The 60,948-nt window shown below is 38.7% G+C and overlaps 2 protein-coding genes across 3 annotated transcripts; one reads left to right on the top strand and one right to left on the bottom strand.

The window, feature by feature from the left end:
* Positions 1 to 7,822: 7,822 nt before the first annotated feature.
* On the top strand, positions 7,823 to 55,450 carry poc1a (POC1 centriolar protein A). 2 transcript variants are annotated; one of them, XM_042406470.1, is made up of 11 exons: positions 7,823 to 8,190; positions 12,384 to 12,468; positions 12,636 to 12,807; positions 13,037 to 13,216; positions 13,405 to 13,512; positions 14,068 to 14,183; positions 16,102 to 16,235; positions 21,921 to 21,989; positions 22,243 to 22,386; positions 42,521 to 42,787; positions 53,803 to 55,450. In XM_042406470.1, exons 1-11 carry the CDS (start codon positions 8,176 to 8,178, stop codon positions 53,911 to 53,913), a joined length of 1,401 nt encoding a protein of 466 aa, XP_042262404.1. In that variant the 5' UTR covers positions 7,823 to 8,175; the 3' UTR covers positions 53,914 to 55,450. The 2 variants fall into 2 exon arrangements, with proteins under 2 accessions (XP_042262404.1, XP_042262405.1); XM_042406471.1 differs by lacking the exon at positions 7,823 to 8,190 and adding an exon at positions 11,418 to 11,921.
* On the bottom strand, positions 10,459 to 11,315 carry b9d2 (B9 domain containing 2). Its single transcript, XM_042406472.1, has one exon. The coding sequence runs from the start codon at positions 11,141 to 11,143 to the stop codon at positions 10,616 to 10,618; it is 528 nt and encodes a 175-aa protein (XP_042262406.1). The 5' UTR covers positions 11,144 to 11,315; the 3' UTR covers positions 10,459 to 10,615.
* Positions 55,451 to 60,948: the final 5,498 nt, after the last annotated feature.

The raw sequence follows: 60,948 nt of genomic DNA, 5'->3' as shown, positions 1-60,948 counted from the left end.
ATCACACTTAAAGTAAACAAAAGACAAGTTCACAGATTTTCTATGGAAAATCCTCCTCAGTGTTTGCCAATTAAAAGTGTTGGTCATACTGTGTTAATCCTTGTGACTACATTGTCAGGCTAATGGATTCATGGGAAGTTTCAAATCATAAGCAGTAGGACTTGAAAACCACCATCAATGACAAAATCTAAGCACATACAAATATAAACTCCTTTTTAGTCTGTTTGTTAGAGTGGTCTTTTTCCAGCAAGAAATGTGTCAGAAAAGTCCACCCATTTTCATTTTCACCTTTCTCGTCAGTCAATCAAGTGCACTTAGTTTAATCTTTGTTTTTGTTTTGTTCACGTGACACACCTAATGCTGGCCAACCCATTTACGGAAATAGTTTTTATTGGGTGCAATGTACAAGTACCTTGATTAGCTTTGTTTACTATGAGTGTTTTTTTTTTATGACTGTAGAAGTTTCCTCTTTGGCTTACTAGAGCATGAGATCAGAGAGGAGTCAGACTCTCCGTGCTAATAGGCTGCAAGATTATCCCTACCCTGACTGGATTGTTGGACGATTGAGGGTCAGTCAGTTATCTCTCTCGCACACACCCTCACACACTAGCTTGCTATTTTAAGTGATGGCTGACATTTGAAGCTATTTTGTGTAGAGCTTTTCCGAATGTGACAGTTAAAATAGATGCTCTGATTCAAGGGGATTTTGTTTGTAATCCCTCAAACTCTGAAACCCTTATACAGAGGTTGCAACACAGAGCAGGATAAAAATAACATATTGTTGTCTTTGGGGTCAATGATCTTGAAGAAAAATTAATTTGACAGTGTAGGTCCCATTGAAAACATATGAAACCCAGTGGATCAGGAAATATATTATAGTGCATGAGAAGTTTGAAGTTTTGCCATCAGACTGCCCTTGCTACTCGGACATAGACATAGATGGGCCAGTGTCCAGGCTTACCAGCTGGACATTCTTCACCCTCTTTGGCCTTTCATTTTCTCTGTCCTTGATTAGAAGCATCTCCATAGACAGATAACAAGGTCAGAAACAGTATTAAAACATATTTTTTAATCTTGTGGTATAATTTCATCTCTATTTGTCAAAGTAATCTATTATTATTGTTACTAACAGCAGTAGTTGCTATTAAATGGGTCATTACAGGCAGAATATTTCTGTAAAAGTGACCTTGGATATTTGAGTTGTTATATGTTGAGTCTTTGTTATTATTTGTAATGTAAGTATTCATGTAAAAGTTGGTAATATCTTCCATATTTGTTTGAACATGTGTTACCTGTTGCAGCCTTCACCCTAATAAAACCAGAGTCACTTTGCACATGCCTGCTGCCTAACCAGGAACCAGGATGTATAAAGGTAACATAGAGTCAGTAATTGTTGCTTTCGTCGTCACTAGACGGCTGATAATTTTCCAGCATTTAGTCTAGAGTTTCCTTCTCAGACATCCCATTTTCATTTCCTGTCTGGTTCAATTCTGAAAAAGAATTTCCCAACACAAGTTCCACCCCTAAAAACAATAAAAAAGTCAATGGAGTCGGAAAGTCCAGGAATGAGCCATTATACTCTTAACTCTTTTCCTAAAATGATTTCATTTTAAAAGACATTTCAATCCAACTATTCACAACATCAGTAAACCAACAGCAGCTGGCCATTCTAGTTGTAGGTTCTTTACTGATTTGAATAAGAGCTTTGTTGTATTTAAGGTATGCATGTGCGTGACAATAACGTCTGATGAAAAGATAACATCCACAGGAGCAGAGCACACCAGTAAGTCTGCTGATAAGAACAATGAAAAAAAAAAGTTTTATTAAACAAATCTCTCACACAACTGACACCATTATAGCTCAACACAATAACAGGAGATCACTATCATATATGCATTAGTTTTATTTCACTGTCAATAAAAAGCCTGCAAAGTCCATTTTAAGAGCCTTGTTATGGTGAATTTTGTGGTAAAACTCTCTGTGAGTCCTTTGATTACATTCTGGGTGAGAAGGCATCAGAAATGGCCATACCATCATGACTTTGTTCTAATGCGCGTCGTCATGCTGCCAACTAGTTTCTACACTCTGCAGGTTAAAGGGTAAAACATTGTCCTCATAAATATGAGTAAAAGGTGCACTACACCAGTTAAATGGCTGGTTTAGTTTGTACTTAATGCAATAACAATGACTTTATTTTACTATTTTGGTTCTGTGAGCAGTTATCTTAGTTATTTATTTCACAATGTGATGGCAGATGTTGAAACAGAAACACAAAACACGGATGTCACTCAAAAGTTCAAGAAGTTCTTTTCCTCATTTCCTTCATAGAAGTCTTCACAAAGACAACAATGCAGTCTTACTAGAAAACAGCCACACAACAATGGCTGTACAGCGCAGCATTTAAAGCATTAAAGCATTTTTGCTGTCAATACCTTGCCACTTATCAGCTCCTGTTGGTGAAATACATTCAGTGAAGTAACCAACAGAAAGAATAAACTTAAATGTTTATTGTAAAGTTGCATTTGTCCTCAAAATGTAAAAGCATAATTTTACATTATTATACTTTTTTCTGAAACAAAGCCAACTGGTCTTTGATTGTGATTTGAAATTTCAAATCAGCATAACAGCAGATCTCTGTAGCTAACATGTTTTGGAAAAGAAATAATCATATTTTATGGTTATTTGGCATAGTTTTGTTGTTTAGAGCAGAGAGTTAATAGTCCTAAAACTAGAGGAGTCATGTGGCACTTTTGAACCATGTTCTCTTGTCAGACTTTTTATGCCAAAGGTTTGATTTGTACAAAAAATAAGATATGTAATGTCGTGTTTCACATTTTGTTTATAATGTTAATTAGCCTTGTTAAAGGATAGGTTCACAATTTTTTATGGACACTTAAAACAACAGTCAGGTGTCCATATGAACGCTGAAAGAGTTTTCCTCGCTGTAATCATTCCTTCTTTTCATGCTGACTATTAAAATGCTGACCCTTCAAATGCGCTTTCAATGTAAGTGATGAGGACCAAAATGCACAATGTGTCCACACAGTCATTTTGTGCCAAATGCATTTAAAGGTTTATCTGAAGCTTATATGAGGCCTCAGCAGTCTGAGTTAGTCATATCAAGTGGATATCTGCCACATTTACAGTCTTTTTTAGCATAAATGCCCTATTTTTTCACTTTGTTTCTTTGTTGAGCTGTGGTGGAAGTATTATAACAAAAAGAGGAACTTTGGCACTAAATGGTTGAACTGTCCTTTAATATTGAATTGTGAATTCACAGGCTGTGTAGCATTTACAAGAATCATGGCTGTGGTTCAAACATTTAAAAAAGCGTTTTGATTTTTTGATACTGTTCTTTTAAACTCAATAAATCCTATGGACACTGTTGGCTGGAACAACAAAGCAAGACATGAAGCTTCTTTTAGAATGGTAACATTTTCATGAATTTTGAAAACATTAAGTTTGCTTGATGTCAAATCATGTCAACCATATTGCTTTTAGTAGTTTTTCTCAGTGCAAACACTGTTTAAATGCGTTGACATTAAATAACAAGAAATGCAAAGAGGCACCAGAATTGTAAAAATAAACAGTTTTTGCAAACATTGTTAGATTAAAAAATACTTTAAGGTGCATGCATTGAGAAAATATCATTCTTTGTGTTATGATATGTCTATATATATTTTTCTATATATAGGTTCCTTCTTTGTATGAACAGCCATGCTAAGACCATTCAGCCAAATAATGTTGTAGTAATGCTATAGTGGAGATCAATCTAAATAGTTCAGTGGCTCTACAAGACTTTGTATTTCCTCATTCATATATATAGTTGTTTCACTTGTCTCTAAAAACAAACCGCCATTCAATGTCGTGACTGTAACCTCGTCTGGCACTCATCCTTTAAAGCCGCTGAACAACAATTTGGGTTATTTGGGTCAGACAAGTTGACAGAGTAAAGGTGTGTCTTCAAAAGCCCAAGGAAGAAAAATGTTTTAGAATTTCTCTCTCGTGCAAATAGGAAGCAACGTTTCTTAAGGTTCAGGAACTGTAAAAACCAAGAAACATTCATTGTTTGTGTGACTCATATCTTGAGAAGCCTGCTGTGAGACTTAGACCACGTACTTCATCCCTAACATGCTGTCATCAGTAGACATTCACATGACAAACACCGTTTCACACTTATTATTCCAATGTGACATAAGTTGTTGTTGTGGAATCACTTTCTATTGCCAGTGGAAAACATTACTGCAGGTTATAATAATGGTACCCTTTTGGTTTGACGTCATGTTTTTCAAATGTGTAGCACAAAATACCAGACAGAGAACAATATGAATTAAGAAAATAATTACTGCTTTTAGATCTAAATAGGCAATTCCTTTGATTTACTCATATTTTAATTAAATACTATATGCGCGGAATGATTTTGATTATTTTTGGACCACTTGAACCTACTAAAAGCCCACTGTATTATTTTAAAATGTCAAAGTAAACAGCAAACCTTGAAAAATATAGATGGATAAGATGTTTTGGCTGTCAACAAGTAGCAAGAGTGTTTAAGGAAAGACAAATATCAATTTTATGTTCAATACAGGGACAATTAGCTCAGTGGCATGATTAGCCTAGCGTAGCGCAACAACTGGCAGCATGGGCAGCTGCTAGCCACAGTCACAAGTGAACAAATAAAATTTTTTAAATGTAATAAACTTCTTTCAGCAACTCCCAAAAGTATTTCCTGTTCACCAGGAGACTAGTCACCAATACATCCAGGAGTCAGCTGGGGTTTGACACGTTCAGTTCAAAGCTAACAACTTTGCTATGCTACTTTTGAGATGTGCAACCACTGGGCCCAGATGTCACAAGCAAAAAAATGCTTCAATCTGTATCCTAACTGCTGATTAAACCACAATGTCTCTCTTTACCAAACATTTTTAATGCATACAACATGCAGACAGTATAGAGGTTATTGGAAGGCCTGAGTTAAGCTAGCTGTTTCCCTCTGATTCTAGTCTTTGTGATGAGCTTAACACCTCACAGAGCGACCTCTCGACTGACTGTACAGATATGAAAATGACATTGATAAGACAACAAATTTCCCAAAAATATCAGAGTTCTTTGTGCACGATGGAAAACGGTAGCTCGTAGCTTCAGGAAATCACATGGATCCTGGTGAAAGTTGAAAGGTTGGTTGAAAAGATAAGATTAAGGCCCTTTGCAGGTTTAAATAGCAGCCATAAATTACTCAAGGACTCCACACACATACACTGACAGAGATACACACACAGAAATAAACCCACGAGTTCAAGATTCAAATGTTTTATTTGTCACATGCTCATACAATATGTGCAGTGAAATGCAGGGTGGTATACTCTGCTAAAAAAGGCTGGTATGCTATAAAGAATAATAATTAGATTTAGAGTACAAATAAGAATTAGAAAGAAATGAAAGGAGACAAAAAGGAAAGATAAAAACAAAAATCTGAATATATGTAATATAAGAGCCCACAGACATGCTAGCAACTCTGTGAGGCTGTACTTAAGAACAGTGATTCCAGTCTTTGTGATGAGTTTAACACGTCACAGAGCAACCTCTCGACCAAATGTACATATATGAAATTTATGTAGATAAGACAACAAATTTGCCAAAATATCAGAGTACTCTTTATGCACAATAGAAAACAAAAAGAACAAACAATGGTAGTTCTCAGCTTCAGGAAATCACATGGATCCTGGTGAAAGTTGACTGTAATAAAGATAAGATTAAGGCCCTTTGAGGGTTTAAACAGCATCCATAAATTACTCAGAGACTCCAATAACAGATAAAACTAATCACAACAAAGATATTTGCTCTTACCGAAAAGGAAACTGTCTGTAAGCCAAACCCTGAACTATATCCTACTTCCTTTGAACAATGTTCACAATGGCTTTGGGCACTTTGGACATGTTCACATACACACACAAACACAAACACACACAAGGTCATTTGAGCAGTTTTCAGATGGGTGAAGTGTTTAAATGTTTAGTTTAAAGCCCTGTAACCTTGATGTGATGCTAAAGTGAGCAAACCTGCATAGCATAGAGTGTGTAAACACCTGGGTATCATTTACAGTCCTTTTACAATTACTGAGATATGAATATTAATCATTAGTTGTATTTAAAAGGATTTCAGTTAATTTGTCTGTTTCTCTTCCTCCTTCCTTCTCCAGGAAACGAGGGGTTTTCATTTAACAAGAAGTAGAAACTGTTGTAATCAAAGGATATGATTCTTTTTTAAAAAAACAAAACTTGCTGACTTGCATTGCATGATACAGTATGACTTTAAACACACAGTGAGTGTGCACTGTGTGAATAATGTATTATTGTAACTATTTAAAAAGAGAAAATAAACCTGCAGGTGTTTTTCATATCAGGTTCACAGTCTTATTCAGTATAATTAAAATAAGGGTGAGGTTCACAAAGGGGAACTTTGATTCTCATTTTGTTTCTTACAGGATGGCATTTAATACCTTACACAAACCAGTTAAGACACAGTACGCCTGGAGCTTTCAGGGCACTGAGATACTTGGCTTCTTTGCCCGGTTGGTAACATGGGCAACATGTTTTCACCATAGTTAACATTTACAATAGGTTACCCAACTGAAAATAGGTCAAATCAGATCATTTTACCTGATCTGTAATGTTATTTGCTTCAAATAATATGGCTTGGCATACTGCCAGTAAGTGCAGTTATCATAATTCAGAATACAATAAGCACTGCATTCATAGGGCTGCAATGAATTAAAACATGTGGAAAACTTTAACAAAAACTGCTTAGAAAAATGTTGTTTCAGGCATTAAAGTGTGATATTTCAAGGGTTATTCACTCAAGAAATAACTCATTCTGTTGACCTATCCAGTGTCAGCACAAATTCTTTCTTAACCAATTCTCCTGCGGATGATTTCAGCAGGATGGTTGCTGTGTCACATAGTCATTTTGTATAGTGTGACTAGCTGTAATTATGTTGTTTTTCATGTGCCAGTATTATTTTCACATCATGTAGTCATGTTTCTGTTTTAGGATGTTTGAGATGAATCTAATATTGAGTTAAATAAGTTCTTTATCTGCTTGGAGGGTGCAGGTAAGATGTTTGGCGCTGTTATTCAAAGTGATTTGTGTAACCTTCTTGTTCAGATATGAGTCAAAGTGGGCCTTTTTGTTAAGCTGTAACATCATCCTCTCCTTTTTAAGATGTGTCCTGCTATATTACCTGATCCTGAGGCCCTGTCTTGAAGATAGAAAATCTAGTTTTAAGGTTTTTCTAGGTTTAGTTTTTTTTGTTTGTTTTTTTAATAAATAATTGTTGTTGGAATACATTGTGATACAGATAATATCACATTTAAAAGCATTCAATAGTTTTCAAACATTTGAGATAAAACTGTTTTTCCACATCATAGATCAGTAGTTCTCAAACTTTTTTCACATCAAGGAACCCTAGACTGATACAAATTAGACCATGGACCACCATTTGAAAAGATTTTGTCCCGGGGTCCCCCATCTGCTTTTTTTCTTTTAGACGTTTTATTACAGAAAGCGTATGAAACTCATGACCAAAAAAGTCACACAATCTATCATCGTGTTACTTATGAATGGAATTACAGTGAAAATAAATTATTTCCCTTGTTACCCCTCAAGAACCCCTGGGGTCCCCGGACACCACTTTGAGAACCACCGTCTTACATCATACATCCATGTCTTACATACAAGATAAATACACTGCTGACATCTGGTGGTTGACTGCAGGTCACTACACTTTAAAATGGCCTGGTATGACCTTCACTTTCACATGTACATGGATTAATATAATATGATTAATTTACTTATGATTTTCCAACTGTGTAGCAGTTTATTATACCATACTTGCACACTTTTATATTATTTTTGCGAAAACACACCGACAGAAACGTCACACTGTCCCTTTAAGGACTCTGACCAGTAGCTCAGCGCCCAATCGCGGCGCGTAAACTGAACTTTGTTGTTGTCAGCAACTAGCAGCTAGCTGTCTGAGAGCTAACGTTAGCCGACCGGTGAGATAGTAGCATCGTACCGGTTGTCTCATTCATCGTGATAAAGAAGTAGGGTACAATTATATAGCGGTAAGAAAAGCAACAAGTCGGTCTCAGCGGGTCTCCGATATCGGGAAAGATGACTTCTGCACTGGTGAGTGAGTGTAGTTAGTTACTTGAGCCACCGAAGGGAAGTTGGTTTCTTATGTGTAGCTTCAACTCTCGCTACTGACCAGTAAAAGTAGAAACACACAGTAGATTTGTAGCCCTATTTGTGGCAAGAGTAAATCATAAATGGGATTTAACAGCGATTATTTTATCCTTGTTGTACATAGCCTGTGTTAAATGTCACGTAAAAGTTATTTCAGGCATTATTTTGAGATGGAGGGGGGCTGTAACTGATATGTCTATGGTGGAAATATGTCACAAATGAGTGAATGAGCCAGACTAAGGACTCAGTTAGAGCTGCAAGTCGATTAAGTTGATTAATCGATTAGTCAATCAGCAGAAAATTAATGAGCAACTATTTCGATAATCAATCAATGGTTTCCTTCATTTGATGCTTCCCAAATGTGATGACTTGCTGTCTTTCCTTGTCATATTTGACAGTAAATCTTCACATTTTTAGACTCTTTAACAGACAAAACAAGCAAACTGAAGACATTACTGTGGCCTATGAGAAATTGTGAATACCATATTTTCACTATTTTTTAACATTTCATAGATTAAATGATTAATCGAGAAAATAATTGGTAGATTAATTGATAATGAAAATCAATAGTTTCAGCCCTAGACTCAGCATTAATCATGTCATTGTGTTTCAGGAAATATCTTCTACAGAATGTTGCAAGTCTATACTGGTGCAATAAATTGTTCAAGTTAATCACAACAAGGTCACAAAACCTATTTCAAAGCTGCTGAACAACTGAAATCTCAGGCATAGAAATCCACCCACAGTAATGTGGAAAAGTTTGGATACTTGTGTTTTTGCACTTTATTGTGCCAAAAAAATCAGTCATGTTTTCAACAATCTTTACATTTAGATTGTTGATTCATGATCAGTTTGTGAGACCCTAATGAAGACTTAAAGTTGATACGCTTTGGTCTGTTTGATTGCCTTTGCTCAAAGAATAAATTCATTATATCATTAAACCTGAAGACAGAGTGCCTTAGTTTTTTCCATGGTTGTCTGCACCACTTAAGGACAAATATTCAGCAAGACTTCCTGGATTTTTTTTTTTGTGTGTTTTCATCTGCCCTACTAAAGAGCACCTGTCGCATGAGCCATCATAACCATGCAACGCTTCCTCCTCCTGTTGTGAAACTTTACATTTATACTTGTGTAATAAAGCAATGCCATTGGGGTCATGTAATTCAAATAGGCTATACTTGTATAAAAAATAGCTTAAGTAACTGCATTGACTCATGGGGTAAATTGTGCCACTGTCTTATAAGTTTATATGATATAATTTCATGTATGCTGCTTAGGACTCATATGTTGGTTCTTGTAGTTACAGATTTGGTACATTATAAGCCGTTCAAAGTGATAGAAATACTGCCCTTTTCACAGACAAGCAAAAATAACATGAATTTCAGTGAGTTTTAGGATGTAGGATAGATTGAAGAGCATGAAATCACATAGTGCTGAATAGTGCAGTGAGGTGGGAGGAGGTGTTTATGTGGTGGCTACTAGGGTTCATCATTTCCAGTTTTTAGATGGACATGAACATGTTTTGGTTGAGACATCAGTACAAATGATGTGCAAATAGAAAAAATATCTGGCTTATTACAAAGTGAAAGGCAGAAGATTGTGTATACCAAACTACAGGGAGAAGGAAATTACGAGTCCCAAGGAGAACTGCACTAAGAACCATCTAATCACATAGTTTAAAATCCTGTTGCCTATGAGCTTTACAGAAATTGTTAAATACTTTAGATTGAATCATTTTATTGTCAAGTTTTGTAACTGTCAAACAACTTCTGTGCAGTTTGGTTCCTAAAACTCAGATTCATGCCTGGCTGGCATCTTTGTCATAGCTTGGCCACAAACATAACCTTGCAGGATCCTCAAACCATCTGGGAGACTTCTCTGTCGCCCATATTTCATGTGATGAGGAGCAGAACAATTCTAATTTAGAGCTGGAAAAATACTCAATAGCTTGCAGCTGCTTTGCACCCACTTTGGGTTTTGACTGACTTATGAACAGTGTAATGTTTTGCAAGGATCTTGGTCTGCATACTTTTGGCCGAGGCAATGTTTATATTACATTTTAACCGAATTTTCAGAACTTTTAAGATAATTATGGAGGGTGAGGATAGGTTTGAGGCATAATTATGGATAATGTGGTTATTTGTGGACTCATAAATTATGTTTCTTGTTGTTTATACTCAGTGGGAAAGGACATACGAACAAGGGACCAACTTCATTGAGACGATAATTTATTTACATACACCTAATATATAAAAATTCAAGCAAAATTTAGAAAAAAGTACAAAACTTTACGTAGTTTGGCCTCAGCCAGCACAATATATAATCCATTACTAGTCCGTAAAGTCCTTCTCATTTCACTGTGTTAGTGTTAACTCTCGACGCCATATTTGTCAAAGTGTCTCATGATAATGCCCAGATCCAGCTCCACAGTCCCCATGGCTTCGGTGTTGAGTCTATATCTGTCCGCCCCGCTGTAAACAAGCTCCGGATTCCGGAGCTGGGGTCCTCCGCCGACAAAGACTTGAGCCAGCTGCTCTTGCCAGGAGCCGAGCGGCCTCCAGGTGACACAGCTAACGCGGTGATGTCCGGGGCTCGACGGGACGTGGCAGTACCCGTAGCCGTACAACTGGCAGCGTCCGTAAGAGTCCTGCTGCCACACTTGGAGGTGAAGCTTTGGCCAGCCTTGGAGTCCCTTGGTCGCGTAGTGCAGATCAATCGGGTGACTCCAGTACGCCATGTCTCCTGTTTGGGGGTTATCCACCTGGGTCTGACCCTCCTTCAACCCAGAAAGAAGACGCCATGCTCCTCCCGTATGAACTCCCCATTTGCAAAATAAGCTGTTCTGCGGGAAATCTCTGGCCCCGACGATCTGACCTATAATGTGCAGCTCCGCCATGTCACAAAAATACTCTTACACAAAAACATGCGGCACCGAAAGTAATCTTTTCTCTTTCTCCGAGTTTAACGGCTAGCAGTGACTAGCACCACAGCTCACGTCTCCTTGGTAACCCAGCCCGCTTTTCCCTTAGCAACATTCCCTGAGTACGGCTTGTCAGGCAGCACTTCCTGTCAGGCTACTAGCAAATACCGCCATCTGCAGTTTAATTTAAAGACTCAAAGACCATCATTTGCCAAATTAGTGTAATTTCTTTAAACACAACACCTACAAAAGAGCAGTTTGACTGGAGGTGGTTGTGGTGGGTGGCACAAAATAGGTTCTGCTACCTAACAGGCTAGGACCAGGGCAAAGTTCCCATAAATCACTGTCTTTGACGTATTTCCTTGTTTTGCATCGTTCATAAAATAACGTTTGGAGTGGTGACAAAATGATGCATCACCACCTTTTAATTTCTCATAATTAACCAATGTTGAATTGCTAGCCTCAAAACGAGGGTTAATTCGTTGGTTTTTGGTGAATTCAACAGGCTTTGGAGTCTAAGGAACATGAACACTGCGAAACAGCGCCACTACACGGCTATAATACGTCTAACATCAACTACTAGTTTGTTGCAGAAATTACACCCAATGAGCAAAACCTGTCCACATACTTTTGTGTCCTTTTGATCTGGGGCTGTTTTTCATGGTTTGAGCTAAACCTTTTAGCTCAAAATCTTTTGAAACGCCTTCCCAGAAGAGTGGAGGCTGCTTTGGCTGCACATGGGTGTAATGTTTGGGTAAATACCTCGGGCCATGTAATGTAGCTTGATTCTCAGTAGCATTTTAATGATCATTGTCATCAGGACGTGTGTTCTACCAGCCAAAGGTTTACTTTGCAATACTGGCCTACAAGCTGTATTGAAAGCAGAGTACAGTTAGTTAGTTAGTTGCAGGGAATGTCATCAGTTTTAAGCGGTGCGTATAACAGTTGTGGGGATGTTTGCTTATGTTGCCAGGCCACTGTCAATCACATCTGATCAAACCCCACCCTCCTGAATAAGCAAATCTGCTGAGTTTTTGAGTGTTAAACTCTTAGTAAATAATATCTAAGGATTTTTCAAAACTTGAACTTTGATTGTTGCTTGTTTAGTCATGGGAATTTCATGTCACAAAAAAATACTCAAGATTTGAAACCAGGTTTTTGTGGACTTTATTTTGTGGCTGCTGCAATTTGTCTCTCTGTGTCTTTGTCCATACAGTCTGATCCGACTCTAGAGAGACATTTCAAGGGTCACAGGGACACAGTGACAAGTGTGGACTTCAGCTGCAGTATGAAACAAATTGGTAACTGCTACTACTTTTCTCTGTGTGTTTGTTCGTCTGTCTGTGTTAAGATATTTTCTGCATCTTGTTGCTATTGGCTTTCTGTTAGTTGATATGTTGCCTTCATTTGGTTTTCTGTGTCATACACGGTGTGCTCACTCCACTCACCTGTGCTCCTCCTCTCCCAGCCACAGGCTCCATGGACTCCTGTGTTATGATCTGGAACATGAAACCTCAGATGAGAGCGTATCGTTTTGATGGACACAAAGACGCTGTCATTTCTGTTCAGTTTTCTCCCTCTGGCCACCTGGTGGCTTCCTCCTCCAGAGACAAGACTGTACGTCTTTGGGTTCCCAGCATGTACGTTTCAAAGTAGTCCACCTTTATTTGTTTTCTCTCATATTATGGTAATCCACTAGAAAACTACCACAGTGAGGTTGACTCATAAAAGCAAAAAAAACTAGTCTGAAAACTGTTTATCTCTTGCTTCTGCCACCACAGAAGAAGGCACACATTTCTGAACACCTACTGGTCTTTGATTGTTTGTTTTAAACTCAAGTGTTGTCTTGGTGTTTGTGTGTGTTAACAGGAAGGCTGAGTCAACAGTATTCAAGGCTCACACTGCCACCGTGCGCAGCATTAACTTCTCTGGTGATGGACAGACTCTGGTCACAGCCTCTGATGACAAGACCATTAAAGTGTGGACCGTCCACAGGCAAAAGTTCCTCTTCTCGCTTAACCAGCACATCAACTGGGTCCGCTGTGCAAAGTATGAGACACATTTGTAAACAGAGAGCACATCATACAATTTTGTCAACTAACATATGACCTGTCAAATATTGTATACACTTCTTAATTGTTTTGTAACTTTAATGAATACATGTCATTGGTAAAATAGAAAATGGAGACTTAGCTTATAGCTGATTTGATCTTGAATTTCCAATACATTTCTCACAGGTTTTCTCCAGACGATCGTTTGATTGTGTCATCCAGTGATGATAAAACTATAAAGCTGTGGGACAAGAACAGCAGAGAGTGTATTCATTCATTCTATGAACATGCTGGGTGAGCACATTAGACCAGAATTATGCATTTAAATGTGGATAAGTGTGTACACATTTCCTTATCAATTTTTTTATTGCATGTTTTGCAAATGTTGAGTATTTATGAGATGATGTATATAGTTTATTTGTTTTTTGGTGCGGGCCGGGGGCAGCATGGTGGTGAGCATTATGATAAGTTTAGATGATTTCATTGTATTAGCTTTTCATGACTGTGGTGAGCTAAATGTTACAGAAACACATATTGTAGGAAATCGATGTCTTTCTTTGTCAGATTAATGTAATAGATGCACATTTATACTGATGTTACAGCAACAACAGGAAAAAGGCCATACGCCATCTCAATAATACTAATTAATTACAAGCTTAGATGAGGCATCAGATGAATATAATGTGTCTGTGATTTTAATGGAGTTGTGTAAAAGTTTTCCAAAGTTTCCTCAGTGGGTGTTTTCCAGTAAGATCTTTAAACAAACGTTCCAAGTGTTCCTAGTGTTAGTTGGATTAAGCTGCTGAATGCCTCACTAAATTAAATGTAATGCTTTTTTTCTCTCTCCAGGTATGCAAATCATGTGGATTTCCATCCCAGTGGAACATGCATTGCTGCAGCCAGTACTGACAACTCTGTCAAGGTGTGGGACATCAGATCCCATAAGATGTTGCAACACTACCAAGGTAAAGACACCCCAAAAACTGTAAAAAAAAAAAAAAAAAAAAAAAAAAAAAAAAGCAAGCATCTGAGGCAATATTTAGTTTACAATGAAGTTGTTTGGAAATTTGATCATTTGCTGCCGCAAAGACAGAAGTTGACTTTACTTTTTTTCCCCTTTATTGAAGTTTTGTATTTAAATAGTAGCACAGGGGATTTTAATAGGCTTTTATTATATGCAGCATCACTACCATATCTACACAGCCCAGAGTTTGTGTTTTGGGAAGAAAATGTGTTGGATATTCCGCTTCTCATAATCCCGCTAAAAGAGCACAAATCACTCCCACTAGACTCCGCAACTTTGCTAAAGTAAATCCTCACCTTAAAAAACTTCAGTCGACAATGACTATGACAAATCACTGAAAAAAACACCTGGATAAAATTAAGCTTTAAAGCTCATGATTAAAGTGGTAATCAAGATTCATGAGATCTTGCATATTCAATACATCGAATGTTAATGCCATTTTGTCAGTCTGCCACTCAGTCTGATTGTTTTAATCAGCTCTCTTAAATGGATTTCAGTGGTGAGATCTAATAATGGATAATCACATCTGTCTGAGGAGATGGGGCATGAAGATAAAAGCTTTTCCCTCCTCTCCCCTCTCCCTCTCTTCTGCTCTCCTCTTCTCTCCGCAGCGCTTCACTTCACAACGGTTAATTGCCAATTTTGCCAGCCTAAAGTGTAAAATCGTGGTTAAAATGTGGTGTGGTTACTGTTAGGTATGCATGGGAATTATTAGTATCACAATCACAACGGTTTAAGGTGCCTGATTAGAAAAGTAGCAGTCCTTTCATGGGTGTTTAGTTGTCTTTTAGTCTTAGCTTGCTGTTGAGTGTTTACTTGGCTCATTATCCTTGCGTGAACCTAAGCCACAGAATACATTTCCCAGTGCTCTCAATAGAGGTGAGTGCAGCTATTCAGCATCTTTTTGCAGCTGGTGGTATCAGTATGTCTTGTTATGTGTCATAGCATCTTTCAGCCAGCAGAGGGACCTTGTCACTCATCAAATGTCTGCTGTCCTCATTTTGACTCTTTCAAAGAACCCATTCACCACATGGCAAAATAATTTCATATCTGATTAGTTGCTATAGGCTACTATACTTGACGTAATAATATGTAAACCTGATGTGAAGCCATTCTCAAGTTACACAGCAACTGAGGCAGGGTGATGTACGGCAGAAGTGCACCTTAGTTGGGTCCAGGCAAACGTGCTAGCAAGAATCTGCCCTGCTGAAGTATCCTTGAACAAGACGCTGTGCTCTTAACAACGCCTGAGGTGCTGGTATATAACTGACCTAATCCTTTGACTGCCTGCAAACATAGCAAGAGGGGAAAAAAAAACTATTCTGCTAGAATCAATAAAGGATGGAATTACTCATGAATTATCCAGAAGGGCTAACTATGTCAAGGTAACTGGACTCGTTTTAGATTCTTGAAGAAGTTTTGCTTCTCATTCAGAAAGGCTTCTTCAGTTCATGCAAAGTCCAGCCTTGGTGAGAGGCCAGATGTGTTTATGAATTGACAAGTTCAAGTTCCAAGTCCAGTTACTCTAGGCTTCGCTCTTCTGAATATAGCATGGCCTGGAGAATCTTTACAAACAGACTAATGAATTTCTGTGACCACCAATATTTGTTCTTGTTATTTTTATCTGATATTGATTATATATAGTATTTTGTCTGTCTCAGAAAGTTGGTTCAATGTCGCCTCAATAAGAATGTCTTTTGTCATAATCATTGTCATAATAATGTTTAATGATTCTGTGTTATTTAACAGGCACGGTTTGAATTACAATGACAAATGTCTGTTCTAGTCCTGTTATAAATTGTGTGTGTGTGTGTGTGTGTGTGTGTGTGTGTGTGTGTGTGTGTGTGTGTGTTTTCCAGTCCACAGCGGTGTGGTGAACAGCTTGTCTTTCCACCCGGCTGGCAATTTCCTCATCACTGCGTCCAGCGATTCCACAATGAAGATACTGGACCTTGTAGAGGGCAAACTACTGTACACACTGCATGGACACCAGGTAGACACACACACACACACACACACACACACACACACACACACACACACACACACAATCTCACACACACAGCAAATGACACATGAATACTGTTTGGATATCCTAGAAGCCTATCTTCACAGTTTACCCGGTCATGATCATGATAGGTCATGTCTCTACTGAGTGTATGTGTGTGTGTGTGTGTGTGTGTGGAATATTTGGCGTGGACAGTATGTGTGAGTGTGTTTGACATCTCCTTTGTGCATGTTTGATTCTCTGAAGTGTGTGTGTGTGTGTGTGTGCGTGTGATGTGATTTTTTTTTTGTATGCAATGTATTTTAGTACTTGCCAGGCGAGCGGGCAGCCCACTCATGATGACTCATCTCAGGGTTGTTGGAAGGAAACAGAACTGTGTTTCTGCCTCCGTTCCACTGGATCCTCTTCTTCTCTTCCTCCTCCTCCTCTCTGTTTCCGTCCCGTCCTTTTGTCCGACTTTAACGCTCCTTTCTGCTCGTCCACTTGTGCTCTAGGGATGTTTTAGCATTTCCACCATTATCATCTTCCTCATTTTCATCCCTGTCTATATTTTCTCTACATTTTATCTCCTCATCTTTTTCCTACATCTGATGTTCTCACATTTTGGCTGGCTGGACTATTTGGCCGGACAGCTCACTGACTGTATCTGTTTGTTTGAACAGCTGATGGACTGGCTTGCTGGCTAGTTGTGGAAATCAGTGGCTTGCCAGTACCACATGTGGTCCGTCTGTTTATCTATCCCTCTGTACACGTTGCCTGTCTCTCATTCTGTTTTTTTATTTTCTGTGTCACCTGTGCTTCTCTCCAGCTGGTGCTGCTCGCCAAGACTCTTCTCTTTGTTAGGATAAAAAAATTTAAAAAAAAAAAAAAAAAACACTTTTTCCCCTTCTCTCTTCACACCTCCAAATTTGTCATCTCCTGCGTTCTGTCTCCATTTCTGTTGTTGTTCTTTTTGGCACAGTGGTGACTCCGCCAATCTGTTGTTGCTGGGAGCGCTCAGGGTGTTAATTGTCTCTCCAGTCGACGAACTAGAGATGGGAGAGACCCCCATCTGTTCGGTGTGGGTGTGTAGGTTTATGTGGATGCTTGAATGTGTTCTGTGTATGTGTGTAGGCCTATGTGCATGTATGTGAAAAACACATGATAGCTTTTAGAGAGTGTTGCTGTTGGAAATGACAAATGTGTTGTTTACCTAGCCTCAGGAGGACCATACCTGGCTGGGTAGAATCGTGCTAATTTAGGTTAATTTGTCTCTCTGTCTGACAACTGACTTTCACTGTGTGATCCAAAACTTTTTATGAAGCAACTCCACAACTGAGTACGTGAGATCACTTCAGCTCTTAAAGACCCCACAAAATAGATGAGATGCTTGATTTCTTCCATAGTTTAAAGCACTCCTGCTTGAAACGGATTGTAGAGTTGGACATAATGTCAGATGAGACTTGATTTTAGAAATTAAAAAAAAAAAAATAGACACTGACAGTATTCCTTCCACTGTATGTATTTATTAAATGCACCATGCAACGTTTTTGACCACTAGGATCGCTATGGAGCAACATTTTTAAAAGTGGGTCCCTGTTTTGTTTGTATCTTGTGTTTGTGCATGAGAACGCACATTTACGTATGGTGCATGCGGATGACATGATACACAGTCCTGCTAATGGTTTCATGCTATTTCACTGATCAACACTCGGTGGTGGTAATGTGGTAAGAAGTGTAGCAATGCACCAACAAAGACAAAGAAGAAGAAGAAGACTGTGAGCAAGCAAATATGGATATAAATAACTTAGGTTTCTAATTCTTCCAAATATTAACTATGCAAATGTTTTATGACTAAGAAAATGCATTCAACATATTTATTAGGCTTGAAGGTTACTTACAGTGTGTTTTGGTGAGAAACACTGAATGTAAACATAACATTGTTTACATAAAAACTCCACAGGGTACCAAAATGCCAGTGATTCCTAAAATTTGCTCATCAGGCACATTCACTAAAAACTCACATTTTAGGGCCCATGACACATGTGCACTCAGTCTTCCTCTTGCTGAGCTAGCCAGCTGCCTACGCACAAATGGTACAAAACCATTTTGTTGATATGGCACTTTGTAATTTAAAAATGGCTTAAATTATAATGCAAAGAAAATTTATGAATGTGTGTGAGACTCAGTAAATATTCTTCACTATTTTACAGCAATTTAATTTGTTATGGTTTTGAATGGAGAAAAGGGCCGCATCATTTGACCTGCATTTTTGACTGTAGCCACTATGCCTTATCCATTACCTCCATTACGAAGGAGTTTGAGGAGCTTAAAAAGGGTAGACATGATTTTGTCCCTGGGTTCAGGCTAAATAGTGTGTTTGTGCCTTTGTCAGTCAGTAGCTGTCAGTGATGTTGGTTATGTGTTGTTACAAGCAAGACATAGAAACATACAAACCTACAAGACCTTTTATACACCCTAAAACCTATGGTAAGAAAAATCAACTGTACAGAAGGAGAAAAGTGTAGAATCTTTCACCTGATCTATAAACCTACAGTATTGGCTAATAGCGAGTACTGATCTCATACTAGTGTCTTGCTCTTTTTCATTTTAAAGACAGTGTCAGTCATTCTGGAGAAAGATTTTTGATAATTGAACTAAACACCCAAACAAATACACCCCTCCCTTCATGCTCCTTCAGAAGCTCCACCCCCCCCCCCCCCCCCCCCAAATTCATGGACGACACATTGCCATGGCAACGACCAAAAGAGAAATATGGCGGAATCCAGAGCTGTGCATCAGCTGTGGAGTCGCTTCTGTTCCTCTCAAACACTACCACAAGCCAAAAAAAAACATTATCTCATGTGAGCCCAACAGTCCATCCACACTCTCTGCCTCTCTGCAAACTCCCTATTTCTCACTCAACCTGCGTTCAGCTGCAGCTCCTGGTGAGCTGAGAGAACAGCGGGCAGACAAACTGCCTTCACCAGGCTGACTGACTGCAGAAATTTACGGAACCAAATTGATATGGTTAATAAGTTGAAAACACATATACAGTGGGATATTTGTATGATTTTAAACAGCTGCCTGCTCAGATTACGCTTCACCAAATGCAACAGAAAAAGACTTAAAAAAACGCAGGGGTCTCCGTGATACTGTCTCACATTCAGTGTGGATTGATACATTTAATAAAATGGAGGCGTATCTGCACTATGAGAAAAAGTTTTCTATGTGAATTGGACACAACCTCTCTCTCCAGTTCACCAGGCCTCTCCCACCATTCAACGGGTGCTGGAGACTGTCATGGCCTCACACAGACAGCTGCTCTGATGACTTCCCCCTGTCCTGTGCATGAGCACGAACGCCCCCTGCCTATTGGCTGGAGTAGTGTCGTGTGGCTGTGTTTATATGTGTGTTTACAGAGCCAGTTCTGTGTATGAACATCAGGTTTTTTTTTCAGCACACACAGAAAGGACAGCTAGCAGACCATGAGGAGATATTTGCTGAATTTGACCAAAAGTGTTTTGGATTAGAATCGCTGACTCTACCTTTAAAGTCTTTATTCATTTAATCTGTATCTTTATCTGTCTGTTTAAAAATTTTGGGGAGGCATTTTTCCTTCATTTGACAGTGGACTATAGAGATAGACAGGAAGTATGGGGCAAGAACAAATGCTTTTCATTGCGATTAGATGGTGTATATCTTATGTATGACAATGAGGCCAGGGGGACGTCTCTATACCTCACTTCTTAGCTTGAAGTGATACATTCATACTGCAACTTTTTTTTTTACTGCTGTGGAAATTTTAATTATTATTTTAGAAGCTTTATAAAATTGCGTCATTACAGTTTATTGCAACGCAGACAAAGAAACAGTATTTGATGTATATTGGTGCGGTGTATGACTACAAAAATGGGTCCCACCTCAAACATTTTAGAAATACTTCAGTGCGTTAATAAAGCTGATGTTAACTAAAAATATGCAGCGCACAAAATAAAACCAGTACAAGCATGTAATCACCTTTATTAGTCAGTACTTTATGGATAGCACCATGTGGGGCCTGTCTGGTTTCTGCAACCCCTGTTAATTTATCAGCATATAAAATGTGCCAGTTAGGTTCATTGCCCTGTCAGACTCACCCTGTGTGTGTGTGTGTGTGTGTGTGTGTGTGTGTGTGTATGAGTGTGTGTGTGTGTGTGTGTCTGGCCATGGCAAGTGCCAGCCTGGCAGCAGGCATTAGTCAGAGCAGAGACAGAACATGCTGTCTGTCAGGCCGTCGCGTTGCCATAGTGACACTGTCTGCTTCTCTCAGGTGCTTCTGGGAAACCATTCCTCACCCAAACCAGCCTGTCTGGGTGCCAGCCACAGGACACAGCTCCTTTTTTCTTCCTAGCAGCCTCCCTGTCCGTTTCTTTTCCCTTCTTTTGTTTGCTCTCTCCTCCATCCTCTCTTTGAACACAGTCAGAGGGCTCAGGCTGTAATTGTTGACCCCATTCTGCGATTGTGAGGCAAAGAAAAGAGTAAACCAAGAGACAGCAGGATTTCTGAATTTTAGAACCTGGATGGTTATATATATACAGAGGACACGCCAAAGTCCCCAGGTGATCCTTTTTGGCTCTGATCATTGTGTGACCTCAGCCCACCTGAGGCTTAGCTTTCTGTTATTGATTGCTCTCCAACATAGTGACTTCAATACGATACCTGCTGAAATATCTTGATACCGATACTGAAATGATACCACTGCAAAAACCTAAAACATCAGGAAAAGTAATGGAATAATATATTAGATGACTGAACACAGAACTTAAAATTCTTTGCTTTTTTTATTAACTGGTGTTATTGATCTGCATACTTTTAGTAGATTTTTAGTAGCTTGCAAGTTATGGTAAAGTTAATGTTACCAGTGTGAACGTTGCATTTGCATATAGAGATGTTTGCCACGTTGGTAAGTTAGCTTAACAGCCAAAGCCAAATTAAACAGTTATCATTGCCCTTAATTGCCTCATCAAACTCCGAAGGTAAAAAAGTTCGCTCGTCACAGAATAAATCACACTCGTTTGAGATCTTAGATTTGAGTGAATGTAAATATGATACCTATTACATTTGCTAACCTGTCGCTCTTTGAATTATGTATGTTGTGTTTTCTGGGATAAATTGCATAGTGTTTACAACCCCCATGTTTTACATTAATACCCACTCTTTTACCACAGCTATATTACTTGGCAGAAGACAAATATTTAATTAATAGACTTATTTAAAGCCACTTTGTGTGGAATTTGAAAATGAAGAAATGGGTTCAAAGCAACAAATTGTTATCATTTAATTTTTCCTCAAACAAAAATGTAAAGTATGGTATCAGAATCATTTCAAACATGCCACAATCACATAAACAATTCTCACTGATGCAAAGTATGCAATAGATGGACACATTGCAGGGCTTTGATTTTTTCTGTGCTAATTGTACTACATGTTTTTCTTCATCTGGATTATTAAAAGTTTTTTGAAACACAATATTTCATAGAAACAATGACTACACCACATGATTACATTCCTCTTCAACTTGAGGAAACAGTTTACAGAATGCTGGTTTTTGTTAGGAATATAAGGCAACAGCGGTTAAGACAAAATTAGGACATGACCCCTTTTATTGTCTTTAAACCCATCTTTCCATTCTTCTCTCTCTCACTCCAGGGTCCAGTAACCTGTGTGGCCTTTTCCAGGACAGGAGAGTACTTTGCATCCGGAGGTTCTGATGAACAGGTGAAGACTGATTTCTAAAAATTAAATATGATGTAGCCTTTTGATTTCTCATTTGTGTCCTGGTGTCAAAGATCATGTGCCTTCTTCATAGTTTATGAAATAAGACTCCTGAAAAACTCCTGAAGAACCCATAAAAAACAAGCACAACTGTATTTATAGAGTGCATTTCTTTTTTTTTTGTGCATAAGATTGTTGATCATTTGACTTTGGAGTGCAACTTTGGAATAAGTAACAACTTATATTTAACCTATAGGTAATGGTGTGGAAGAGCAACTTTGATGAGTGTGGTGACACTGTCAGGGTGCAACGCTCCACTGCTCCCAGCCTGCAGGTGCCACCAGCCAACTCCACAACTCACCCCCCTTTTAACTCACATCCATCTGTGCTCCATGGCCAGGTTAGTTCAGACAGCGGGAGATAAACACAGCAAACTGTTTCATTTAGATCCAGCATTTTATGTATCTTCTTTGCACCTTAACACACATTCCTTCTTTTTTAATCTTAAAGACCCAGACACACACCAGTCACACATCACATATCCTTTTTTTCCCTCACAAACCTATCTGTGCTGTCTTCAGTTAATAAATATGTACATGCATACTGTTCAGGCAGTACATACAGCGTGTATCAGATGTGCTACAAACTTGGTTATAATGGTTTAAACATAAGTTTTGCCAGGTTTATACTTTAATAACAGCAGCACTCATATTTCAGTTGATGTTGCTGTTTCAAGATGTTTGAGGTTGATTAGAGCGCACTGTGATCATCTGGAACTTTGACTTTCAATCCATGGATTACCTCAACCTTGTAGAAACGGAAAAACCTGTGTCTACAAATGGTATGGTTTTGGAGGATAGTGATGATTTTGGTATTCTTAAAGCCTTACCAGTAGTGTGGCAAAAATTTGTCCAAAGGGTGGCTCAAGAGAAATGCTCCTAAAGGCTCCAAAATGTTATGAAAGGGAGGCATCTTAGAATCACATTATCACAAAAATCAATAACTGAGTATGCACACAGATATGTGTCAATTTGTACAAAAATCTACAGAAACAGATATACATGCACAGATGCCCCTTAGTATTTCATGCTGCTAGTGCAGCTGGCTTAGTTCCTTCATGCATATCCTTCCTTTGAAGTCTGCATTTTGGCCCAAAGCTACATTCATATCTCTCTTGCAGGGCAAGAAATACCTACTTAGTCCTGCATCTACACTTTGATATGGAGGATTTTTTCCCCACCTCTCAGGCCTCATGAAATAGAAGAAATCTGTGTTCAGCTTATGTCTACATCCTCTAATGCAAATCATATAGGGATATTTTACGATATTGCATGTGAATTATAAATATATAAATAATGAAAATATAAAAAACTAATAAGCAGTGATGAAGTATGATGGTTTTCCAATAGATGTTTTTAAGCTACAACTTACAGTGATCATTGTGTTTTATGAACTGACACACTGAGAAACTAAAAGGAAAGATATCAATGAAAATGCTACTCCTGCCTGTGGACGTTATGCTAACTTACTCCTCATATGGCATTTCCAAAATTGCTCATGGTCATGTTTATTTTTTTGTTGTCCTATACAATCATATTTTAGCATCTTGTATCTTTGACATTGTGTATCTAAGACATAAAATAGATAGCACATACTGTATTGGTAGATCAGGTGTTGGGCGGGTATATAACGGAAGGCTCGTGATGAAGAACCAAGAACACATTAATGGTATTATTCTTAATGTCACTGCAGTACATTTGACACTGTGCTATTCTCATTCGTCCAGTTTTATTTAATTTGACATCTCAGAGGTTTGGATAATATCCTGAGTGTCAATAAATGCCAAAGTCAATACTAAAAAATATTCAGATGGAAATCAAGCCTTCCAGACTTTTAAGCCCATTTTGTGGCGGCATCTCCTCCATCTCCATGACTTTAATCTAATAGAACTTCATTCTCTGTTTTCAGAAGGAGTCTCGACTAGCGCTGATTCCACCACACCCTTTCTGACTGCTGTGTAAATCTGTTCAAGAAGAAAGTGTAGATAATATACTGTTAAACCACTTTCTGTGGATCCACTCTTATAACTTTACCAATAAAAAAGAGTGATCATATGTTTCAAAAACAAGGGTAAAAATGCTTTTGCCCATAACTCAAGCTCGAACACTTCATAAAATGTTGTAAAGAGTATTCAGTTTTAGAGGGAGAGGGAGATTACAGGCAGTAGCTACTGTAGCAAGCTAGAGTTCAGACTGATGTCCTATAAATTAACAGAAAACAGTGGAGGCAGATAAATTAATGATGGATTTTTAATTTTCTGCCCTGATTCTTGATCTTTGAATAGCTCTACGGGAAAGCCTGTAAATATTGTATACTCATCTGTCTTAAAACGTAAACAATCTTCATAAAAATCATTGTAGGACCAATTTTCATCCCTAGTACATTATTTTAATTAACAGCAAATGTGTTTCCTCATCATCTCATCCTAGGCAGGAGTTTGATTACTCATTATGTGAGTGACTACTGTTCATGTAGTACAGTACATTATTATCATTATGAGGTAGTGATATAAAATGTGTGGATATTTGCTGAGTTTACATGTGATTTTTATTTTTTCAAGCCAACATAAAAATCAGCAAACTGTCCAAACTGTGGCTTTAAGCTGAAATCTGCATCTCATATGCTTGTTGCCACAGTTTGGTTTCATCTGCAATTCATCTTAACACAGATGTTGCAGAGCAGACTCATTGCAGTTCATAATTCAAACTGCTTGGAAAAAATTAATCAAGACTGTTTAAATTCGGAGTTCAAAATAGGACTGCAACTGCAACAATTATTTTTTATTATCGATTATCTGCCAATAATTTTCATGATTAATAGGTTAAGTATTTGATTAATAAAACATCAGAAAATGATGAAAAACACCCATCAAAACATCCTGAAGTACAAGGTGATGTCCTCAAATGCCTTATTTTGTTGAACCGACAGTCCAAACCCCCAAAATTAACAGTAAAAATACAGTCAACAAGTGAATGCTTGGCATTTTTGCTAGAAAGATGGTTATTTGATTATCAAAATAATTGCCAGTTAAATTTTCTGTCCATCAACTAATCAATCAATTGACTAATCATTGCAGCACTAATTCAAAACAGTCTCACCACATGCTCCATTCAGTAGCATTCTGGAGACTTCAATCATCGATTATCATCATCACCTCATTAGTGGATGGAGTTGCACAGTTGTCATGGGAATGTAGATGTTCAAATTACCATCCCTCTGAGCACTTTTAAGACTTCTCATCTATGTTGGCTCAGAAGTTGACATTCAAAGTATGTCTGGGATTAAAGTTTGATTAATGTGCAGTCCTATACTTTGACTTATGACACTTTGTTTCCTCACAGCTAAAGGAAGTCAGTGTGTGCCTTCTCCTTGCCTACTTTCAGCACCCCTGAAGGCAGAAGAGCAAAAAGAGTTTTGACCCAAAGATAAATGATAAGAAACAAACAAAGCGAGAGAGCAGTGCAGCCATTAGTGATGTTTAAATATTAAAAGACCTTGTCAGATGACTCTCACACACTCACACACAAAGGGGACAGGGTGTCACAGGCTGGCTGGGGAACCTCAGGGAATGGTTTGGATTTCAACCCTTTGACTGCTACAGTGTTACTTACATCAACAAGGGCACAGCCAAGGTCCTCACAAACACACACACACACACACACACACACACACACACACACACACACACACACACACACACATATACAACCTCTCTTTCTCTCCTTTCTCTTATTGATTGCTCTGCTGTAAAGTTTAGATCCACCCACAGTGATGCTGCCAAGCCTTTGCACTTTATTGGCAATCCAGAATAGCTCAGTACTCATAATAAACAAATGCATCTCACAGGTGGAAAAAAACGGACGTGCTGTGATATAAAACTGGTGCTAGTCATAATACTTGAGAATCATCGATTCTTTTCACCTTTAAGTTAGTTTACTCCTAAAAAGACATAGAAAAGATTAGGAAAGCTTAATTGCCATAGTACATGGAACACTATTTTGATGCAAATATGCTGGACAGAATTGATGTGGATAAGATACAATTGTAAGAAGAAAATGTATATATTTTTTAATACAGTTATCATGTAAGATTTGTTTGTCAATCTTTCAGGCTTCACTTTTTCTTGATGCAGTATGGCCTCAGTATGTTGTTAGAGTGATTACGTTGACCATTTAGAAAAGATATAGGAAAATTTCCCAGAAAATGTTCCTTCAGCAACTCAACAATGACAAACTAGAATTAGATGTTGGTTTATGGATTGTTCTTTTTTTCACCGTTGTTGAAAGCTTCCAACAGTCATCTTAGGCCCAATAATGGCGAAAAAAGTATTCTGAAGCAAGTGTTTAAGCAGCATCCGCTGTGTGAGTGCAATTATTTCTAACATCTGCTTCACATCGACTTGAACAATGTAAGCACATGGCTTTCAATATCCTTTTAACACCTGTTTTCCTAATGCCATTTATGGACCCTTCAGGGCTCTTTTTCCTCTATGACTCTGTCTTTCTCTCTTGCTGCTGTGATACAGGGTGGTAAATGGATTTTAATAGCTCTCCCACTCGACAGGCGTTATTACAGACTTGCCTCAAAGGGTGATTCAAAAATGGGCAGCTGGACCCTGTGAAGAGAGATGATTAGTGCGACGTATGAAATGTATTCTCTTCTTCTGAGAACTACTGTTCTTGTATAACCCTATTGAACCTTTTCATTTGGAAATATGGTTTTTCAGCTGTCTGAAGCTTCAACAGTAATGGAAAAGCAATACTTCACATCTGCTTGATTAAGAAATGTAGTGCAAGTCAGTTCAACTCTGGTGTCTGTGTGGGCTCTCTATCCTCTAAAAAGCATGCATTGATGAGATGCACACTTAATTGATGGTACATGTATTTGATTTTTACCCTATGAACCAAATAATTGCAGTCTATGTTTTGTTTCTGCAAAATTTGTTGTCTGCTCAGGTTAGCTCAACTCATGTAGATAGCATTATTACTGTAGTGAACACGTATTATAAAGCAGAGGTCAAAAATCCTCTAATGTACAAGGCCACATTGTCTGAAGGTAGTCCTCCAGAATTCTCAAAAGTTCAGTATTCAAAAGTTCATTTGTCAAAAAATGATAAATACATGTATGAAAGTAAAATCTACATACAGTAAATCACAAGTGCAAATATGTTATGTGCAAGGCAGTACAAAAGCTTCATTGAGAACAATGTGCTAGACAAGGGCAAGGGCATACAGAGGTCAGAGGACAGTTCACCATCTTGATGGTGTGAGGAAAGAAAAATTTTCTTAGTCTCTCTCTGTTTAATTTTGTTTGCCAGAGCACAGAAGTGGGAATAGTCCAGTGCTGGGGTGATGAGGATCATTAATAATCATACTAGCTCTATTTGCTAATAGGATTAATAAAATCAGATATCACTGTTGATCAATAAATAGATAGTGGATAAGTTTATCCACTCATGGTGTTAGTTGAAATTTTACATCTTTATATTCAGTTCAGCTTTATTGTCATTATACTAATACACAGGCATGCAGCATAACGAAAAGATTACATGCTGGTCTCTCATTCACGGTACAACATAGATACAATAGTGCAACATAACAGTGCAGGACAGCAGTAAAAACAAATGTAAAACAGCATTGTATTGTATGGTAGAATGTATGATATAGCTTTAAGTATACTGGATGAATATAATGTAACAATGTAATATAATGCATAACAATGAGTGGATCAGGGATGACAGGATGGCTATGGAGAGGTAGATAGCTCAATGTCCAGTGTTTGATTGTGTGAGGATAGCAGTTTGACAGCTCTGGGATAGGAGCTGTTTCTCAGTCTGGACGCGAGTGGTCTGTATCGTCTGGAACCTCCTACCAGATGGAAGAGGGACAAACAGAGCCTTGCTGTGGTATTACCATACCAAGCCCTGATGCAGTTGGTCAGTGTGCTCTCTACTGTGCATCGTTAGAACTTATTGATAATCCTGGGGTGTAGGTTGACCTTCCTCAGTCTCCTGAGGGTGCTGGTGTGCTTTTTTGATGAGGGAAGATGTGTGGAGGTTCCATGAGAGGTCCTCAGTGATGTGGACCCCCAGGCACTTGAAGTTGTTGACCCTCTCCATAGCAGTTCCATTGATGCGGATGGGTCTGTGATCTTTCCCTCTCCGCCTCCTGAAATCAATGATTGGCTCCTTTGTCTTGCTGATGTTGTTTGTGCACCAGTCTGTTAGCAGTTTGATCTCCTCCCTGTAGGCCGTCTCATCGTTGTTGTTGATCAAGCCCACCATGGTGGTGTCATCAGCAAACGTGATGTCAGAGTCTGTGCTGTGCTTGGCAACACAGTCGTGGGTGAATGGGGAGTATAGCAGTGGGCTAAGCACAGAGCCCTGGGGAACACCGGTGTTCAGGATGCATGTGGTGGAGGAGTGATTTCCCTTTCTAACAGACTGGGGGTTGCCAGTGAGAAAGTCTAAGACCCAGCTGCAGGTGGTGTTGTTAAGTCCAAGGGATTGGACTTCTTCGACTAGCTTTGTAGGGATGATTGTCTTGAATGCTGAGCTTAAATCAATGAACAGCATTCAAACATAGGCGTTTGATTTGTCGAGGTGGGTCAGTCAAGGTGAATGGCTGTCAGGATTGCATCCTCTACAGAGCGCTTTGCCCTCTAGGCAAACTGATGCGGGTCTAGGGTGTTTGGGAGGGTGGCCTTGATTCGTGACATGACTAGCCTCTCATGATGATAGGGGTGAGTGTGACAGGGCGGTAGTCATTCAGGGATGTGCCAGCAGCTTTCTTCTGCACAGGTATTATTGTGGTGGTCTTGAAGCAGGTGGGGACAGTAGCTTGGGCCAGGGACATGTTGAAGATGTCAGCGAAGACCTCAGCTAGCTGTTGGGCACACAGCTCTGAGAGCATGTCCAGGGATCCCATCAGGTCAGCAGCTTGGTGTCTGTTCACCCTCTTTAGAGACTTCCACACATCATCCGTGTAAGCACCCGGTCACTGCAGGCAGTTATGGCCCTGCAGAGAGGCTCTGGGTTGTTGTCTTCAAAACATGCATATAAAGTGCTGAGCTTGCTCGTCAGGGTGGTATCAGAGGTTGGCACACAGCTGGTTTTGTTTCTGTAGTCTGTGATTTTTTTTGTATGCCTTGACACATGCAGCGTGGGTTGGTGCTATTGCTAAGGTGCTCCTCAATCTGTAGTCTGTAGTTGTTTTTACCAACTTTATGGCACTCTGGAGTTTGTTTCTTGCCTTTCTGAGTTCCTCACTGCTGCCAGTTCTGAATGCAGTGTCCTGAGTTTGGATGAGGGAGTGGATCTCACTAGCCATCCAGGGTTTCTGGTTGGGCAAGGTCTTTATCTTTTTCTCAGTCACAACATCATCAACACATTAACAAATGAAGCCAGAGACTGATGATGCAGAATGTTTTTAAGAATCTTATGAAGTGCTGGGAACACAAATAAAAGCAATAAAGATGACTGCTACTCAGTAGTTGTTGTTTTTTTCTTAAATGGGACATAACATTTTTGTGATTTCCTGTTATTTTATACTGTTATGATGTCGGATGTGTATGTGAAACACAGTCAAATTTCCAAAATTTGAGGTGAACATATGTAAAAATGCTCCCTGAAAGTCAAAAGCCAGGCTTCTGTCTGCTCTGAATGCTTTGTTTGCAATGTTACCTCTGCTTCTTCCTCATGATGATGTCAGATTGTTGTGCATGCCCACAAGCAGCCATTCGTTGGTATCCTTTGTAGCTAAGGTTGTTCCATGGGTTGTTTGCGTTGTCTGCTTGCATAGTTTGAACCAGATTCAGGCTCGAACATGTACGGATGTATTTTAGAAGTTTCCATTTTGAGTTAAGAATGAGAAAAAGAATCAGAGCAGGGTGGACTCATCGAGAGGGGGGCCTTAAAGAGACAGGGGCGAAAGCAGTCTGTTACAGACAGGGGCTGAACTGAGGGGCTGCACAAAGGGCCTGTATAAGATAAATAAGGAGTTTTTTTGACTGTAAATCATGTAAAGATGTGTATGATATGTCCCCTTTAACTATCTGGTTTGTTTTGTGGATATGGGTTTCACTGTGAAAATTAAACATGGTATACACTTGAGTATAGGCATATACAGTATAATGTTTATTTCACCAGAAACTGTGCCATATACACAGTCACTGTACTTTTATAATTACGTAATCTTGATAAATATTGCATAAATTGCAATTACAATAGCTTCACGTACCCGTCACATCTAAAGTGACCCTAGCCAAAAATTCACAGACACTTCTCTGTGTAGAGACATCCTGTCTGCAACTGTGGAACAGTCACCGCACATCATTGTTTAATGAGGCTGCTTTGACTATGGATTCACAAAGCGAACTGCAAAGGTAGGCTAAGCACAAAGCTAAGTAAACAGAGTAGCAACGTAAGGCTACCTACAACACTAGTGTCATTTCATAAAGAAAACTTGCAAATCTAGTAATATGTGAACTAAGCACAGAATATAACAGTGAATAAATGAAGAGGTTTTTATATATGTATATAAATTAAGATGTAGCATAATGGCTGGTTTAATTTTGCACTTTTTACTCAGATTTCTACCTGCTTTTCGATTTATTTACATTGATTTAATAAGTTACAAGGCATGCTGACTTGTATTGTTTTGTTAGGCAGATAAAACACATTTGCAAAGTTAAATGTACATTATGTTATTCTATTTTTTATGTTAAACTATTCTAAAGTTTAACTAATGAACCCTCTGGTTTCTTCAGGCTTCAGTCATTAAAAGGATGTTCTTCAAAATGGCAGCATTGTCAAATTATATATCATGATAAATATTGGATCAATATGGAAAAAATGATTGTGATCTTATTTTTTGCCATATTACCCAGCCCTAGCTGTTACCATTAAAGCTTCTTATTCAGCAGCAGGCATTATATCCAAAGGGATCATTTCAGCTTTAATTGAAATAAGAAATAACAGATATGTGTTTAAAATTATTGGTGTTGGTACTTGACTTCACATACTAGTTAATTTTTTCTACAAATACATCTTTTCACTGCTAATCCTAATCTAAAAATAATGCTCTAATCATATTTACGCACATTTAGAGTGTATGCACACAATCAAACACACATTAACCTCGATCTAAGTTAGTTCCCGCATTGACATTTCTTTCATCCTCCTTTTATGAATTGTCATCTGCAAGTTGTAACAGTCAGAGTAATGCTAGTAGCTGCACCTGGAAGTGCCAGCTTCCTAGATTTTCCTTTTCATGTATAATTTAGCCATTCATAATTTATTATTAATACAGGCCCTTTCATCTATCATAAACTGCCGCAAGTCTCACACACGTGTCGCCTGGAAGGAAGCAGAGAAGAGAAAAATGTCACCAGCTCGCCTAAATGTATTCATTTTCTTCTCTCTTGGAAAGAATATTCAAAGGCTGTATGAGTTTAAAGGGAGAGAAAAAACCGAGAGAGGTGCTCTAATACAGGAAAAGTGGATCTAATGTGCTGTTATAAATTGACTTATTTTCAGAGAGGGAGAATACAGTAAACAGGATGTTCTTTCTGAAAGCAACCGTGAACACTGCTGCCACTCATACATCCAAAAGCCAGACTGCAAGATAATTGAAGAGATGCAGAAAATGTGAATATTATCAGCCTGTTTACACTCATGATTATACTTATCATAAAACTGTAATCTTATATTGTAAATTAAAACTTGTGTGTCCAAAAACCTTTATATTTTGGGGAAAAAAATCTCAGACATGTACAGTTGATACTGTTACTTATGACTCAAAACTAGGACAAAGCACTCTAAGCCAAGCAAATAATGTGCAGGCTTTTACATGTACTCAAGGAAATAGCACCAAAATAGCTAATTTTGCACAGTACCTAAGTGAAGCTTTTACAACAGTGTTACCTGAGAGGGTATTAATATGGCTATTTTCAGTAAAATAACATTGTTTAGGCCAGTTGGAAGGCACAGCTCTGTGCCACTAGCAACACCAAAGTCACTATAATCACAGTAATGTAAGTTCATTTTTCAATTTTTTCAAATGACTTACTTAAAGGCAAGAGAGAAGTATCACCAACTAGCCCACTGAGATGTCTAAGCAACTATAAAGTATGAATAACTGCAGAGCAGAGCTGGAATATGCATATATACATATTCCATTCTTCCTTTTAATGAGATTAATTGTTTTCTCCCTTCTTTCTGAGGCATTTGAGAATATCTTAAAGGAGACGTATCATATACATTTCCAGGTCTATATTTATATTCTGGGGCTCCACTGGAATGTCTTTGCATGATTTACAGTTAAAAAAACTCGTTATTTATCTTATACTGACCCTTTATGCAGCCCCTCAGTTCAGCCTCTGTATGAAACAGGCCGTTTTAGCTCCTGTCTCTTTAAGGCCCCCCTTCCGATGAGCCCACTCTGTTCTGATTTGCCAGCTCCTGGAAGTGGCCCCTTAGCAAATTTCCGCCAGCACCAGAGGCTGCATAAACAAACTACAGTAGCAGGATTTCACTCCTTTTTCTCATTTTTTATTCCAAATGGAAACTTCTTATATATATCTGTATATGTTCGAGCCCGAATCCAATGTGAAATATGCAAGTGGACAGCGTGAACAACCTCAGCAACAAAGGCTACTGAATAGACAGCCTTTTGTGTGCATGCGTGAACAATCTAATGTCAGTTAGACGGGGAAGTAGATGTAACATTGTAATCGAAGCCCTGGCTTTGGACTTGCAGGAAGTGTTTTACATACAGTAGCAGTCAAATGTTTAACTTTTGAGTGGTACTGTACATTCACCTTAGGTTTTTGAACGTTGACCATGTTTAACATAGACATCTGACATTATAACAGTATATAAATCACAAAAAGCAAAAATGCGCCATGTGTTCCTGCATTTTGGAAACAGTAATATATGTATGCCGTGTGTCAAGCCTTTCAAAAACTAATAGAAATCACAAAAACCATATTACGTCCCCTTTAATGCTTCTGAAACTATTTGTGTCTTCATGTGTGTAACATTTTTTGTGAACATTTAGGTACTTCAGATTAAATTAATAGTGCCTTATATCTGGTTAGAAAAATAGGTCACACTAAAAATACTTTGTCAGACATTATCTCATTCAATTACCAAGCAACATGTTGAGCTGAGCATATATGTTAAAAATATTTCCCTGTTTGTCCAGAACGGTATTAAACAACAACGGCTCCCTTGAGGCCTTGACAGCACTACTGTAGCGAGACTTATGGGATATCCTGTATTTGTATGCTAACAAGGTAATCAGTGTTTTATCTTTAAAATGGCAGTATTTTTTCCCCAGTCAGTATCCTGCGCTGTAAGAAAAAATACTAAAAACTACGACAGCTTGGGTGCCAATAAAATACAGTAAGATAACAGAAGATAACCATCTCATGAAAATTCAGTGATTTTCCGTAATTAAAATACAGTTTATAGCTTTAATGTTATGTGAAATCTTGTGTATTTTTGGCTTTTAATGATAAATAAGGGTATTTCCACCTATAAAAACAATTAAATTTCCTATAAAAATGTACTGACACTGCTATAATACAGATAATCAGGTTTAAAATTACAGAAATGTACTGTTATAAATCGAGTTTAATTACACTTAATAATGTGTTTACGTAAGTTATATTATTTATATTATAATAAGTATAATAATTATATTATAATAAGTATATTCAATCGATATTTGATAATAATAATAAAATGATATACCACCGATAAACATTTGATTTACCTTTTACAAAATGTCAAAATAAAACAAGTAATCTGGTTTATAATTGTGTCAATGTACTTTTTTTCATATTAAGTGTAATACGAGTTGCACATTTTTCATGTTATTGTACATTACATTACATTAAAGTACAGATAGCAATTAAGCTTAGAATATGGACAGAATACCTCCTCAGTTAAGTATTTAAGCTTTTCAGAAGGACAAATTAAAGAATCGCTATGAGATAACTGGAAGCTCAGGCTCTTAGTATGGAGGCTGGCTTGGAAAGAGGGGCATTACTTCAGCCCTCTAGTCTGTGTTGAAATCGTCTAATGTGACCTAGGTGTTAAAACCATCTCTTCTTGCTATGCTGAACATCCAGTATTACACAATACTGCCTTGGGTTATAATTCATTTTACTAGGAAGAAACTGACTAATGAGACAGTAATGCTGTTTTTATTCATACAGAAGCAGAGGCCACCCATGGCCGTTGCCCTCTCAGAATCAAATCCACAAGGAATTCATAAGAAGCTAATTTGATATGCTGATCCTTTAATGTACTTGGATGCGAAGCTCCACGATAATTTGCCAGTGATGGGCACTATACCAGGAACATGTAGGCCTATTTGTTAAACACAATAAGCCAGCTTTAAAATGAGGTCTCTTCAGCTAAAGACTGAGAATGTGTGTGGTTCAGTCAGGCTGTCTGTCCGCTCAACACAGCTGAGCAAATCTTTATTTGCTGCTGTTTCAGTGTGTGAGAATAGATGCATCGATGTGTGTGTGTATGTGCGTGAGTGCCAACCATTGCTGACAGGCAGATCAGCTCTCTGATCACATCCGCCCTAATCCCCCCCTCCCTCCCCTTCCTGTCTCTAGCTTCACATCTGGGTCTTTCTCCCACTCACGTGTGCAGACAGACGAGTTGCACACTCACAGCAGGCTTCCCTTCACAGCTCAACACACACACACACACACACACACACACACCACTGCACTGCTCAGCTCAGCTTTAGGATGTGGATTGGACAGTGGGGAGGGGGATCTGAGACTGCAGTAGCTGTATGAACTTCTAACTCCTTCACCATTATTTCATTCATTCACAGGAGATAATAGGGCGCCATAACTATGCTATAGCTGACCAAACTTTATTGGCGCTCGCCTTGATTTAAGACTCAAGAAGAGGGGAAACAATCCATACAGCACAGATGCATTTAAGCTTTGCACTGTGGACTACAGTTTCTGATATATGTTTGTGATTGCGTGTGTGCATCTTTAAGGTGCTAGCATAGAATAGCAGGTGGTATTGCTCTGACAGCGGGAGTTGAATGCATTTGACAGCAGGGGATAGAGAGCAAGGAAGATAGAGAAAGGCAGGGGGTGTGACAAGGGAGCGTTGAAGACAAGACAGCAATGAGTTAAAGCGGGCCTAATGGTCTAGTGGAGCGAGAGAGCATCAGCGAGAAACAGGGAGAGGGAGAGTGAAAGGTAGGAGAGTGGGAAAACAGGGTGAGCACGTGAGCTAGCCAGACAACATGAGCGCACAGGAGACCAAAAAAAACAGACACCTGTTCATCCTGTAAAGACAGAGAGAGATTGAAAGAGATGGGATCAGGAGAAACTGGAGAAAAGAGAGAGAACATGGAGGCAGACAAAAGAACAGCAGGGAGAAAGAAATATAGTAAGAGGTGATGAAAAAGAGTGAGAGAGAAACTGTAAATGAGAGTGAGGAGTTGAGTAAGTTTCTTTAATAAAAAAGGTTTAATGAGAAACACCCTCCCTTGTTGATTCTGTAAGATATAGCCTAGTCCAGAAGCATAAGTCAGAGCTGAGTCACATCACAGGCTTCATTCATCAAAAAGCATCACTAGCAGTTTGTCATAAAATGTTTGCTCCACTGTAATTAACTGAGATGTCAGCAACTGGTGAAAAGATTTGTCTACATCTTATGGTTATATTGTGACACATGCACACACACATGCGCGCGTACACACACACACATACACATTCAGATCCTCTCCCAGTCAATCAAAGCCTCAATGGCAAGTACTATATGATCCAGTCCTATCTTGCTTTGGAAATATTCAGGACTGTGAAGGGTTTTTAACACTGTACAATGTAAATGTATGAAATAATGTAAATCAGAAAGTGGGTCTGGATGATTGGCATGAATGTAAAGTAAGACACAGACTCTTAGGCCTGTTAAATAGCAACAGCTGGTGTCAGTTACCTTTCTACTCCTGGGACCATATTGTAGTTTTGTACAGTATTGATTTTATTCATATGGATAAGGGACTATGACATTACATGAAAATGTTTCAAGTGATGCTACAATACAATGGAGATTAGTAGGAAAACTGAACAATTTGAAGAAAATTGCTATTTTTCTCATCAAAACTGCAGTAACAATTTAAATTGCACACATTTCTTTTAAATTGCAGGTATTTGTGGTCTACACAGTATTCAATATGACAAATGACAACTCTCCAAGGGGTTTTTTAATTTTTTTTTACTGTCAGTCTGTCAGGAAAAATGACCAGTTTAGCTCACATTTATTAACATATTATGTTATAGGTATACTTGAACTCTAAATAACAGTCCAATATAATCATTACATTAAAGTGATACATTTAACAGCTGCTGATTTGGCGTATTATGAATGTAATCGTGACAAACTCCTGGTAAGTCACGTACGACAATGTTTTGACATCAAGCTGACAACCCCAAATGCTTCTGTCGACAGATTCGCACTGTAGCTGCTTGAGCTAACATTAGCATCACAAACTCACAGGACTGCTTCACATGTGCCATTTCAGAGCTTTTGAGCTTAAAATGATGATACAGTGTGACTAAAAGTTTGTCATTTATTGTCATTTACTCTCAACAACTGCAGAGCTACCTACCTGATATTGACATGAGATGTTCACCTGAATCAGTTATGTACAGAGGACTTGCCACTCTGTTGGTCTTTTATGAACATATGTGCATAAAGACACAGCTCACTTGTTATTTTTCAAACATCAAAGGTTTTGTAGAGTGGTGTTTTGATTCCACAAAATTATCTTTGAATAAAATGTACAGACAGACTAGGGGTGCAACGGATCACCAAACTCACGGTTTAGATCGTATCACGGTTTTGAGTCATGGATCGGATCATTTTCAGATCAGTAAAAAGAAAAGAAAAAAGTGGGGGGAGACAAATATAACTTTGCTTTCCATTTCTGTAAAACACTTAAAGCAAAGAACCTTTGCCCATGGTCTTAAAAGAAAACAACAATTAAGATGTCTGATCTTAAAATATATCAAATATTCAATACTCAATCGTTAAATTAAAGTGCAATATGAGGCACGATACCTTCTTCCTTTAAACATGGTAGTGAGCAAAAGAATAACCTGTGTCCACATCATCTAAACTTGATGATAACTTACAGACATTAACACACATCTTGTCCTGCACCTTAGATTGTTGAACGACCCACCAAACAACATTCACCAGGGAAAAGTGCACCGCTAACATCAGTTAGCAGCTAGATAGCTAATTGAGATAGCTAAAAGCTAGCAACCTGTCACGCAAAGCAGCCATGTCCTTAATTATGCATGAAATATTGTGACTTGCTGTGAATACTGTGATGTTGAAATGCTTAAAATTACTTACCGATATTTAAATTATTATTTAAAAAATCCTGTAGCAAAGTAGGAGATCCTAATTCTCCAGTTAACACAATCCTCAATAGACATTTTTGATGGCAGAGATTTTTTAACTTGTCAGAGCACAGGTGTAACTAATAACATTAATGATCGTTTGGTTACATTTACATGTGCCAGCAGGTCAGAATGCATGACAGCAGAGCTCTGGCACCTAAAAGGAATGCAGCCATCATTAATGTTATATGTTACACCTGTGTCTGACAAGTCAGGTCTCTCTGCTGCCTCTACTGCACTGTGAGAGTTGTAGCTGTAGATGCAGGATTTTTCAGTTTTCAGTCTCCATTGTATCAAATAGTCAAACCCAGCTAAAGGCTTGTATCTGTCTCTTCTAATACATGTCTCACTTCTTTTCACTTTTCCCTTTTATTCTTAGAAATTTTCAGGTGGGGGACTTACTCTGTGTGTGAATATGTGTGTGTGCGCACGTGTGTAGTGTGATGAATGGTTTTGCATGCAGCTTGCAGGGTGTATTGATGGCTGGCTGTGTCAGACTTGGAGTTTAATTTGGGCCTCAGGAAATTTTCCACTGTTGGTTTTTCCACTCCAGGTGATTCATTACGAGGGTAGTTACTGTGTGTATTGTGTTTATGTGCACGTACGCGTGTGTACACTTGTGCGTATCAGGGTTTTCCCTGGCCCTACGTAAGGCTGCGGCAGTACAGGATGTGTTGAGTTTGCAGAGCAACATATTGTCTCAACATCAACAATGCAATGTACACATGTCACATTGCAAAGGATGCTATGTTATGAAGAAAATTAAGCCCACAATGGTACACTATAAACCATTTTACTGCTTGATTGCAAATGACAAGTGGAAAAAGAAAAGATTGCTAATATGAAAGACAAACAAGTGTGACAAAGACAAAGTGTGGTATTACATAATAACATAATTTAGTTTGATTTGGCTTCATTTTGATTGTTGAGCATACACTGAAAAAACCCACCAACATTGTGGATTTTTGCATCCAACTAAGTGTAGAAGATTATTGTCTCCATTGCAATTTCCAAAATGTCATAACATGTTTTGTTTTGTCTGACCAAAATATTCAGTTTACTACAATGTTAAGACAAGAAAAAGCAGCAAATTTAAACAACTTTAAACAAGAGATTGTTTGGATTTTTTTTTACCTAAAAATGATTTAAACGATGAATCGATTAAAAATTGTTGTGATTCATTTTCTGTCGATTGACTGATTGATAAATTGACTAATCATTGCAGCTCTCATTTTCAGCCGTGTCTTTTCCCCATGTGTTGTTTTTTCAGCTTTTTAGGCGGTCCAAAGAAACACGAGACAGGCTACCTTAGATTTAGGCGGGCAAAACCTCTGTGTGTGTGTGTGTGTGTGTGTGTGTGTGTGTGTGTGTGTGTGTGTGTGTGTGTGTGTGTGTGTGTGTGTGTGTGTGTGTGTGTGTGTGTGTGTGTGTGTGTGTGTGTGTGTGTGTGTGTGTGTGTGTGTGTAACACCAAGTGCATATGAAGTCCATGTTTGCCCCTGCTTTTCTGTATGAGCACGTCCATGTTCATGTTGTACCAGTGCTTTGTGTCTGTGTGTGTTTAAGCAGTTGTTTTAATACAAAGCTGTAAGTCGTACACTCAACAAAAGTTAATCCAGTCTTGGTGGAGCTTGTAGGCTCAGCAGAACGGCTCTCTTATCTCTTCTATCTCTCTCTCTCTCTGCTTCTTTGTACAGCCACCAACAGAAGATCAGAGTGGTAAACTGGAGTCACAGCGAATCAAGCACCATACTAAAAGACAAAATAAGGAAATCTATGGATACTGTGTTTTAATTATTCATCAGATTCACAAGTTAATCACAGTGGAGAGCTGTTGACCCAGAGCTTCTGTAAAATAACTTAAAATAATATTGTTCACACTTAATATAACTGCCACTTAAATATAAATTATCAATACTGCTTTGCAGTAATTATATATATTTATTAAGCATCTTTTAGTAGAATTATTTCTTAGATGATATTACAGTATTCTGATATTGTGACTCCACAGTTTTTCATGCTCCAAAATTTAAAACAAAATTATTTGATGTCCCGTTGACCCAGTTGTCTAAGACTCATACCATCTTATTGTGAATGTTCCTTGTTTGACCTTTTATGAACAGTGATATGTTGTTAATTGATGATAATGGAAATTATCATTTGCAGGGCATCAAAGGTGCATTTACTCAATCAAGACCTGGACACACTGTGCTTCCAATACCCAGTAAAATTTAGAAAGTGAGAAAATGCACCCTGTATGGATTTGAGATCTCACTGAGTACTGAACCAACTGCTAGTTGGTGGCAAAATTTTTAAGGGCATTGAGTTCCTCTTCTGCCATTTTCTTCCTCAGCATGCAATTGATTCTGGCCGTGGGATCTCATTTTCACATATTACACTCTCTTGCAGAGCTTGTGTCCCTAAAACCAACCAATTTTATAATGTTTTATTCTTTGTCACTGGCTGAGATTTGCCACATTGTATCATTTATTAGTTAAAGACTGTTATTAGTATGTTAATAGTCCAATTTTAAAGAATATGTTAGCACAGTGTTGTCAGAGCTGACAAAAGATAACACAGGAACAAGAAGAAGTCCTATGGAGGAACATCTCGCAGTACAAGACAACAGAACACTGTCTTTGGCAGATGTGTAGAGCCAGGCAACCGCTGACAGTTCAGCTCATCTGGCTTCATTTATGTAGGAACAGCACAGTTTTGGTGTATTCCATTGTTTTCGGGGTAGTCGCGCCAAGCCATGCCGGAAGCACTCAAGTCAAGCTGCCATTGTTTTTCCATTACACAGCACAGCAAGGTAAAATAAGTTGTTTACCTGTTGGAGGTGTGCTGGTTTGCAGAAAATGCAGTAAGAGTCTGTTGTCTACAGCACTTCATCAAACTCAATGTGGCTGTTTCTGCTTGAACTGTTCCTCCTAGAATTATTTGTAAGTGATTCACTGAAAAAATAGCTCTAAATATCTCCATGTCTTGTGTCAACCTGTTTTTATTGAAGAATGGCGCTGCTAACGAAGCTCCCCTAATTCGGTTATAAACACATTTCATATAAATATGTGCAGTAAAAGTCTCAATATTTTGTCATTAAAAAACTTTTAACATATGAAACAGCAAAAGCAGGAAATGTCGGGTTTTCATCAGCAGTAACTTAACACAGCTCTGATACAGCTAAAAGCAATGAGGAAACAGTAAAATAAAGCAGATATCTGATAATACAAACAGGAACGCAGGAGAGAAACTAAACTTCAAACCACAGAGATTCAGTTAGAAGCTACAAAAGTATTAAGAGCTGAACACAAAGAGACTTTAAAACAAAACTGCTTTCTTTCTGGTCTTCAGCACAGACACACACATTGAGTCTGCAACACACCGCATGTTTGAGGGTGAGAAGGAGGGGTCGTCATGGGTTGGCCGCGGTTGGTCCTGCCAGCGAGCAGGACCGCAGCAGCGCGGCTGGCCACGGGCTAAAGCGGACTGACCTGGGCTAATGGAAAAACTCTATTTGACAGTACAGGCTTGAACATGTTTAGCAGAGTGTGAATAGATTTCTTGTTGCGTGGTGACGAGTAAAACTGTTGTTTTCTCCCTTGCTGAGATGAAGAAGAAATGTTGTCTTGAAACACCAGTCAGAGGTCTGCAAAGACGGACAGAAAAACAAAAAAAAAATCTACAGATGTGTGCACAGTTTTTAGTCACAAAAACATGGTGATGGAGAGATTTGGTCACCGACCGTCATGTGTTTATGTCTCATTGAATTAATCATATCACAGGCAGACTGACTGGCGATGTGTGTGAGAAAGAGAGAGTCAGCAGTTTCCCTCTTTTGATTCCATCTGAAGTCATTGTAACTGACTTCTTAACTGAAACTGGACTCATTCAAGCTAAGTCGATGTTGATTGGTTTCCATTTGCAAGTTTTAAGTTATGACTGTGTTGTTACATTCTAAGGCAAAATATAAGACATGTTAAACACAGTTAAACCAATCAATTAGATGATGGAAAGAACATGATGAAGAATGAGTCATCTGTGGCCGCAGTTTAAAGTCTATTCAAACCAGACCCAACTTCTCAAAATCTTTTTCTGTTTCATATGTTTCTGTAATAATAATGTGTAATTTTAGATATATCTGCAAACACACAATAATTTGACAAAATGTTTTTCTATGTATATGAAGGTTATTTATAGTGCTGGAAATAGTTGTTTGTTTTTTGGGTTTTTATTCAAATAATCACATCAATGAATAATCTCATGTTTTTGATTGTTGAAAATTTCACACCTGTATTTTTTTTTTTCTTTTATTGGTGGTCTACAACCAAATAAATATCTTACCAGAGCTAAGTTTTGACAGGGTGCTTCAAACTTTGAACAGAATTGATTCTTATATTGTTCAACAATATTGTTAAATAAAAAACAGTAAGACTTAATGAAAAGGAAAGATTTGCCCACCGTATGTACAGTAAGAAGGGGCAAGAGTTGGTGTTAACTGCAAGATGAATATCATCGTAGACAGAAAAACATTTGAGTCACAAATATTTGTGGCTTCAACTGAAGGTCTGAGCAAAATACATTGTTCATACCAATGATAAAAAACGATTGTTGATGATATTATTATACTGTTATCAGGAGGTCCAATATTACTACTACTACTACTTGTCACATCTACTACTACTACTTGTCTACATCATACTGATATTATTCCTGATATGATGACCCCTCATAAAACCTGCTGGTGATTCATCAATGATCTAATCCAACGCGTTGTTCTGTCTTTTCATAAAGACTATCAGTATTAAACACATATAAAGTCTGTTTCATTGTTACAACCATTTCTGTTTTGATTGTACACTTACAGAATATCAAAAAAGGAACATATAGTTACTAATCTATATATTGATGACCCACCTCTCTACAACTGAGAAGTCCTCCCATCACTACCATATTGTATACGAAGCTTGTGAGGCACCATCTGATTTTTTTTTTTTTTTTTTTTGTCTTATCTGCTTTTAGGCCTCTGAACCGACTGGACTTTTTGACAGACAGGACTCCCAAACTGCTGTCCACACTCAGAGCTATAGTCGCAGTGGCAGCCACAGTAGAGCGACTCATCCTCACACCTACAGAGACCCCAGCAGAAGTTCCTCCTCCACCCACCAGACACAGAAGCAGGGCTCACCTCAAGTTCAAGCACAGTCCCACGCCTCAGATGGAGGGGCACCCCCTGGTCTGGCTAACACACTGGAACACATTATAGGTCAACTGGATATTCTCACTCAGGTAAGCATAAGTTGTGCTAATCTTTCATGGCAAACAGCATGTACTGTACTTTGGCTGTGGTGCCACCCACTCACACGGTTGAGAACAAAAGCTTCCTTTACTTTTCAACCTGCAGGTCAGAGATGGTTTCAGCAACACAGACACAAAATCATTACAAAAGAACAACCTCTTCCATGCTGCGTGGTACTGCATTAGACTGGCCCACAGACACTCCACTCTACTCTACTCTGATTGATTTTTTTCATCACATTTATAGTTACATTAATTTATTCCATTAGCAGTTGTTCTCTACAGATGGAAGGAAACACTGAGGCTGTCACCTCTATTGTATTGAAGCAGCAGAAAGAACAGTGCATGTGATAAAACTAGAGCAACAAACCCAACTTTAAAGATCCCCTCCAGACATGTTTGAAGACATAAAAATACTTTGCTTTGACTAATAATTTGTGTCTGATATAGTTTTTTCCACAAAATTTTTTTTAAGGATTTTGAAATCCTTAAAAATCTTTAAGATTACATCTACTCCTTCTCCATCATTAAAAAAAAACATAATCTAGTATTAAAATATTGTTCATTTCAAACGTTTAAATGCTGGACATGCTTCATTGTAAAGTCCATTCTCAGTGTATGTGCACCGGAGGCTTCAAGTTTCCACATCACACTGGACCAAAATTGGCTCCAAAATTGTTTTGATGTCACAAATCATGCTCATAAGTACATGCGTTTATCTCTGATTTAAGGTGAGGACAGAGAAACCTTCCACTTTCAGCAGAATGTGAAAACAGCCTTCCAGTGTCAAACTCTGCACATACATCATTCTTTACCGTGAAGCTCAAATATCCAACTGAAAGACCTAGAAGAAACATATATTTTTGACTGGAGGGGGACTTTACCTACCTGCATGGCTACAGCCTGCCAGGGATGAATTGAGTCTTTGCAATTGAGTTGACCCTCAAAACATGCATCATACACCTACACACACTAGTGTACTAGCTAATTGTAACACTAAATTACACTGAGACAAACATTTGTGCTTTAATTTGTTCATTTATTACCTCTATAATTTTTTAGGGGAAAGAACAGTAGTGTGTAATTAGGCCCTAAGCTTATTTTGGTTATTGCCTCATTATTGTCATTTTTATTTAAATAGAAAGTCATATTTTTGTCTTATTGTTTCTCAACTCATGTTCCTGATACTAATGACCATGATGCTCATGGAGAGATTAGACTTAACCAATTAACTAATCTTAAACAAGAACTTCCTATTTAGGATTTCTGTCCTCAAAAGAGAGGACAGTTTTTCTGTCTCGCTTTAGTTTTCTTTATATACCGCACATCCACACAGCATGCTGGCTGTATTCAGTTAGGCTCCACTCTCAGTGTGAGTGCTCCCGTGGCTGGTGAAGGCCAGACACAGTTTGAAGCCAGACCAAACCAGAGCATGCGGGACTAAAAATAGATCCTTGAACAAAAACAGAAAAGAACAGCAACCAGTTAAGATCTGAAGGTCTGCTTCTTGCTAAACATTTCCTTTTTTTAAAATTTTGTTCAGCTTCATTGATGTGATTAGTGATGGATTCTGAGAATTACTGTCACAGAACAGAGCTAAACATTTGAGGCTCCGCTCTCGGTACACCAGCTGTAGTAAACTTGAGATTACATCTTTTTGTCACCATTAATATTTTTATTGTACCATCCTAATACCTATCTGCAAATTATTTACACACACTATTTTTGTTTTTCCTCTCAGTTAAAATGCTGTAACTGACATGCAACACTTTCTGCAGATGATTAAAAGTGTTGATCCTTTTTACTTCCATGTAACGATCTTATTGGGAAATGTGTAGCAGTGGATGTCAGACACTACCAGCGAGGTAGATTATCCTGTAATTGCTGCACATCTCTTTCAACTTGCCTCAGAGTTGCTTGTGCTTTTCCTTGCACTGTATTGAATTAAGGATGTGTGCATTTTTACTTAAAAATTCTACTTTTCGTTTGTATGAGAAGTAATGGGCCGTTTGACTATTCAAAATGTATTAGCTCACTTTAAAGTTACAGACTCTCAACTTTTTTTTCCTCCTTGTTACAAATACCAAAGGTGAAAGGTTCAGTTGAAGGACTTAGGCAGAAGTACATCTACAAGAAGCTTTCTTAAGGTACCACAGAGAATTTATTTAAGATGACAAGTGTCCTAAAGAAAATGGTCCAAGGGAAGAAAAAAAGCAGTTGAGAGAAATAAGAGCAACCTGAAAGGGTGAAAGAGGTCGACAGTAAGGTGAGGAGGGAGAGGTAGATGAAAACAATCAGGCAGCAAGACGATAAGAGGATACAGAGATGGAAGGAGTTGAATGGGGAGTAGGATAGAGAGCACATGGCGGTTTGGTGTGTGTGTGTGTGTGTGTGTGTGCGCGCAAGGTTTTAGCTGGAGGTTGTGAATGCGCCCTGAGGAAAATACATCATTCATATATGAGCAGAGTGAAGCAATCTGCCTCACTCACTGATAGTAAGTATAAATGCTTAATGGCTTCGCAGACACACAGAAACACTACTTGTATGTGTGTGTTTCTGTCAAAGGTTTCTCCCTGGCTCTTTTTCTTTCTTCTTCTTCTTCTTCATCAAGCTGCAGTCCAGCATGTGGGAACATTTAATATTGGCCCAGAGCAGCCAGGCAGCTAGCTAACCCCTCCCACGGGGGTGGTGCCAACCTCTTCCTTTCAAGCCCACTGTACACCAACCCTGATACCAGATGGACCGTCTGGTTTTATTCTCCAGCTCTTTTATTGTTGGGTTTTGTTCTTCAACAGTGGAAACATTAGTGATGCCTTGGATCCTGAGATGATTGGAAGGAAATCATTTACGGTGGTTTCTGCAGGGTATCTTTACTTATTGTATACAGTATATGCAAATTTCTGACCACCTATAGCAATATTTAATCTCAAGGCTATCTCAGTGCTGGAAAAAGCATTGTTCTTCCCATGTGGCTTTGCAGCAACTTACAGTAATGTTTGTAATGGTCTAGCAAATGTTTTCAGATTTTCTGTAACTTAGATTGTGACAATAAATAGAGACAGGAAATGTGGGGAGAGAGACAGGGGTATAACTTGCAACAAGATTTCGTGACCAGATTTGCACCGGGGACATATATACTTTAATAGGCATCTAATTAGCTGTTTTCCCAAAGAGACTGTTTCCAACTAAATATCATCAAAAAAAAAGGCTGCAAATAAAGAAAATTAGGTCGAAATGTTGAAATGAGGAATCCACAGAGTAAATCATACAAGTAGACGTGTAAAAGCCAGTAGAAATGCAGAAAATAGCACAGTCGTACAAGCTTCGACATGCTTTTTCACCCATACAGATGTTAACGCTGGCGGACCAGTGACCTGCACCTCATTCAGAAATAACTCATTCAGACTCCTGGAACCTTAAATAGTTAAGTAATATATAATGTTGAAGAAACAGAGGTTTTTAAAGCACAAAAATGTAGAGTCTGTCTAAAACCTTAAGTCTGATTTACTTAATATGGATTGAAATTTTTGGCTGTGTGGTAAAAAGCAAAGTGTAACCTATACTGCGTGTTATTCCCTCAAATACAGACTCTGCATGTAAGGCATGTTAAATGCAGCCCTATATACCATATATACATATATAGTATCTTGCAGTTTATCTCCAAAATGCACTCATATAGTTTTACAAAGGACAGGAAGGTGTGACTAGAAATCATCTAATGCTCTTGTTCTAATTTCTGCTCACTTTGGCTAATATGGCGGCTCAAATTACCGCCGCCATCCTCTGGAGATTAGGCTGACAATGTGACGTTACTTACTTCTGCACTATATTCCTGCTCTGTTATACATCTTTTCCACAGCATTATTTTTCACTATTACAGCTCTTTGTAACTCTAATAGTCGAGGAGACCGAGAGGGAAGATGATGAATTATTCAACATTAGACTGAAGCTTCCAAAGCCACACTTTGCTGTGTTAGCTGCTTTTCACTTGTCTGCCCCCTCCCCAGTCTTCAACCCCCATACCCTTTTCTTTTTCCTCTCCTTCTCTCTTATGATTCATCATCTGACTCAACACTCATCCTGCAGTACACACACACTTATCCCTTTCTTTCACAGTGCCCCTCTTAATTAAGCAGAATCTTGAATGAAGTATCGCTCCCTCTCTCAATTTCATCTACTAATTCACATTATCCAAGCTTGAATTAGTTGATGCTCCTCTGTAATAGGCCATTAAGCTGCAGTTCAAGAGAAGAATTTGTGAACTTTCTCTGTGATGTGGCTCATGAGGAAAAATCTGTAGCAAAAAGTGTTTTATGAACACTTGCTTTTTTCACAACATTTGTTAGTGTCCATCAAGAGTGCAGCAGTGCAGAATACACAACCATGCATAGCCTGTAATTCCCCCCAAACTACCAGAATACTCAGCCAGACAGCCTTTTCCAGCTTAACATTAGAAGAAAGTGAAAGAAACATGTTCCTGTACATTCCCTCTCAGCTTTTTTCTCGGAAGAGATGGAATCAGTTTCTGTAATTTAAGTGTAGGTTCTGGATTTTTAGAAGCCGCTAAACTGCTCACCAATCAAGTTCTGTACCACAGTGTTTCTGATTTTAAGGGACAGAAAGCAGCCTCTGAGTTGTATGTTTTTAGGAAAGCTGTAGGATTAAAAAAAGAAAGAAATTTTCATCTAGTTCATTCCATCTAATTCCTCTCTGAGCTGTAGTGAAGGAAAAAAAAATTCAATTAATTTAGAGTGATATAGAAACTTGGCTCTATTGTAAGTTTGCACAAAACTTTCTAACAAGTTCAAATGAGTACAAACAAAACACTTTTTTTCTATTGAGAGAGCATTTTAAGTGAAAGTTTTACCTGGGTCTGAAAAGAATGCTTCTTGTTTTTTTGTATATCTGGCATTTTGGTGTGAATGTTTTCCAGTATTTTGCCAACTTGTGAAAAATATGCAAAATAGAAGCAGGAACAATATATCAGCCAAAATTATCTTATTGCAGATATATTGGTAACGGTGCATATGTCATCTGATCAATAACAAAAACTTGAAGTACAGAAACGCCAAAGATGTGTTTGAGGTCATTTAAAAATGATGTAATTAAATAGTTTGTCCTCCAGAAAGCACTGAATAGTTTATGTTTTGACTATAAAGTGCATATCTTGGTCACATTTTCTTTAAAAAACTAATTTTAAGCCCCTGAAAACTTGGTTTAAAAATTGTGCACTTGCTGCAGTTTACAGGAGTGTCATGGCTCCAGGTGGCTAGCTGTCTCTGGCTATCTCATAGTGAATTTAACCATCTACGAGAAGAACAGACTGAAAATGACTCTGTACACTGATCTGCGCTCTTCGTTTATGTTAGTTGAGGAGCTATCATCTCTGGCTACGAGAGTTGAAGTGTTGGGAGTCGACTGAACAATTTCCAGATTCTACATTGTACAGTCTGTCCCTACCTGCCAGGTAGCTACGCTAGCTAGCAGCAGTCTGTATATATATTAGGCTGATGTAAAGAAACAGAAACTGATTATTAAACTAGATGTTCTCTACTTAGTCGAAACATCTGAGTTTGAGACTTGAAACTAGTGATTGAGACCATAAACAGATTAGGAAAGTGTTTACTGAGGTAATAAATCAAAGGAGAAGTAGGGTCAGTTCCCATAGACTTCAGGTCTTCAGGTTAAGACACTTCCGTATTTGCTTCAGTTTTCAGACAGGAGTTACCCACTTGGTTGTGCATTTACACGTCTAAAGTTCCACTTGTCCAAAACTTAAATTCATGACAAGATCAAAACTAAAGACCAACTCCTTCCAGCCTGTCCTTTGAGCTTAATGCTGTTATAGCATGCTAACAGGCTAACATTAGCATGTTAACACCTTATGGCTGTTTGGGTTTTTATTGACTTTCTGCCAATAGGATTGATTTTTATCTGTTGTGAATATTAACACTGTTGGCCCCAAACCACAGCAGTACTGGTTCTCCACACCTGCCGTTCATTAATATTGGTTCACTACATTACTCACTGTATCAATCTGTCAATAATAATAGATTTTATTGAATCACTAACATGAGTCTGTTGAGTAAGTATCCCAGAATGCATTTCGCACTAACCAACAGCAAGCAGCAATGGCAGAGATTAAGCTGTTGTAATTTTCACTGTAGGACTGTTAATACCTCACTTTATTAAGTTTTAATATTTTTTCAGATGAGAATAGAGCTGCGTATTACATGCGTCTAGTGCAATATAACAAATACATTTACAAATGCAAACTTCACACACATGAAACACACTATATTGGGGTCATTTACATGTGGCATTAATGATTAACTTGATAGTTACTGCATTAAAACTATTTTTGGGGTTGTGTGTAAGTGAAATAATATATAAAACATAAAAAAAATAGCCTAAAACTTAAAGGACCAGTGTGTAGAATTTAGTGGCATCTACTGATGAGGTTGCAGATTGCAACCAACTGAATACCCCTCCTCTCACCTTCCCCTTCCAAGCATGTAGGAGAACCTACAGTGGTCGTGAATCTCACAAAAAAACGCAAAAGGCCCTCTCTAGAGCCAATGTTTGGTTTTTCCGTTCTGGGCAACTGTAGAAAAATGGTGGTGCAACATGGCGGGCTTCGTGGAGGAGGACCCACTCTCTATGTAGATATAAACCGCTCATTCTAAGGTAACGAAAACACAACAATTTCCAGGCGATTATACACTAATTAAAACATACTTGTGAATATTATATTCCATTTCTGCCATATCTGTTTTGCTAGGTGCCACTGAATTCTACACACTGCACCTTTAACTCAACCCTTCTTACAACAGCACCATGTAGTCTACACCCAAAATCTGGTGCAATGTATTTTAAGTTTTTTTTTTCTTATGTGTACAGCACCTTGAGTACAACTACTGTATGAAAAGTGCTATTCAAATAAATAAACTTACATAAAAACGAATATCTTGCTGTGATGTCCATGTCTGATTGTAACCAGGCGTCGTACAAATTAAAAGCCCTCTAGCATTTCATACACAGCCCAGACATATACTACGTTTTGACATAGTCTTGTTTGTTCACTTGTCAGTTTACTAGTTGCATGTTTAATAGCTTAATAAATCAGTTAGCTAGATTTAAACAGAATAATTGAATTTGCCGTGTATCACCAGCACCAGTTTGTCTTTCTTTGACTTTCAGACTGATGTAGCGTGGGTCATACCAAAGCTATGAGACTTTGTAACATAGGCCAGTAATGCTCAGGGCGATGGAGAGTATAATGTGTTCTGGAGAGAAAAGAAAAATAGCTCGCTCTATTTTTAGTTGCATAAAGATTTGGTTTCTACTCCAGATGAAAACTATAGGCCCGTATAATGTTGCTGCTGCCTGGGGACACGTGCAGAATCTCACACACACACACAGCAATAGCACGGCTGAGGACTGGGTAGCCATATCAGATTGGTAAGATAAACAGGGTAGTATTGATCTAGAAAACAGACAGGAGAGACTAAACGGTAAATGGACTGCATTTATATGGCACTTTTCTAGTCTTCCAACCTCTCAAAGTGCTTTACAACACATGCCAATATTCACCCATTCACACACACATTCATACACTGATGGCAGAGGCTGCTATGCAAGGTGCCGCCCTGCTCATCAGAAACGATATATCGCTTTTTAATCCAATGCGCTTTGGACTAAAAAGCACAGCCATCGGGAGCAATTTGGGGTTCAGTAGTTTGCCCAAGAATCGTCATGTCTTCTTTAGTCAATGTTATACTCACTGCCCTGATTGTATCATGTGACCATGAAAGAGCAATGATCATAAAAGAGATATATTCCTGGAACAGAAATGAAATAAGAGCAAACTGTACCATGTAATTCAAATCCTTAATATTTTTATTAGACCCTGTGTGTATCATATGATGGTTTTGAGTTTCCTATGTCTTTAATAAATTGAACTAACATCTTATTTTTCGATGAAATGATTTATACCTTTGCAAAAGGTGAAGACTTTGGAGTTAAGTCTGTTTATCCATCACATGTAATGTCTCATACACAGTTGGTTATATTTTGATAAAACCAGGACGAGTGATTCATCTCTGCGCTGCTTTGTAGCATTTTCAAAATTGCACTCGCTGGCACAAGGAGGGACATACAATTACAGGTCAAGACATGTTGACATATTTTTCACTCACTGACCCAAATGTAGAGAGCATCATCTTTCAAGGGATGACATGTTTACTGTTTGATGGTTCCTTCCCTTAATCAAATTTTGTTTCCAAGCACTACTATCCAAAACTGCTCACTAGTTGGGATTGTGTTTGTCACCAGGCAACATTAGCGCGGTAAACAATTATGTCAGAGATTCAGTGTGAACTGTCGCCTCTTTAGTGATTCCAGACAACTTTTTCAAATTGTTATCATCTTTTTACAGAGCGTGTTTTCCTAATACAGCTTCCCAGAACTCAATTTGTCATCATTACAACATTTCTGCTCCAGCATTCAGACATTCAACATCCCTGTCTGTGCTACATTTTCAGTTTCAATTTTAATTTGAGTTTGCACAACTTTTATTTTTGTTTTTGTTCCCAGGCACCTTATAGATTTAGTATAAGAAAAGAGCAAAACGCCAAGTAGATATTGATTATTCAACATATCAGATCCATTCTTGTGTCTCATGTTGGCTGCATGGATCTAATTGCAAGCCAAGGCAAGTTTATTTATGTTGCGTCTCTCAAACACAGAGGACATTCAAACAGCTGTACAGTACATTATGCAAAGAAGTGTATCAGGGAAACATTTAAAACACAATAAAGACAAAAATATAATAAATTGGAGTAAAATTTCAAATACAACCAGACAAATACAGTTTCAGCCTGCCATGTTTTTTTGTTTGTTTGTTGAAGTTGAAGTTTTCCTTCTGCACTTGATGCTCAAACTGTTTAACACCACCCTGTAATCACCCTACTGCTCCGCTCGATTGTTGTATCTGATATATGTGTCGCACTCTCAAACGCTGCTGCTGCCACTACTTATCTTTGTACTGAAGTTATTTGAGACATTTACAATATAGCAGAAAGTCAGGAGGTTGTGATATGTAGCACAACAACCTAGCAAAGCTCTCCACAGAATCACGTTCCTACGTAAGCACAGTGGCCTCTGCCTTACATGAACTACTGGCTGTTATTAGTCTTTGGAGCCATTTCTAAACAAACTAACACACCCAAACTCTTCTGTGACAAAAGAACATGTCACACAGTGTAGCGCTGTGGTTCATTGACATGTTTTTAATCGTATTTGGACGGATAACAGAGGTCTACAGCACAGGGGAACAGGATATATCAGGCTTTGGATACACACACAATACTTGTAAGTAGAATCAGTTCATTGTTGGTTTGGTTCTATACATGAGATTTGGTGACAATAAGAAAAATATACAGCACCAGTCAAAAGTTTGAACACACCTTCACGTTCAGTTGAATGAGAAAGTGTGTCCAAACCTTTTACTGGTGCTGTAGAAAATTGCCAGTCTTATCCTTTAAGTTTAGTAGATTATAACCTGAATATTAATGGCATATGATGACTGTATTTACATCATATAACTGCTTTTACATGATTTCTTGGACATATTTCTAGGAAAAAGGGTCCAAACAGTGAGATCCCTCTACATAAATTACAAATGAGGTGCTGACACAGTAGTTTGACTCACCTACTCCTGCCTGCAACCTGCATTCATATATAGTTGTCATTTACAGATTTTGCAGTCTGCTTCATTCACTAAATCTAAACAATATTTTGCCACACAGCTGAACTGTCAACTTCTAGCTTTAAAAGTTAACTGATGAACCTGCTACAGGTGGAAAAATTGATCATGTTACATGACTATAAAAACAGTAATTAAAGATCAGACTATATCTATGAGAGCTGCATGGAAGTGTTAATGAGGTTTGGAGGAGGCTTCTTGTTTCAGTTCATATAATATTCTTTATTATGTGAATACACAGACGCACTAGAAATGAAAAAAAAAAAAAAAAAAATCCCCGGATCCCACATGTTTTTGTTCTGGTAAATGGGATCAAGAGATTTCCTTGGAAACAGAATATCAGTTCCTGGTTTTAAACTCTAGTTTTGAGTAGGTACTACTAGCTGACTGCTTCCTAAACATCTAAGGAACCTACTGGGATTATATACTTCAAACAGAAATGTATTTTTTTTCCAAGCCTGTTAAGTGATTTTTGAAGAAGCAGCAGCACTAGTGTAAAGACGGAAAAATCGTTGGTCGTTATTGTTAGAGCTTTGAAGGCATGAGAAGTCTCTTGTCCGGACATGAATGTCGAGACGATAAAAGGCTGATTTAATTATTGCGTTGATGTGGCTGCTGAAGCTCAGATGGGATAGTAGATAAAAAAAAATCTGCTTCTATTCTCAGTAGTCTGTTCATGCAAATAGTGACACCCCTGGAAATCACACCTGGAGGGTCCGCTGATAAACAGGCTTAGATCACACAGTGCTCAAATGCACAATACTGTCACTGTTGGATGATGCTGAGAGGAAAAGTATGTCGCACTGTGATCTCACTACCCACACATGCCCGTCCTGTATCGGAAAGCGACTTTCTTGTTTTCTCTGCGTATGTAAGTGTGTTTATGCAACCGTGTGTGAGAGAGAACAAGAGAGAGTGCGTGCCAGACACAGAGACTCTGGTGTTTTCGGCTCAGGCAGCAGATTTCTCTACGATAATCAGCTGGATTGTCTTGCACGCACAACATCTGTCTCGTACACACACAAACTGCCTCTTTCACACACACAAACGCAGCCATTATATGGTCATTACTGTCAGGCTGATGCTGTACAGCCCTCTCTAACATGCTCTCTCTCTCTTTTATCCATCTCCTTCCTCCTCCTTTCTTTCCTCGTCTTGTTTCTCTCTTCACTCATTTCCACTTCTGTCTCCTCAATCCTCCCTCCTCTCTCGCTTTCTCTTTTCTTCTGTATCCATCCAGACGGTTTCGATCTTGGAGCAGCGGCTGACACTGACAGAGGACAAGCTTAAGGAGTGTTTGGAGAACCAGATGGAGATCGGTCTACTTCTCCAGAGAAAAGAGGAGGCCTAAAGATGGCGGCATCAGAGAGAGGTTGAGCTATGGTGTGTGCGGGGAGGGGGGAAATGGGTTCACACCAAAAAGTGTCTCTTTGTTGTTATATCACACTTCAAACGTGTGATGTTTGTAAAAACAGTTGCACATTCACACGTGTAGCATCCTGAACCGTTTCCCCCAACTAGACTTTAAATGCACACTGAGCCTTACTGCAGATGTCTGGTTATTTCACACAGATATCAGAAGTGAAGGAGTTGAATATTAGAGAAGTTGTTCCTCTACAACAGTGCTGAGAGCGCAGTCTCTTTTCTGCTGACGAAGGACCTAATGTTACTAGTCACCGACCGTTGGTGTATGTGTGTGTGTGTGTGTGTGTGTGTGTGTGTGTGTGTGTGTGTGTGTGTGTGTGTGTGTGTGTGTGTGTACACAAAACCATAGACACATGCAAGAGACTTTCAGAGTTGCCCATGCGCTGCACGTCTGGCTGTTTTAATCTCAGTTTATGTTTATATGTGTGAGGACCTGCACAGAATGGCATCACTCTTTTTCATCAAAGGGCACATATACATATAAAAAAACTTCCCCAGGGCACAGTTATCGTTGTAGTTGCACTCAAGCCAGCACATAAATTAATTTTTTTTTTTTTAAATTAGAGAACGAGGCTCATTTATTTAAATAGGGACCTTAGGGACCCAAATTTGACCTTCTTCACTAGGTTTGTTGTCCACAGATATTAAGTTTTTGTTCATCTACTGTAAGTACAGACAATTTGAATCAACTAAGTAAACAGTGACTGCATACAAACACAGTGCCTTTATTCTGTCTTACATGAAGAAACAATGTTCATATCAGTAAGATTGGGAGAGTTTTTGGTGATATTCTATAGTTTTTCTTATTGTCAACAAATCTCATTAAGAAAACAAAACCAACAATAAATTTATGAAGTATTGCCTGTGTTTCAAAGCCTGATATAGCTTGTTACTCTGTGCCATAGACATCCGCTGTTGTCCAGAAACTATTAGTTGAGCCACACTGTTGCACTGTAGTTTATTTTAAATCAGTCCCACATACAGTCTCTAGTCTGCTGCCATAAATACTCACCAGTTCACCAAATGTGCTCATTCACAGCTGAAAATAGTCCCCAAACAAATGCAAAATTTAAGTGTTTTGATTTTGAGCTCATTTTTAGAGATAAATCATCTTCAGTGGGAATGGATGGACTTGGACTGAGCGCCACAGACAGAACAGGGAATCAAAGTATTTGAAAGACAGAATAACACATTGTTGATTTTTTGCTCTTTTCATGGGATTTGTTGACGATAAGAAAAAAAGGTTAAAATAACGCCAAATTTATCCTTTGAGTTAGAATAATGGTGCTTTCTGGATTGGTTTCCAAGCTGAAATTTCTACTTCGAGTGCAGAACGACTGATTGTAATTATTGCAGTTTGAAAGATAAGACATCTTGTGCCGTCCCTTTATATCCTGTGTGTGAAAGTTTCATTTCGAAAGTAAGTTATTGTGTACTTTCTTAATAAATGTTTTTTACTCTTATCTATGACTTGAAATTAAATCGACTCTGGTCGCTCTTTTATAAGGCCAAGCACTGTTTGTGTATCACTTGCGATAGAAAGAGTTTGTTTTCATAATCATTGCCAAAAGCAATGATGTCACCGGTCACTCTTAAGGGAGTGTTTCCTGCTCCGATTGGTCCACAGAGCTTGAGCAGTTGCCCGAGAAATCACGACTTTCCTGTGTTTATTGTCCTCAGCAGAGACGTTAAGATCATGAGCCGTGAGCTGTGTCATCACAGCTCACGGCGAGTCATTTTCAACCCTTTCTTTGCCAGATTTTTAGCGATGATTTATTACAAAAGCATGGGGGTGGCAGCTAAAAATGCCTCCCCTGCTTGTGTCCAAAATCCTTATGTTTCAACCCCCCCGAGTAATCTACGTAACCTGACCACTGATGCTGGATCAGTACTTTTATTTTTAGAAGCTTCAATGAAAATGAGGCCGAGGTTACGCTCAGACGCACGCTGTGATTTCTCTAGGAACAGATTCATCAGAGCCATAAAAGAACTATTCATTCATTTCACTTTTTAAAACATTTTTTTTAAACGGTAATATGTTTACATACTAAACTAATGAATCATACTGAGTCCTATTGTGGAGGTCTCAGTGACTCGGAGAACAGTGTGGCGTCATTAAGAGGGGAAAATATTAACGACTGTTTCTTTAAGACCCAGCTCAGACTCAGCTCTGCACTGATGGAAAAAGAAGAAAAACAAAACCGGAATTCTGGAGCTGTGCTGCCGGGCCCACTCTCTTCCTTCCTGTCTGGGGCCTGAGGACACACACACACACACACACACACACACAGAGTCACACTCATGCCAGAGAAAACGGCTCCCTTTACTATGGGCCTCAACCAGACGGCCTGCCAGGAGCTCGTGGAAGAGAGGAGGGGCTGAAAGAGTGGGTTCAATAACTGCAAGGCTTGACTCTGTGTGTGTGTGTGTCTGTGTGTGTGTGTTTGCTCTTATACGTATCTTGTATCTTTCTGAGGACCAAGTTTTAGACCTTGTCTTGGGACCGGACCTTCAAAGAGCTGTTTTGCGGGTTAAGACTTGGTTTAAAGGTTTAGGTTAGAATTCGGTTCAGTGTAAATTTAAAAGGTGAGGTTTAGTGTAGGGGAAAGGCAGAGGTACACTCAAAACTAACTAGTTTGTATGACGTGTCATCCAACAATGTTTTTGTAGCTGTTCCATTCGGCTACACTGACGCTACGTGTCACAGAAAGGGACGACATATGATGATCATTTAAAAATGAAGATAACAGCACATATGTTCAGACATTCTTTCCTGGAGTGTATTTATAGTGTTGCACTCACTTGTTCACACAAAAAGTGACAGAAGCAGTTGTGTAAAGAACGACAAAGAGAGCTAGTGATGTGAATGTCAGGTTGTTCTTTTCAGAAAGTTAAAGAAATTGTCAGACACTACCCCGGCACCTGTTCTGACATCAGAAAGGTGTGGGGGGACAGGTTTTAGACGTATATTAATGCCTTATGGTTACATTGGACCCTCATGTGAAAAAATGCAGCCCTAGCATTCAAGAGGCCACTCTCTTGATGGAGCACGGATGCCAACGCGAGGGGCTCCAGCATGAGAACTCAGCGTCGTTGGCAAAAAAAAAAAGTTTAACCTGGCTGATATTTTGCTGGACTGCAACACAACGTAATCCAGCAAGGAGCTGTGATGGCCAATCAGATGTGTGTAAGAACAGTTTCTAGATTATTTTGTAACACTGACACCAAATTTGTACTGCTTACCTGTCTAATGATTGCCGCTGTGATAACTTTACAAAGTTGGTCAGTTCTTCCTCATATTATTCTAGTGTGTAATTCTAGTCTGCTAAGCCTCCAAAACCCATAGATCTGTTACTCTAACTGCACTTCCTGGGTCATATTTCATCATTTCTGTACCTGAAGCAACACGCTCCCACTAATGCAGCCCCTTGCATCTTTTTAACGCAGGGCTGCTTTTGGTCTGAACACCCACTGAAGGTTGAGTTTAGGCAGTTGTGATTGTGTATTATGTCAGTGAGGATCGTGTGTGTGTGTGTGTGTATATGAGAAAGAAAGAAGAGAAAAGAAGTTGGAGAGCGAGCCTCTGTAATATGCAGCCCATGTGTGGCCCACAAGTGTGTGTGTGTGTGTGTGTGTGTGTGTGTAGGAGGGGGTTGGTGATCCTATGAGGAGAACATCTGGATATGTTTTTCCTGGTGCGCTGTGGTTGCTGCCACTGCTTGCCTGTGTGTGTGTGTGTGTGTGTCTTAGTGTTTTACTGGTTCAGTGTGTCAGGTCTTTGTACTCCTCTTGGCTTTTTGTTTCCTCAAACATTTTGTTAGACTCCAACAGATTTATGAGATTGAAATGATACCCGGCCGCTCTGACGGCCAGACTGCTGTGCCCCGTTGCAGCAGGTGGAGGCTACACCACCACGCATAGTTTCACTGTGGCTGAAAAACAGGCTTTTTTTTTTCCAAAACATCAATTGCCAGTGTGTATTCTTAGAACTACAAGTTCTAGTACTCAGTGTTATAATTTGTCTTCGCTGACCGAAACACTGAAATGATCATGGCAGCAGGATGTATGGTCACTGCTCAATGAGCTGAGGGGAACTGGACTTTTTGTAGTTCTAGGAAAGAAATGAGAGGTGGCCTGGAGACAAAAAATATCACTGAACTGTTTTGAGGAACCAGAATAGAAAAGCACAGTTTAGAAGCTATAGGTTGTGACGTACAAGAGTTTCCAGTGAGTCACAGCAAAGTCAGGTGCACTGTACATTTTTACAAGCCCAGAGAGTCACATACAGTACAGGGGTTGGACAAAATAATGTTAACACCCAATGGAAAAACTTAAGATCTTGGACTGTGCTTGAAGTTAATCAAACACTGTTACAAAAAATGGGTCCTCTGAAAGTCAGGTTGTCAGCTGTAGAAGAAATCTGGAAATCGTTGTTTGATGTTTTCAAAAAAACATGAGCTAACTCTAAAGGAGCCACGTCATTCACTGTATGTCCACATTGCAGGTGCGTTGCTTTAAAAAAAGGCCAAATTAGTTGATATGTCAAGGGAGTTGTGTAACTCAAACCCTGACAGCATAGTGTACTAAGTATGTAGGTGACAGATACTGGTAATTTGCATGTTACCTAGTTATGTCCCTCTTTTGAAGCGTTTTTTGCAGCCGTGCTCAAAACCAAAGCTTAAAGTGTTTTATAGCGGAGGCATTAACTGTTACTAAATTTAAGAAATGCAGATAGACTTCTCAGTGACACTGAGTTTGTGCCGTCTCACAGATTTCATGTACTGCTGAATGCTGAAAGGTGCTAACCCTACTCTGCAAGTTTGAGCCAGGTGCACTTTGCATATTGGGATACGGATGAGTGAAATTAAGTTGCTAGCAGCTAGCCGGAGAATGAATCGAGGTCATTCTTGGTATTTGGGCAGATCGGACCTTCTTCTTGTATTTACATTCTCACTCCTGCACCACCTGCACTGCAATGAGTGGAGTGGACACTCTCACGTGTCTTTTAGTGATGCATTTTGGTTCACTTAATTTTTTTTCTCTGTGAAAAGAAACCGAACCAAGGGGAAAATGCAACAAGTTTAACAACTAATCCACTGATTCGCAGCAGAGCAAATGAACTATAGGTCTGAAAACGCCCTAAAAAATCTCAATAAATGCTGCACCAAGTTCAAGGGTATTACTGCAACAAAATAGCTTGTAATAGCCTATAAAGTTAAATAATTATTTAGCTTCTTTTCTTTGTTTGATTTACTTGTGGCCCAGTAGCAAATAGTCTGAGGCCTGATGCCGGTCTGTAGCCTGGTTTTGGGAACCTTTACTTTAGGCCATCATCTACTAAATTTGTCACATCAGGATCTCTGTGGCTTAGCACCTCTGCTAAACCGTTTCCTTGAAGCACCTCTGATGAGGTGACGACATAATTTTGTCTACCACCTGTACATAAGTAACAAATGGTCCAAACAAATAAATATCTGTATGGAAAAAAATAAAAAATATCAGGAGGAACAAAGCCCTGAAGATGTGTTAAAAAAGTGACTTAAACAATATGAAACACCAGCTTGTTCAGGTGTGTACAGAAAGTTGTGTTCAAAAGAGGAGAACCTTGTTCGAGCCTCAGTCCCAACCATGTCCTCTCTGACCACCGCTGGATTTGCAGAACTCCCCTGTGCCTCATTTCCTGCTTCACCCCCCCCACCCCCCCTCCCTTCACTCCCCTCATCGCCTCCCACTCCTTCCCCCTGTGAGACTGAGCCGTGCTTGTCGGCAGTGGCTGAGGTTTGGCGCTCTGCTCCTCCAACCCACGCCTCAGCTTCTGCTCCAAAACCATCTTTTCCATTCGATTCCAAAGGGAGTGAATGGATGGATGGAGGGAGTGAGTGAGTGAGGTTTATTTTTTTTCTTCTGTTGTAAGAGGATACAATAAAGAAGGTTTTTAATCTTACCAAGCTGCAGTTAATCTAAAAAGCAACTTCCTGTATGTTGCCCTCTTATCAATCTACCATATATTTAGATTAAATGTAGTGCACAAAAACTTGACCTCACATCTGCTGCTCAGCCAAGGTTTTCATACGATACACATCTATAATTTGCATTCACTAAATACATACTTAATACCACTACAGTTCTGTTCCTAAAGAAAAACTCATTAAAAGTAGCTCATGAAACCACAGTCTATGTAGTGTAACCTAAATGCTACAATGTCAGCTCTAAATCATACATGACCTCAGTGCCACAGCTCACGTAACACAAATAAAACCAGCTCACACACGCTTCTAGGTGTGTAAATGTGTGCTGAGAGTTTAAAATTGATGACCTACTTTACAACAGGCCAACCCATTAAACAAACCCGGTGATAACTCAGAGAACACCTGCCTCCGTCTTAAAGCCTCACCTTACCGTAACCTCACCTGCCTCTCTAAAGGTCGACCGCTCTTTCACACCCGTGATTTAAGGCAGCCTGTCACCACAAAGACATGATACCTTACAGTAAGATACTGCGTTTGCTACTACTAAGCTTATGATCAATTCTTTAACATTATCACAACTGTGTTTTGAAAAGTGTCATGAACATAAATTAGATTTTAGGAAAGTAAAACAAAAAGTTAAACATTTTGGAAATATGTTTATTCACTTTCTTTCTGAGAGTTAAATGAGAAGCTCAACTCACTCTCTGTCTTTGTGCTTGTAACCAGTAGATGATTAGCTTAGCTTAGCATAAAGACTGGAAGCAGAGGGAAACAGCTAGCCTGGCTGTCTCCCTCAAAAATACATCTACCAACACCTCTAAAGCTCACACAGAACTGTAAAAAGCGATACTTTTTGTTTTTAGGTGCTGAAACTACTTCTTGGTGAGTTTTATCCTTGCACTCAGTCCTTGTCATTAGGTTAATAGTGTCACTTTCGGTGCAGAGTTATCTAGACCTGAAACGATTAGTCAATTAATTACTCGGTAAGTATT

The sequence above is a fragment of the Thunnus maccoyii genome, chromosome 3 (assembly GCF_910596095.1).
Source record: "Thunnus maccoyii chromosome 3, fThuMac1.1, whole genome shotgun sequence".
NCBI classification, from domain to species: Eukaryota; Metazoa; Chordata; class Actinopteri; order Scombriformes; family Scombridae; genus Thunnus; species Thunnus maccoyii.
This window is presented reverse-complemented; position numbering and strand designations above follow the sequence as displayed.

Bases quoted from the DNA above. Each gene is read 5' to 3' on its own strand.
- b9d2 (XM_042406472.1), bottom strand. From the start codon at position 11,143: ATGGCGGAGCTGCACATTATAGGTCAGATCGTCGGGGCCAGAGATTTC.
- poc1a (XM_042406470.1), top strand. The intron at 13,217-13,404 runs GTATGAGACACA...CATTTCTCACAG, and splicing joins AACTGGGTCCGCTGTGCAAA to GTTTTCTCCAGACGATCGTT. The intron at 14,184-16,101 runs GTAAAGACACCC...TGTGTTTTCCAG, and splicing joins GATGTTGCAACACTACCAAG to TCCACAGCGGTGTGGTGAAC.